General features: G+C 37.8%; 1 protein-coding gene, 3 long non-coding RNA genes and 1 pseudogene across 6 annotated transcripts; 4 read left to right on the plus strand and 1 right to left on the minus strand.

The window, feature by feature from the left end:
- Nucleotides 1-5,561: 5,561 nt before the first annotated feature.
- On the minus strand, nucleotides 5,562-37,992 carry LOC145797133 (uncharacterized). 2 transcript variants are annotated; one of them, XR_014338257.1, is made up of 3 exons: nucleotides 37,627-37,992; nucleotides 37,480-37,554; nucleotides 5,562-5,799 (listed from the first exon to the last, which is right to left on the minus strand). It is a non-coding gene; the product is annotated as an uncharacterized LOC145797133 (long non-coding RNA). The 2 variants fall into 2 exon arrangements; XR_014338256.1 differs by lacking the exon at nucleotides 5,562-5,799 and adding an exon at nucleotides 21,762-22,511.
- Nucleotides 13,034-14,021, plus strand: LOC145797132 (uncharacterized). Its single transcript, XR_014338254.1, has 2 exons — nucleotides 13,034-13,156; nucleotides 13,714-14,021. It is a non-coding gene; the product is annotated as an uncharacterized LOC145797132 (long non-coding RNA).
- LOC145797131 (uncharacterized) lies at nucleotides 14,339-15,992 on the plus strand. Its single transcript, XR_014338253.1, has 3 exons — nucleotides 14,339-14,551; nucleotides 14,759-14,852; nucleotides 15,798-15,992. It is a non-coding gene; the product is annotated as an uncharacterized LOC145797131 (long non-coding RNA).
- LOC114277339 (G-type lectin S-receptor-like serine/threonine-protein kinase SD2-5 pseudogene) lies at nucleotides 35,019-36,327 on the plus strand (annotated as a pseudogene).
- LOC114296253 (uncharacterized) lies at nucleotides 37,561-46,249 on the plus strand. Of its 2 annotated transcripts, none has more exons than XR_014338255.1 (6): nucleotides 37,561-37,722; nucleotides 38,146-38,199; nucleotides 39,658-41,422; nucleotides 41,494-41,630; nucleotides 41,710-41,785; nucleotides 41,883-42,026. XR_014338255.1 is itself a non-coding variant. In XM_082883532.1 (6 exons), the coding sequence occupies exons 3-6, from the start codon at nucleotides 39,886-39,888 to the stop codon at nucleotides 42,107-42,109; spliced, it is 1,230 nt and encodes a 409-aa protein (XP_082739658.1). In that variant the 5' UTR covers nucleotides 37,561-37,722; nucleotides 38,146-38,199; nucleotides 39,658-39,885; the 3' UTR covers nucleotides 42,110-46,249. The 2 variants fall into 2 exon arrangements, 1 of the variants encoding a protein (XP_082739658.1); XM_082883532.1 differs by having other exon boundaries at nucleotides 39,658-40,675; nucleotides 41,883-46,249.
- The last annotated feature ends 25,840 nt before the right edge of the window (nucleotides 46,250-72,089 follow it).

Here is a 72,089-nt window from a genome sequence, read left to right on the forward strand (position 1 = left end):
ATCCACGGACACATGTCCGGATCACTGTACAACAAGGGTAAACCCGGGATCGCTATAACCTCCCTCCCTTAAAGAATTTCGCCCCCGAAATTAAGCACAAGTTTCTCAAAAACAAGTTTTTTTTTTTTTCTTCATTTTAAACAATGTTACACTTTAACATTCAACAATTCGACCCATTACCGGTCATCCCATCCCTTTAACAAGAGACACATCATAATATGTAAACAACATATGTATGTTCAACATGCATCAACATTATGCACTATCTTTCCAATTTCAACAATATATCAACATATATAATGTCACATTCAACTTCCATATGAGGCAAGTTCTAAAACATACTTCCAATAACCAAAACATTTTCAATGTTTTACAACTTAAGACATATATAAAAGCTCTTAAGTTCAACAAAATGCAAAATGTAAATACAAGATCACATATCAATAAACAAATCCGGATATTTCTCACGGACTCCCAACTCACGTTCCCAAGTGGCTTCCTCCACTCCGTGATGTTTCCACAAGACTTTCACCAAAGGAATGGTCTTGCTACGCAGGACCTGATCCCGCCTATCCAAGACTCGAACCGGTCTCTCTTCATACGAGGCATCCTCATCTACCTCTAAATCGGTCCAATCCAACACATGTGATGGATCTGGCTCATACTTCCGAAGCATACTCACATAAAACACGTCATGTACTCCGGTCAACTGCGGCGGTAAGGCTAACCGATAAGCAACCTCACCAATCCTCTCAAGGATCTCAAAAGGACCAATAAACCGAGGGGATAACTTCCCACTCTTCCCAAACCTCATCAGACCACGCCTAGGTGATATCTTCAGAAAGACATGATCACCTACCTCAAACGCCAAAGGCCTCCTCCTACGGTCAGCATAAGATTTCTGTCGACTCTGGGCTGTAACAAGCCTCCTACGGATAAGCTCAACTTTCTCCGTCGTCTCCCTAACCAACTCCGGACCCAACAAAGGTGTATCACCCACCTCGGCCCAACAAACTGGAGACCGACACGGTCGGCCATACAAGGCCTCAAACGGTGCCATACCGATGCTAGACTAGAAACTGTTGTTGTAGGCAAACTCTACCAAGGGTAAGTGCCTCTCCCACGTCCCACTGAAGTCCAGGACACAACCCCGAAGCATATCCTCGAGGGTCTGAATAGTACGCTCGGACTGCCCGTCAGTCTGAGGATGATAAGCTATACTAAAGGTCAACTTAGTGCCCAAGGCACTCTACAAACTCTGCCACAACCTAGCAGTAAAACGAGGATCTCTATCTGAGACAATCGTCACTGGGACCCCGTGCAATCTCACTACGTCCCGAATATACAAATCGGCAAGATGATCCACCGAATCTCTCACGCGCATAGGAACAAAGTGCGCCGACTTAGTCAACCGGTCTACAACCACCCAAATAACATCACTACCCCGCTGCGTCCTCGGAAGACCTACAACGAAGTCCATAGTGATATGCTCCCACTTCCACTCGGCAATAGGCAAGGGTTGCAACAAACCCGCTGGCCTCTGATGCTCGGCCTTCACTTGCTGGCAAGTAAGGCACTTCGATACGAAAACAGCCACATCTCTCTTCATACCCCGCCACCAAAACTGGCGACCCAAATCCTGATACATCTTAGTACCTCCCGGATGCACCGCAAGGCGCGAATGGTGAAACTCTCGGAGTACTTCCTCACGGCAAGACTCCGGTACAAACAAACGGTCTCGGTATCTCACACTCAGGTCGGGATACACCGTCAAACCCTTCTCAACTTTCCCACTGGAGATCTTCTCTCGGAGAGATTCTACTTCAAGGTCACTTCTCTGTGCCTCTAACACTCTAATTACAAGTGTAGGCTGCGCAACAACAGAAAACAAGGCCGCAGCCTCAACAGATTCGCCCAGTAGCAAATCAAACTCGCCAAGTGCTCCCAACATCTCCCATTCCCGGATGGCTATATAAGCTACATCACTAATGGTCTTCCTACTAAGGGCATCAGCCACAACATTGGCCTTTCCCGGATGATAATGCAACTCAAAATCATAATCCTCGATGAACTCCATCCACCTCCTCTGCCGCAAATTCAAGTCTCTCTGTGTAAACAGATACTTCAAACTCTTGTGGTCCGAGAATACCTCGAACCTCTCACCATAAAGGTAGTGCCTCCAGATTTTCAAGGCAAAGATCACAGCTGCTAACTCTAGGTCGTGTGTGGGGTAATTCTTCTCGTGTATTTTCAACTGACGTGAGCCATAAGCTACCACTTTCCCCTCTTGCATCAACACACAACCCAAACCCTCTCGTGAGGCATCACAATAAACCGCATAACCCAACCCTCTCTCCGGAATAATCAACACCGGAGCGGTGGTCAATCTAACTTTCAGCTCTTGGAACGACTTTTCACAAGTCTCACTCCACACAAACTTGACTCCCTTCCGAGTCAGTCTAGTCAACGGTGACGCTAACCTGGAGAAATCTTTCACAAACCGACGGTAATACCCAGCCAATCCCAGAAAACTGCGGATCTCAAACACACTCTTAGGCTGTGCCCAATCTTGCACTGCCTCAACCTTGGATGTATCAACAGACACCCCTTCCCCGGATACCACGTGGCCTAAGAATTTGACTTCCCTCAACCAGAACTCACACTTCCCAAACTTGGCATACAGCCTATGGGCTCTAAGCAACTCAAGCACCACTCTCAAGTGTTCCTCGTGCTCCTCCTCTGAAGGCGAATAGATAAGGATGTCGTCCAGGAAGACGACCACAAATCGGTCTAAGAACTCCCAGAAAATCCGGTTCATCAAGTCCATAAAGACTGCCGGTGCATTGGTAAGCCCAAATGGCATCACCAGAAACTCATAATGGCCATACCGCGTACGGAATGCCGTCTTAGGAATGTCCTCCTCCCTGACCCTCAACTGGTGGTAACCCGATCTCAAGTCTATCTTAGAGAAACAACGGGAACCCTTCAACTGGTCAAACAAATCATCTATACGGGGCATAGGATACTTATTCTTAACCGTAGCCCGATTCAACTTCCGGTAGTCAATACACAGTCTCAAGGCACCATCTTTCTTTTTAACAAAGAGGGCCGGCGCTCCCCACGGCGAAACACTAGGGCGAACAAAGCCCTTATCTAGCAATTCTTGGAGCTGAACTTTCAACTCAACCAACTCTGCTGGAGGAAAACGATAAGGTGCCATAGAAATCGGCGCCGTGCCGGGCACTAAATCAATAGAGAACTCTATCTCTCGGTGAGGTGGCAAACTAACGAGATCTTCGGGAAAGACATCCGAATACTCACAAACCACCCTCGGCAACACAATCTTTGTCTCAACACACTCACTACTCTCAAAGCTAGTAAGTAGACTACTAAGCTCACTTCGCCCTCGCGAATCATACCCCGGTGGCAAAACACTACCAACCCGGTCTCCCAAGAAATGGAACCACTCCCCGCTCAAGGTACATAACGTGACCCTCTGGCGGTAGCAATCAATAACGGCCCGGTATGACGATAGCCAGTCCATACCCAAAATAACATCAAAACCCTTCATAGGCATGACAACAAACGGAAAAGGAAGCCTATAGTCGGCAACCTCTATATCACATCCTCTAACACCCTGTTTCAGAATCAACTCACCACCCAAAGGCGATACCACACAAATAGGAGATGCTAACTGTGCTAACTCCAATTCCAAAACAGATGCAAATGCAGCAGATACAAAAGAATGAGATGCACCCGTGTCTATCAACACATTAGCAACCGAGTTGCAAAACAGAAAAGTACCTCTCACTACTGATGGAGCTGGTACTAAATCCTGCGCGGTAACAGCATACACGCGCCCCGTAGGCCCCTGGTCTACCTGCTCACCTCTCGGAGCAAAAGACTGCTGCACTGACTGGGATGACGAAGCTCCCGGATTGGCCCTCGAGGCCTGCACAGACTGAGCTGGCTGAAAACCCTGCGTCTGCCTAGAACCAGACGCTCCCGAAGTGGCACTCAACTGCGGGAAAAACCTCTTCAGGTGCCCAGGCTGTCCACACTGATAACAAGACAAGGGCTGCCCGCTGCCCGAACTCTGACTCTGCGGTCTAGCTGAAGAAGAAGCAGCTCTCTGACCCCCACCCTTCTGCGGGCAAACAGAAACCTTGTGACCCAGCTAGCCACACTTGTAACAGGTGAAATCCCCCTGACCACCTCTCCCGGAGCCTGCACTCGGCACTGGGAAGATCAATCTAGCAACACCACCCTGCGACTGCTGAGGGTTAGAACCCCTCTGCCTCCTGCCATCACCCTGACCATCTTGGCTCCTCTTGGAGCCTCTCTGCCCCTCATCCTCCTCCTGCATCACGAGCTCCATATGAGCTGCAGCATCTACCAGGTGTCTATACTCTCGGATGTAAGACCCACCAACCCTCAACTTGAGGCCCCGTCTCAACTTCCGCTCAAACTCATAGCAACGGCGTTCCTCAGACGCCACCAGTTCAGGTGCAAACCTGGACAAACTAGTAAAGGTAGCCTCAAACTCGGCCACTGACAAGCCCTGCTGATTAAGCCGGCTGAACTGATCCCTCAGCTTCTCCCTAGCTGCTGCAGACAAAAACCTCTCCTGAAAAGCATTTATAAACGCCTCCCAAGTACCACCAACACGAGTTTTCTCATACTTCCACCATTGACCCGCATCTCCCTTCAGTTGGAAGGATGCCAAGGTCACTTTCAGTGCTCCGTCCTCGATGCCAAGCATCTCGAACGTCTTACTCATTTGCTCTAGCCACTCATCAGCCTTCAGTGGCTCCTTCGGATCCCCAATAAACTCATCCGGATTAGACCGGAAGAACTCCCTCTTCAAGAAAGAAGGCCCTGCCTCAGCGGCCTGATTTCCAGCTCTAAGAATACCCAAAGCTCCTGCTATCTCTCTGGCCAAGGCACCCATAGCCTGCTGACCCACTGGCTCGGCCACATTGGCCTGACCAACTCCCTCCTGCACCGCCGGAACCTCACCCTGTAACGGTACTTCCTGCCTCGCAGGTCTACCACGCCTAGCACCTCGTCCTCGTCCTGACATCCTAATAAAGGTAACACAGAACATTAGCACATTCACAAATGTCCCGAAACTAAACACTCACGTCCTAATGCATGGACAACTGTAATTCACTCCACACAAGCACATAAACACATAAGCACTTACGAATTTCATTTCCGGATAATGATAGTCCCGAGGCGTTACTAGAGTTCCGGTTAGAAACAGCATTGATCAAGTGCTTTTCTAACAAGACTCCCAGAAACCCAAGGATCCAATCAACATCCTAGAAATTAAATCCGATACCCACATAGTCACATAAGCATATTATCAAGTAAGCACATAGCATATGATACTACATCTAGGTCTCTATCAAGCGAGACAAACCCATTGTGATACTAATTACTTCCCACGTACCCAAAGTATTCGAACCCGGTACGCTCTGATACCAAGTTGTAACGCCCTCAAAATAACAACATAAACCCATCAGATAAGACATGCATTTACATATAAACTAACCACATTCTTTTATACATTAGAGTTCTATTACATAAGTATTACATGTTAACATCAAAACAAAATGCCCAACGGGCTTACAGCTTTCCAAGTTAACACTTGGTTACAACAACAGAGTACTAACTCGTTTACACATTAAGCCCTTGGCTTGAAGTTACATGTAATACATCAAAAAGTTAAGCGACAAAAGTATGTCCGCCTCTAGCCTCCCAGCTATGTCTTTGGAGGTGGCATGCTACCTGCACCTGAAAATGATATTCCCATATAGGGTGAGCCACAGCCCAGTAGAAATACACTAAACCAACCTTGAACAATGACTAAAATAATAGCAATTGATAGATGGCCAACACTGATACAATCACATAAATCACATATTTATGTCATACGACTTATGAGTCCAAATTACTTTTCATTTTCCCTTTTTCAACAGATAGGCATATAAGCACTATCCACATTCTACAACAGATATGTATAACAACAATATCCACATTCTCAGATAAGCAAATAAGCTATATCCACATTCTACAACAGATATGTATAACCACAATATCCACAGATAAGCATAAAAGCTATATCCACACATCACAAAGATAAGCATATAAGCTCTATCTTCACTTCTCTAGACAAGCATATGAGCTGTATCTACGGAGTTCATCCCCTATCTTCTCCCAACACTATCCGGTTTAGAGGTACATCCCCTATCTTCCCCTAAACCGCGGAGTACATCCCCTATCTCCTCCTCTACACATAACGTATACAAACACAATGGTTCTATATACAATCACTCAATACACATAGTTAATGTATTCTATCAACCGTCAAGTTCCATGACACATTCCATTGATTAGTTTCCGTTTGCCTAATCATCATGCATTGTCTACAACAATCACGACTATCCTCCACCGATAGCCCAAAGCAGTTATTTCTAAAACAGAAAATAAATGCACAATGGATATTCAATCAACATTTCATTTCCTCATTTCTCACCATTAATTACCCCAATTAATCAAACAATGTAATTAGGCCATTTTCCATAATTACCATTTCAACCCTTAGGTCCCATTTTCATCAATGATTTAACATCAATTCCATTTCTCTATGACAAACATGCATCTAGGTTTATTATGAATAAAACCCCAACCTTTGTAAAATTACACAAAAGCCCCCAAACTCTTACCAAATTACCAAATCAAGCCCAACATCTCAAAATACCAAAATTTAAAGACAAAATCCATAGAGAGGAGTAGGATATCCCTACCTCGAAGTTTGAGCCAAAAAGGAGATGAAGACTCAAAGTCCAACGTGCTCCAAATCCAAACTTTTTCAGATTAAATCAAAGCTCTCAATGCCCTCTATCTTTTTAACAAAGGCCCTAGGCTAGATTCACACCCTAGGGAGATCAAATCTTAGAGAGAATATAAGTGTAGAGAGAGAGTCTCAGATTTAGGTTTTGGATCAAAAAGAAAGTGAAAATGTGATGTTTAAAATCGCTACTGTCCGCTGATATAAAACACGCTCGCTCGAGCGAAGCCTTCGTCGCTCGAGCGACCAGACACAGAATACTCTCGCTCGAGCCAAGAAGCTCTTGCTCGAGCCAAAAACTCAAAAGTGCGCTCGAGCGAAGGAATGCTCGCTCGAGCCAACAACTCGAACCCTCAGGTCTGCAACCACAAGCACGCTCGAGCGACGGACCACTCGCTCGAGCGAAGAACAAACCAGACCGCTCGAGCCAAGAAACACAACTCTCAGGTCCAGAACCAGACGCAACACTCGCTCGAGCGAAGCCACCCTGGCTCGACCCACCAGACACGAACCTCACTCTCGCTCGAGCGACAAACTCCTCGCTCGAGCGAAGGACCAAAAATCTGGACAGCAACACTAGGCTCCCAAACACAACCAACCTGTAACAAACCTGCCCAACACATCCCAAAACTCAATATACAAAGTAAAAACGATGCAACGAAGATAATAAACAACTACCAACATCCACGGACACATGTCCGGATCACTGTACAACAAGGGTAAACCCGGGATCGCTATAATACTTGTTTGAATATTTGTAATGGGATTTACTATGTTTTTTTATGTGTTTTCCTACAGAAAGGTGCAACAGGAGGTAAACCATATTGTTCATAAAAATTACCTAATTCATATTTAGCCTTATGTTTATCTTTAGTAGCTTTGTGACTGAGTTTAAGATCAATACACATTTTTAATCCTTCTTTTTGAATAGTGCTAATGATATCACCATAAGTTAAAGTGTCATATTCAATGATACCAGTAGGTTGACTAAGAACATCTCTAATTTTGTCAGGAAACAAACTAGGTAATCCGTTAATAAATTTTTCTTTCCAAAAAGATTTAGTACAATCTTCTCTTAACATAACTCTAGAGGTAAATACATCTTTATACCATCTAAAATCACTTAATTTTGGACAAGTAAGGTTACTAAGTTGATCATGTATGCAAGAATATATATTAGTAGGAGTACCTATGAAATGTCTAACTATGGTATAGATTAATGTGTTAACACCGTCAGGTTTGTAATAGCCAATAGTTTCATCAAAGATTGACAAATCATTTTCAGCTTTTTTATTAGCATATAAGATTGATTCTCTTTGATCTTCAGTAAGGTATTTTTCCCACCAAGATTTGAGCATACCTGTAAAACCGAAGGTAATTAAAGAAGTAATTTCAGGTTGAGAGTAATCAGGGTAGTTAGTAAGATAACTATTTACAACCATAGATAAGTGAGACGGTGCAACGTCTCCTACCTCCTACCGAGGATAGTGATGGTTCCGATGAAACTGGTGGTACTCATCATTCTTTTGATAATATTTTTTGGGCCCCACGGCGGCGTCGAACGGATGTGGGTAGGATGGAACACAAATGGGAGAACAATATCAAGATTGAACTTCCCGAATTTCATGGAAGCCTCAATCCCGATGAGTTCATTGATTAGCTCAACACCATTGAGCGGATCTTTGACTATGGAGAGGTCTCCGTTGAAAAGAAAGTTAAGCTTGTGGCTATTCGGTCGAAGGGGAGAGCTTCCGCTTGGTGGGAACAACTTCAACTCAACCATCGCCGATGTGGAAAGAAGAAACTCCATGATTGGGAGAAAATCAAAAAGAAGTTAAAGGGCCATTTCTACCATTCAATTACCTCCAAAGTGTGCATCAACACCTTCATGTTCTCAAGCAAGATGGTAGTGTGAATGAATACATGGAAGCCTTTTACCACCTCATTGCGCGGGTTGATTTAAGTGAAAGTGAAGAGCAACATGTGGCCCGCTATGTGAGCGGCTTGAAATCTTCCATCCAAGATGTTCTTGCCTTGCACACATTATATAGTGTTTCCGAAGCTTATAATCGGGCCTTAGTCGTGGAGAAGCAACAAAGCTGCCGTGCTTCCCCAATGGGACAATACTTCCAAGGAGGGTTTCGAGGTGGTTTTAGGCCGGGTCCTTCCACTCCTAGCTTTGCCAAAGCTACTCCTCTTTCCAAGTTTGTGGATAAGGGTGCTTCCTCCTCTCAAGCTCCTCGTCCTAATGGTGTTTTCGGAAACCAAAATCCACCACAAGGTGGAACCTTCAAATGCTTTAGGTGTGATGAACTGGGGCATAGATCTTCCGATTGCCGCAAGAACTTGGGTAACAATCAGAACAAGGCACTTCTCATAGAAGAAGTTGAGGAGCATGGTGACTTTGAAGATGCTCCAATCTTTGATCCTTTGGGTAATGTAGCAATTGGTGGAGATAGTGATGAAGAAGAGGGTCTTGCTCTTATGTTGAAGAAGACTCTTCTCTCACCAAAACTAGAGAGCCAAGAAGATTGGTTGCGTACCAATATCTTTTATTCTACTTGCAACATTGGTGGCCGTGTTTGTAACATGATCATCGATAGTGGAAGTTGTGATAACGTAGTTTCTCAAGAAGTGGTGGACAAACTCAATCTTCCGGTGGAGGAACATCCCCATCCTTATTCTCTATCTCGGTTCAAGAAAGGCAATGAGATCAAGGTTACCAAATAGTGCTTGATTTCATTTTCTATTCGGAAAAAATACTTTGATGAAGCATGGTGTGATATCGTGCCTATGGATGCTTGTCACATTCTACTTGGGCGACCTTGGCAATATGACTGGAAATCTTTGTATGATGGCAAACGAAACACCTACACCGTTGTCAAGAATGATATACGGTTTACCTTGCTTCCAATGAAGGAAAAGGTTACTTCCAAGGATGTTTCCAAGTCATCTCCTAGTGCCACTACATTACTTGCTTCCAAGGAGTTTGTGGAAGAAAGTCGGGATTTTGGGATTGTATTGGTGTTGGTTCCAATTGTCCACACAGGTGCTTCTAGAGAAAAGGTTGAGGTGGCTACTCTTTTGGAAGAGTATTCTGATGTCTTTTCCCAAGAGCTTCCTCCCGATTTGCCTCCTATGCGTGACATTGAACATCGTATTGATTTGGTCCCCGGGTCGGCGCTTCTAAACAAACTGGCCTATCGCATGTCTCCAAAAGAGAAAGAGGAGTTGCAACGGCAAGTAGAAGAGCTTTTGGCTAAAGGGTATATCCGGCCTAGCATTAGCCCCTGTGGTGTTCTGGCGCTTTTGACACCAAAGAGGGATGGCTCTTGGCGTATGTGTGTGGATAGTCGTGCCATCAACAAGATTACCATCAAGTACCGCTTTCCAATTCCAAGATTAGATGATATGTTGGATTGCCTTGCCGGATCAAAGGTGTTTTCTAAGATTGATCTTAGAAGCGGGTATCATCAAATCCGCATCAAGCCCGATGATGAGTGGAAAACGGCCTTTAAAACGCCTCATGGCCTATTTGAGTGGCTTGTGATGCCATTTGGGCTTGCCAATGCTCCAAGTACTTTTATGAGAGTGATGACGCAGATGTTGCAACCACTTTTAGGGGTGTGTGTAGTGGTCTACTTCGATGATATCTTGATTTATAGTCGAAGTTTGGAAGAACATTTGTGCCACCTTCGGCAAGTCTTTGAGCTTTTGAGGCGAGACAAGTTCTATGGCAACACTAAGAAGTGCACCTTTGCCGTGGACCAAGTCATTTTCTTGGGATATGTTGTGTCTTCTCGTGGGGTGCTTATGGATGTGGAGAAGGTCAAAGCAATTGTGGAATGACCCACTCCTTCTAGTATCCAAGAAGTACGGAGTTTTCATGGTTTGGCTACTTTCTATAGGCGATTTATCCGCAACTTTAGTAGCATTGCTGACCCTTTGACCAACATTCTCAAGCTTCAAACTTTTGAGTGGAGCAAGGAAGTCGCCGATAGTTTCCATCTTTTGAAGAAGTTGCTTACCGAGGCTCCAATATTGGCATTACCGGATTTTGACAAGACCTTTGAACTTGATTGTGATGCATTGGGGTTGGGTATTGGAGGCGTCCTTAGCCAAGAAGGATGGCCCATTGCTTTCTTTAGTGAAAAGTTAAATGGGGCTAAGCTCAAGTATTCCACTTATGACTTGGAATTTTATGCCATTATCCAAGCCATCAAGCATTGGAGCTACTATCTTGCATACAAGGAGTTTGTGCTCAACACCGATCATGAAGCTTTCAAGTACATCAATACTCAATCCCATCTTAACAAATGCCATGCCAAATGGGTGGCCTACTTGCAACAATTCACATTCTCTTTGCAACACAAATCGGGGGTTCTTAATAAGGTGGCTGATGGGTTAAGTAGGCGCACGACTCTCTTGATTGAAATGAAAAATGAAATTGTGGGTTTTGATGAATTTTGCACATTCTATGCAAGTGATCCTTACTTTTCCAAGATCTTTAATGCTTTGCAACGGGGGGATAGAACGGCTTATCCAAGTTACATGATAAGGGATGGTTTCCTTTTCCATGGCCTTAAGTTGTGTGTTCCTAGTTGCTCCTTAAGGGCACATTTGTTGGTTGAGCATCATAAGATGGGGCATTTTGGTAAGGACAAGACCCTTGGGTCGCTTCAAAATGCTTATTATTGGCCGGGCATGGCCAAGGATGTGCAAAGTCATGTGAAGCGTTGTCAAATTTGTCAAAGGAGCAAGGGGGCTGCCACTAATGCGGGGCTATATCTACCTTTACCGGTGCCGGAAGCTCCTTGGCGGTGCCTTAGTATGGACTTTGTGTTGGGTCTCCCTTCTACTCAATGGCGGAGTGATTCTATCATGGTAGTGGTGGACCGTTTCTCCAAGATGGCACATTTCATACCTTGCAAGAAGACCATGGATGCTACAAACATTGCTAATCTCTTCTTCATGGAAGTTTACAAGTTGTATGGGGTGCCTACTTCTATTGTGTCTGATAGAGATACTATGTTCCTTGCTCACTTTTGGCGAACTTTGTGAAGGAAAATTGGCACGGCCTTGAGTTTTAGTACTACATTCCATCCGCAAACTGATGGTCAAACGGAGGTAGTGAACCATAGCCTTGGCAACTTGTTGCGGTGCCTTGTGGGCGATCACCCCAAGAGTTGGGATGGCATCATTCCTTTGGCTGAATTTGCTTACAATTCATCTATTAACCGCACCATAAATACTTCTCCCTTTGAAGTAGTTTATGGAACTAGGCCTTCAAGTGTGGTGCATTTGGTGCCTTTGCCACTCTCAAGGAGAGGAAGCGTTAAGGCGGAGGATATGGCCACGTTCATGAAGAGCATTCACTCTCAAGTGAGAGCCCAAATTGAAAAGTCTAATGCAAAGTATAAGGTGGCCAGTGATGTGCATAGGTGAAGAGTAGTGTTTGAAGTAGGGGATCTTGTGTGGGTGGTATTGAGCAAAGAGAGATATCCCCATGGCACCTACACTAAGTTGAGTGACAAGAAGGTGGGACCTTGTGAGGTGTTGCACAAGATTAACGACAATGCTTATAAAGTCAAGCTACCGCCTCATTTAGGCATCTCCAATACCTTTAACGTGCAACACCTTGTACCTTACTTTTCGGATGCCTCTTCCATTGATGATGCCTCTAACCTTGTAGATTAGTTCCTTGAAAAGTTGTCATCTCGTACTTGGTTTTTTTTTTTTTTTTTTTTTTTGTATCTTTCATTTCTAGTATTGGTTGTATTTTGTTATCTTCACTTGAAGACAAGTCTTTTCTTAAGAGGGAAAGTATGATGTAGTGTCATGTGCATGTCATGTGGTAGATAGTGTAGACAGTATATCTTATAAATAGAGGAGTACCACATCAGTTGTAAGGGACTTGAATACATTGAATTGAATTGAGAATTTCTCTCTATTATCTCTCTCTAAGTTCCTCTCTCTAGTTCTTGATTGACCCTTTCATCATTCCCTCTGCATAATCTATGTCACTACAGGAAATTTGTATTTTAGAGACAATTTTTTAGAGACAAACGTAATTTGTCTCTAAAAAAATATGCTTTTAAAGACAAAACATAACATTTTGAAAAAAAAAAAAAAAAACTGGCATTTGATAGATAATCGATCAATTTCTTTTGTTCAAATCTATTTCAGTTGATCGATGGATTGATTTTTTGAGTCTCACTCTCTGTTTTTGCTGGTATTTTTAGTTCTCTCTTCGATCTTCATATCTGTTTTGCGCATTTCAACACTACACTCGCATAAAAGGTAATTTCAGATCTGTTTTTGCTTATGTTCTATGCTTATCAAGGGTTAGGGTGGGGTGCCAAAAGGAATTTGCTTGGGTAATGCAAGTAGGTTCAATTGTTCGAATTTTTGAGTTCAAATGTCCACCAGTGGACATGCAAGTAGGTCTTTCTTAATTATAATTGTTGTCCCACAATTGCTTTCATATTATCAGTTGATATTCAAGTTTGGTGTTCAGCATGACGGGCATGTTACTTTCTGACGGGCATGTTAATTTTCCTACGTTGAACAACACCCTGTTTAAACCAAAATATAGTATTGATGAATTCTAATTTACTTGCCTTTCGAATTCCCGCATGCTGTTTTTCTATTTCCACTTAGTTTATTTTAAAGCTTCTGTTAATGGCTATTGATCATTCATTCCCTAATTAAGAGGAATGACCTCAATGTTTGTGGCTATTTTATTTTTCGGTTTCACCTCATATTTTATTTATTGTTTCCATTTCTTATCGATGTTCTTTGTAATTCTAAATTGTTGTTTATTTGGGTTAATGACCTGCTTTAATAGCTATTTGCAGATGTAATGTGACAGCAACCAAATCTCTGGACAACAATGAGCAAGACATAAATGAGCTTTCTTTTACAGAGCCAAGAGATAAACTACATGCCCTTGACTTGATCCTCTCAACAAAAACCATATCATAAAGGTCAATCAAGCTGAGGCAGAGTTCTGGAGGAAGTCAGAGGGATACAGAGTAGGCTGGAGTGATGAAATTCTGGGCTTCGATTGTGGTGGCCAACAATGGGTATCTGAGACCTGTTTTCCTGCTGGAACCTTATCAAAAGCCTAGCATGAAAGATCTTGAATATATAGAAGAGTTTATGCAACTTATAGACAAGGAAGTGATACCCGCACCGGCTCCTATAGAACAGTGATGGACGGCACGCAGCAAGAGCCCCATGAGCCCAGATTCAAGTACAGCAGAGGATGATATTTTCTCATGGGTAATTCAATGACAACTGTTTCTTTGCTTTGATTTATTGTCAATGGGCCATTTTAATTTGAAGCATCAATTTTGCTAGTATGCAAACTTTTAAATCTTCTGGATGTTTTCTTTTAAATTTTGATTTAAGTTTTTATCTTGAGCCATTTTAGGTACCATCATTCTAAAATTTATACTGCCTGAAAATAAATTTTGGCAGGACTTCGGAGGCTTTTTACAAAGTTGATTTCAATCTGTCACAAATGTTAGTTTAATATATACTTCTTGCTTATTGCAGATAATGATGGTGATGGTGGTTTCATTTACAAGACAATCAAGAACTAATCGGTGTTTATTCTTGTCATACGCTTGCTACATAATACTGTAGTTGTAGAAACTAAACCTAATTTGTTGGTGCCAGGGCATACTGCTTGTAGTAAGTAAACCTTGTTTTTTTTTTCTTTTTTTCTTTTTTTAAATTTAAAAATTAGAAGATTTCTGAAGCATTCTAATTGTGTTCATTCTTAAACTTCTTAAACTCTTGTTTTCTTCTTTCTTTTAGGGGATTTCTTGTTTATGATGATTTTAAGTTGTTGATATGCTTCAGTTTAGTGCTTCTGACATGGTTCACTATTTCCAGATTTAAAGATTTTTTTCCTAGCAACAATCTCTGCCATACTTGGATGCCCTCTTTCATATGTCCTACGGTACAGGCCATTTTATCGTGCTATGAGGTATTCAACCATGCGTTGTTTTGTCTTTTCATTTCCTGACTCCATCCTATGCAATCTATGTGAAATTTTAAATTCATCTTACCTGTTTTGGGGGGTTGGATTGGGTGGGTTGGGGGGATGACTCAATTGAAAATTGAAATCACTTGAAATGAATTTGTTGAGATTTGTCCTTCGTGTTATGAAATTATAAATATAGAAATTTAGAAAATTGATCAATGTTGAATGTACAGTATTTGTATGGGGAGTGTATACTATATATGCTCCCTTGTCCTCATTAGCCATGCCTTATGTTAAGATTGGCTGTGTCAGTGATTATTAATAATATTTTTTTTGTGCACGTGTCTTGTGTCCGTATGTATGCTATCTTCTTATGGTCAAAGCTGCAAACTAGCCATAGCCCAGGTGATTCAGAGTGCAAAGAAAGAACATAAGCAGTTCAAGAAACAGAGAAATAAGGAGGCTACTTGTCTGTTTGTTTTCTTGATTGCTGATCACATCAATGGCATACGTGTTGTTTAATTTGTTGAGTGAATTTTAAATATCTGAATTCATGAAAGTTCTGGACGTGGTGATAGTAGTAGTCATGTGACTATTTTAAATATCTGAATTCATGAGTGTTCTCTGATTACATGTTTTTATTTTAATGGATATGGATCTTAGTAGTTTTGATTTGAATGGTGATTCTGGTGAACTATTGACATTGGAATAAATTTATTTTACCTTATTTTCTTTTGTAATCTCTGTAATCTAGTCACATAAACACTTTTGATAACACTTCGATGGTTTGAAAATAGAAACCAGTAATAGTTCTTATGTCATTCATGTTAAATTGATTCAAAAGTTTAGATAACTCTGAGATTTTTTGTAGCTTGATTTTAATTTCATTGTAAATAATTTGAATATTTGTTATTTTAAAAAATAATTTGAATATTTGTTTGTTTACAGTTGTTACCATACTGAGGAGGCGGTGATGATATATTCTCATATCGAAGTCGGAATTTACTACCAATGTTGATATTTGTTTTCACATTGATTTGTTTTGTTATTTGGCCAGTGGTTTGATATGGATACTAAAATTCGGGTTGTATTAAATATTTTGATTAAATTTAGTAATATGATTGCTTTGGATTATTATTCGAATATTTGATGTGAGTGTGCATTGATATTTGTTTTTGCAAATATTAAAAGTTGATACAGGGATTAGTAAATATGAATGTAGGAAATATTAATAATTTATATAGGTAATTTTATATAATGGTTTCACAATTTTTAAAATAATATTTTGCGAGAAAAAGAAAAATCAATTTAATAAGGGGAAAAAATTTCCAGCAATTTAACTTTTAGCGACAGAATTTAAAGCATCGCTAAAGAGTTTAAATTTTTTAATGACAGTATAACACCGTCGCAATTCGTGAACTATATCCATTGCAAAAAGAAAGCTATATTTTGTCTCATACTTGTGGCGACGGCTAATTTCCGTTGCAAAAGATAGGCACAATCCGTCACCAAAAAATTGCGACGGTTTATTTCCGTTGCAAATACTATTTGTCACACCACTTGTTACCACGCCTCATATCTGTCGCTAATACTTTTTGTGATCCATTTTTTACTTTTAGTGATGGAGTTTATTTGTTGCTAAAAGTCTCATTTTTGTATAGGATTGAAAGAAAGGTTGCTTATTACTATTTGAAGTCTTTTCTCCTATAGATAATGAAGGTGGGGTTGATAACATTACTGTATTTCTTAAAGTGCACAAAGCTCCAGTTACTCAGTAACTTAATCCTTCTTCACCAACTGATTCTTCTCAAAAGAAATCAAGGCAAGTCATAAACATATTGGAATCCAGTCTCGGAGCTTTTTTTGGTGTATTTGTTGTGGTTGCCTTTTGCTTTTTCCTTTTTAGAAATAAAGGAGAATTTGAGGAACTTGATGAGTTCTATATTGATCAACTACCACGGATATGGCTACCAGATTCTCTTGTAGAGAATTGAGTCATAACAAGTAATTTCGATAATAAGCTTGGTGAAGGAGGATTTGGGTTAGTGTTTCAAGGGACACTAAGTGATGGCACCAAAGTAGCGATGAAGCGTCTCAATGGCTTTGGTCACGTTAAGAAGTCATTTTTAGCCAAAGTTGAGACAATAGGCAACATTCACCATGTCAATTTGGTGAGATTAATTGGATTCTGTGATAAAAAATCATATCGGCTTCTAGTTTATGAGTATATGTACAATGGATCCTTGGACACATGGATCTTCCAAAGGCACTAGGAGCTCACTCTTGGGTGGCAATCCAGAAGGAAGATCATCATGGATATAGCCAAGGGACTAACCTATGTCCATGAGGAATGTAGGCAGAAAATATTTCACTTGGATATCAAACCCCAAAACATCCTCTTAGATGAATATTTCAATGCAAAAATTTTGGATTTTGGATCGTCAACGCTAATTGATAAGGACCAAAGTCAAGTTGTAACACTGATGAGGGGAACACCAGGCTATTTGCCTCCTAAATGGATGAATTCTATTCTTACTAAGAAAGTAGATGTCTATAACTTTGGTGTTTTGGTCTTAAAAATGCTGTGTGGGCGAAAAAATTTGAATAGGTCTCTGCCTGAGAAAGATATGCATTTACTAGGTTTGTTTAAAAGGAAGGTAGAAAAGGAACAACTTCTAGATATTGTTGATAAATACAATGATAACATGCAGACATATAGAGCAGAAGTTAGAGATGATGTGAAGCTCCTGAAAAATGTATTCTCTTTAAAAATCCTAATGTTTGAATTATTTTCTTAAAGCCCCTCAGCTCCTTGAATTATTTCAAATCTTGTCGATTAGCATTTTTTTTATTTATTTTTATCGAAACAGGAATATCCTAGCTGAATTAGGTTCTTTAGCTTAATTTAATTTAATTCTACATAAGTAAGGTTCTAATACATTAATTTAATTTCAAGCCCTCACTCTTTATTTAAATTCAAGAATTTCCCTAAAAACTAGTACATGTACCCTTATACTATAAGTACCATCAATCAATTGAGATCTATATATATATACATTGAGGAATGTGCCCCTAGTGCCTAAATTGATTAAAAAAATAGCCCCATCACCCTTCCCAATGGCCGGCCACACTAGGGGGAAGTGAGAAGCCTATTTTCAAGATTTATAATCATGGTATTCTAGAAATCCAAAAAAACCTAGTAACCCTAGACCTAGGATGTTGCTTCCAATGCTAGTTTCATTTCAATTAGGAATCAACTAGATGTTGCCTAATCCTATGATTAAGCTCCCTAATCACTCTTATCCCATTAGACTCCAAGTAAATCCTAACTTTCCCATCCATTTCCAACTAGTGGGCTTTTATGTCCTTTTACACCAAAATTTGCCTATAAATATCACCACTCCCTAGCATGGCAAACACAAGCAACACACTCACACACACACTCGGCCTAGAGGAGAGAAAGGAGAGCAAGAGAGAAGTCTTGAGAGGGAGAGGAAGGAAGAGGAGAGCCATCTTGTTCAAAGCTTAGCAAGTAAGCCACAACACAACCTTCTCTTTCATTTTTCCTTTTTCAAATACATGTTCTTAAAGGTTCTAAATAATGTTTTCAGATGTGTTATTGATGAGTTACTTGTGTTAAAAATGATAAGAGTTGAGCCTTGATCCTACCTCTCTTGTATTTTCCCTCATTTCGGCACAAAACCATCTTTTTCATACCAATCTCTCAAACTTTCCAAAGGCATACTTTCAAGAAAATTTTATGAGTTAAATATAAGTTAGTTAGCATGTTTTCATCACAATAGAGACGAAAATTTTCCCTTAGTGGATCCCTTTTCTCATAAAACTTCTTGTTTTGGGCATTGTACCTTAGAATCTGTTTTCGCAGCCCACTTTCAAAAATTCTAGAAAACTGTATACAATTATTCTGGAACTCTATTTTATGTCAAAATCTTCCTTAAGGAGTTAGCTTTCAACTAAAATTGGTTTCATTGAAAAACAGTGAGCGGTTTGCAACAAAATCAAATTTTCGTAACGATCGACGAATCTGGACAGCGCTGGAGTGTTTTCTAAATAACTTAAAATCTAGAAAAGCTATCCATTTCCGAAATATGTTCTGGAAACTAGATTAAATTCTATACAAATCATAGGAAGGCCGAGTCCGGTAAAAATTCTAAAATAGCCCTTTTCATTCTAATCCTTATGTGATATTGAATCTGGAAATTCTATTGTGCATGGATGTTTTATACTCCTGTGTTCATGACAATGCTTATTAGCTTATGATCATATCTTGGTATGATATTATATGTGTTATGGTTATGTTCTTTATCTTCTTCATCTTAATGATGCATGCTTATGTGAATATTATTATCTTCTTAAGTTGGTCTAACCTTGAATTAAAACATTTAACTCAATGGAAAACTTAATTGGGATGGTATTGGGTTTTCAATCACTTGAGTAATGAAAAGATGATAATATGTGATGTATGGATTTTTGGGATGCGTTCCCTATTTGGAAGTTGAAGTCTTGCGCAAGTGGTTTTCGGAACCCATGAACGGAGCGGTTGTATTCGGACCCTAGGTGGTTTGGTGTAAGGAGGGATTTGGGAAAGGCCCATTATTACCGTCTCTTTTGAGGTCCTGCGGTTGGCGCTATGCGGTACCTAACCGTTGGTAGGCATCCGAGGTTAGTTTTGCAACAAAGCAGCAAAAGAAGGGGCATACCGAATAATCTGCGTCCGATTCTTGTGGTTGGGAGAACGAAATCTCTTTGGGGGATTTCTAATTTACTAACATCTAACTTGTAACCCTTTATTTATTTAGTTGAGTATCATGCTTTATTACTTGATGTTATATTTTTGATTGTGTATTGGACTGGGAAAAAGGGACGGGGTGTGTGTATGTTTACTGAGCATTCAAAGCTCACGGCGTATCATGCCAGGTGCCGAAGAAGAGTTTATAACTGGAGACGACGAGCCTGAAATCTTCGAAGACTTTTGGCTATCTTAGGAAAGTTAGAAATTCCTTTTGATATTTTGTAAGACTCATATGAAGTTTTAAACTTTCTTTTTGGGATGTAATGTAATAGAACAAGCTTTTGAAATTTAGGATATTAGTGGTTGTTATGTACTTTTATTCTATATTTATATGTATACACCTTATCGTTGCTTATGAGACCTTGTGTCAATACCTTTTAAAATCTGTCAAAAGGGTAGTGTGCTGCCTAAGAAAGCCGGACTTAGAAGGGAGACTAATTTGACTCCTCCGGCGATCTGGGATCTTACTTGGTTATTGACCATAGGACTCATTAGTGACTTCCCCTTGATTGCAACCAATAGTGTAGATTCAGGGCGTCACAGATGATGAGGGTTCTTGCGTAGCGTCTACGAAGTGATTTTTCGAGGAGGCCTTCAATGTCAATGATGGTTAAGGTCTTGGAGGGTTCTATAGAAGTTGAAAACAATTTGGATTATAGCTTCACAACTCCTGTGGTACGAAAAGCAAACAGAGTTGCTGGTCACCAAGAGGAGGCCATTGGTGCTGCTACGTACTCCTTTATTTCCATCAATTTTATCAGGACCAAGGTAAAGAAAGTAGACTTCAATTAACTAATTACATCGGATTGTTTAAAGCTTTTGCATTTCTTTTTTTATGTAGTGAATTGTAACCAAAGATTTCTATTTGTGCAAATCACATTCTATGATACCAGGATTGATGCTATATTTTAAGCAGTGCAAGAAATAAAATTTCAACTCTCTCAATATTATTCGCCCTTCATATTTCATCAAGTTCTTCCATCATCATTGCCAATATGGAACATACAAAAGCACATGAATGCAGTTAGCAAGATTAGATTTCCAGTAGTTATAATTCGAACATTCTCATAAAGTGTAGTGATGTTGTCGTTTTTACACAAAAATATTTTATTTAAAACCAAGTAATAACTACCACTCCGAAATATAGCAGTTAAGATCAAGTGTCAATCCTTAGGGACTAGTCGAATTGTGTTGACTTAAAAATAATAATTAAAGTAATTTAAAAAGATTGGTTTTGAAAATAAATAAAACTAAAACTAATAAAACATAAAATAAAATTAAGTAAGAAATATCCAAGGGTTTTAAATCCACCACTAACCTTATAATCAGGGAGTTATTGATATCTAGTTCTTAGAAAATCATTCATATGGATATTGTGATGTAAGTTGATCAAAAATACATTGTCAAGAGAATTTGTATATCAAAATCAGAAAGTCACAAATCATCCTCGTTTAGCACAGACTGTTACCACTAAACTACAATTTGATGCACGACCCATCTTACTAAGTATGACTCGTTTAACAATTTTAATACACATCAGTGAAAACCATTGTATAACATAATTTGAATAAAACATTTATTGCACAAAAATATCTTAGAGTTATACAACTTATCCAAACCAAATCAGAACTAAAAATACTGTTAGGTTTTTATTCTTGGCAACCCCGTTTGACAAAACTCCTTTGAGTTGTATTTGTTTTCGCACTTTTTATTTCAGTGAAGCTATGAGTGTTTAGATTGCAAATCCAACCCGAATTGTGCCTTGCAGAGAAGTTTGTGATGTTAATACTTTCAAGATTGCCACTTCGCTGATTATGATGGGGATCGAAGTTGCAGAGAAGTTTGTGATGTTCATACATGCATTCGAAGTTGCATGTCCACCCTTGCTCACTCAAGCAAAGGAGTTCTCGCTCGAGCGAAGACTGCGTCTGGCAAAAAACCTGAAAGTGGTGAATGTGCGCTCGAGCGAAGCTTGCGTGGCTCGAGCGAAGCCACTTATGGAAAACACACGTTTTTGGTTCCTCGCTCAAGCGAGCCTCGCAGCTCCAGATTTCTATAAGTACGGGTTTCTGTCAAAATTTAGGATTACTTCTCCAGATCTTCTTCTTGGGTTCTAGAGTTTATATTTGGGGATATTTTGCTAGCTTTCTTTGATGTTTTGATCGAGTATTCAACTCATGGTTTAAAGAGTATACATCAAAGGATTATTTGTTTGTTCTACATAAAAAAGAGAGTTGTTCTTCGGTGGATTCTGAAGAATTCGAGCCTGAAGCTTTGGTGGATTCCAGAGTGGCTCATCATCAAGACAATTCCGAGGTGAAGACGGGGTTGGAAGAGGCACATAGAGGTTGGTTCAATTCGGGTGTGGATTCGCTAGGTAATTGAGAGTATACCTATGTAATTCCTTTATATCTTCTTAGTGGATTGTTTTGTGGCTGTTGCCCGTAATTTTTTTATCACAATTAGAGGTGTCTAATTGTGGTTTTTCCACGTAAAATCATTGTGTCGATTTGTCTTGATTGTTTGATTGGGATTGTTATATACTGCTTAAAATTGATACATAATCACAAATCAACATCTAGGGGATTTCTAGATTTTTCAAATACATACAATAAAATCTCAATTACTTGGTCAAGATTTCATCTATACCCTAAAAAGAAAATGTTAATTCCACATAATTGTGCACTCTACTCCAAAACACTCGGCTCTCCGCTTCTTTGGCCTTCTACTTTGGGGAGAAGCTCTCTACTTCTCTCCCCAGTCTCTCTGCTCTCCTCTCTCTGGCCGAACGTTGCATCTTCTCATAGGCAAATTTCCCAAGCCAATTCATCAACAATATGGATGCCCACCTGCAAGAGCAAATAACTTACAGGGTTTATTACACTTTCTACTCCTAAACTATCATCAAATTCTCTATTTAGTCCCTGAACTATCAATTGAATCTATTTAATCCCTAACTATCATCAAATTCTCTGTTTAGTCCCTAAAGTATATAAATCAAAGTCTATTTAGTCCCTAAACTATCGATTGAATCTATTAAATTCCTAAAATATTTAATTCAAAACTATTTAATCCCTAAAAGGATTACAAAAATAAAATATATGCCCATACATGTTATAAATTAGTAAAAAGCCCTCTCCAATTAAGATGTTATTACAAAAAAATCTTTTAAATTTTTATTGTCTTTAAAAGATATTTCATTTCGTTTTATATTTAAATTAATATTAGAGTCTGATTTTTCAGTCTTACCAGTAGATTATATGAATATTAGATATACTGAAAGAGTAGAATTGGATAGTTTAAATAATAACGCTTCCCTATAAATAGTAATAGAATAAAATAATACATTAATTAAGTAATAAAAAGAATTTAGCGAAAAACTTAAAAATAATCAATTAGAAATTATAAACGAAATCTAGCATTTAATGCTAGATATTAAGGCAAACACGTTTTTATTGTAGAAGATAAGTAAAAAAAAATACTATTATTAATTACCCTTATCCTTATAAAGGAAATTTAATATATAGATTGGCGCCCACTTTTCAAAAATAGAATAAAAATTTAAGGTTTTTTTTGAAATAAAATTTTAACTAAATAGGGTGTTTTATTAATTTATAATATTTATGAATTTATATTTTATTTTTATAATCCTTTTAGGAACTAAATAAGTTTTAATTAAATACTTTAGAGATTTAATGGATTCAATCGATAATATAGGGACTAAATAGATTTTGATTTATATACTTTAGAGACTAAATAGAGAATTTGATGATAACTTAGAGAATAATAGATTCAATTGATAATTCAAAAACTAAATAGAAAATTTGATGATTATTTAGGAGTAAAAAGTATAATAAATCCTAAATTAAATAAGAAAAAATAAAGAAAAGTGGAGGGCATGGCAGACCACCATCATTTTCCATCATTTCCTGACTTCAACGTGCAATCAAATAAGCATAACAAAAATGATTTGGAGTTTTAAAAAGAGAGTTTTAAGACACTTTTAAAGAGTGAGTCTCATGTGTGATATGTTGTGTATATTTATGTTTTGTTTTGTTTTTTTTTTCTTGTTATATCAGTAGAGTTTAAATTAAAATTTTATAATTAGAATGTTGTATAACTTCCGTAAATATAATAATATAATTATATAATATTTTATTTTAAGATAGATTACAAATATATCACCTAAGGTTTGATTAAAACATGAATTACCCCTGTAATTTTAAAAATTATATTCTACCCCTGAGGTTTCTAATTTCATAACAAATCGCCTTTCTTATTAATAATTCATCAAGTCAATTAATAGTTTTTAATGATGTTAAAAATATATTTCAATTAATAATTTAAGTAATTTTATTATTGTATAAGAGAGTAATTATGAATTTTATTTTTTTAATTAATTTTGTTAAATAAAAAATTCTAATAAGGGAATATTTGTAATTTTTCAAATCACAAGAAATAATCCGTATTTTAAACAAATCTCAAGAGATGTATTTATAATTTATCTTTTATTTTATATATATAATTGAAGATGTTGAATAACGGTACGGAAGATTCTCACATTGGAAGTTTATTTATTTTTTTATTTTATATTATATTATAATATAATATTAAAATATATTATTTCTAACTACTTATGTACAAACACTTAAAATATGTATAAATATACAAAATTATATAAAATTATAAAATAATATAAATAAATAAACTAATAAAATGTATGTTAGTAAATTAAGGCCAAGTTTGGCATCTTTCAAAAAATTCAAAAAGTCAAAAAGTTACTATCCTATTTAAGTCACATCATCTCATTTAAGTCACATCATCTCTCTAACACATCACTTCAAACCCAACCCAAATCCAACCCATATTTCATAAAAAATCAAAAAGTACACTTATTTAGTCTTCCCAAACTTACCCTAAATGTGTAACATTCAGACCCAACCATGTAATGAAAGGGGGAAGAAGATGGATATTTTGTGAGAGTATGTGAGTTTTCTTATGACTCGAGTAAAATAAGAGAACATCAAATTAGTGAGTTATGATTCAAACTTTATTTTCCAAAAGATGTGTCAATGAATAAGTTTGAAGAAGGAACAAAGCCAGCTTATATTTTGGACAAATTTAGAGCCATTATATGACTAATTAATCTCGTTCAAGGGATATGTTCTTGAATTGCTGGGAAAGAAAACATTTTGTACATCCATTGGTCAAGAGTTGCCACATAAGCAAAGGATTGGCTCCACAATAAAAATCTCTCCTATCCACTCTTCTCTGAGCTACTATGAACAGGGAGAGCAACAGAACAAAACAGATATGGGTATAAAGGATTTTAACGCTGTGTTTAATTAAGAGATTTGAAAATGAAATGAAAAAATGTGTGCGAAATTGGATGAAATGTAAGTATATTTTATTCATATTTCACCTATCATTTCTTTTTTCATTTTCCTTTTCAAATCTCTTTTTAAATCTCCCAATTAAACATAGCGTAAGAGACGGGTATGAGGTTGCAAGGGAGGATTCGCTAGAGTAAGAAGTTATTTGGTAGGACCGATCTATTACGTGGTTAGGTGTCAATCTTAGGTGTCAATCTTATAATAAGGGGTGTTGTTGGAATTGGCTAAGCTTTTTAACTTTTTATGAAAAAATGTGTAAAAAAATAGATATAACAATTTAACTTTTTTATAGTGATTTTTTTAATTTTTTTGACTATTTTAACCTATTGTCAAAATAAGTTTAAGATGATAAATAATCAATTTGCCTATAATGTGGGAGATAGGGTAGGAAAAATTAGTTACATGGCCTTACACTTGGAAGGACCGATCACATATGATATAGGTATGACCTGTTGGATAATTTAGATAAATTTTACATTACCATCCTATGGTTTGGTTGATGAGCAAATTATCCCTTTCTAAACTTTAGGAAATATCAGTGTAATTTATAATAGTTTTTAGCTTACCAAACTGTCAACAATGGATGGTCACGGGTCAAGTCTGGGGTGAGAGATGGCGGGGCGAAAGATGATTAATTTTACAAGTTGAAGAAGAAGAATATTAATAAAAATTATAAATAATATATTATATTACAGATAATGATTTATTTTTATTGAGAATTATAAGATATAAGATAAAAAAATAAATGAGTAAAAATTAATATTAAGTATAAAATTTTAGTGTTTTAATTTTACTATAATAAAAAAATTAAATTATATATATTAGAGAAATTTCTTTTAAGATCCCTAATATTAAGATTTTATAAGATAAAGGATACACAATATTTTCAAAATACTTCAGGGCCCTCAACATTTCTACAGAGAAAATTCGATTCATAAAATTTTTGTCCGACTAAAAGAAATTTTAATTTTCACAAATTTTTTTGCTAATTTCACAAAGAAATTTCAAAAATTTTCTGTAATCATACTAGAGAAATTTTGAAATTTCTCTCAGTAAAAATTGAAATTTTTCTGAGTCAAATTTTCTCTATAAAAATATTGATAGACGTCAGCTAATAAAAAAAAAATATAACTTAAACCTCTTATACTACACAAAGTTTAAAAAAATGGATTTTTATTGATAAATTCAATTTAGAAGTGTTTTAACCCAAGAAATCCATGAATGAATTTTTTAACCCATTTAGTCCCATGTATGTACAATTTTATTCCATAACTTCCTTTTTCTTGATTTACACTATTTTCTTGGACACTTATGACCTTATATTTAATTTTGGCACCTTTATAAATATTTTTTGAACAGCTAGTAATTTTATGATTTGAACATTCATATTTTAAAATTCACATTGGTAGGAATATAAAATTGGCCCGTGGGCGGCCCAAAACCCGCCTGCGAACGGGGGCGGGCCCGGCCTGTTGACAATGTGAATATTCACATTGACATGTTAACATTCACATTAATAGAAGTGTAAAATTGACTCGCGTCCCGTGGCGGGCGCGAAACCCGCCGGCGGCCCATGGGCGGGCCCGGTCCGGCCCATTGACAATGTGAATATTCACATTGACATGTTAACATTCACATTGATAATAGTATAAAATTGGCTCGCCGGCCCATGGGCGGCGAAAAGCCAGCCCGCGGCTTGGGGCGGGCCCGACTCGGACCGTTGACAACGTGAATATTCACATTGACACGTTAACATTCACATTAATAGGAGTGTAAAATTAGCCCGCACCCCGTGACTGCCCGAAACCCGCCCACGGCCCGAGGCGAGCCCGGGCTAGCCTGTTAACAATGTGAATATTCACATTGATAAGAGTATAAAATTGGCCAGCGGCCCAGGGCGGGCCCGACCTGGCCCGTTGACAATGTGAATATTCACATTGACATGTTAACATTCACATTGATAAGAGTGTAAAATTAGCCCGCAACCCGTGGGCGGCCCGAAGCCTGACCGCAACCCGAGGCGGGCTTGGCCCGACCCGTGACATTGTGAATATTCACATTGACATGTTAACATTAACATTGATAGGAGTGTAAAATTTGTCCGCTGCCCGAAACTTGCCCGCGGCCCGGCGTAGGCCCGGCCCGGCCCGTTGACAATGTAAATATTCACATTGACATGTTAAAATGCACATTGATAGAAATGTAGAATTGGCCCGCGGCCCATAAGCTGCCCAAAGCCTGCCCACGACCCGGGACATGCTCGTTTGGGTCCGGGCCCGAGCCGGTGGGTCGAGCCTCGGGTTGGGCCGATGGGCCTGGGCCTAGCCTCAGGCTTGGGTCGGGCTTGGGCGGGCCTGGCCATTTTTTTTAATTCTTTTTAATTTTTTCTATCAAAATTTTATTATTTTCCAAAAAAAAAGACACTGGGCCTCGGCGCGGGTCGGGCCTCGGACCGAGCCTTGAATGGGCCTTAACCGGGCCGATGAGCCGGGCCGGACTTCAAAGTGATGGCCCAAGCCCTAGCCTAGGTTCTCTGACTAGGCTTGAGCCCGGGCCCAAACGAGCCTTTCTCGGGCCGCGGGCGGGCTTCGGGCAGCCTATGTTCTTTTTGACTATTCCATTAAGTCCTATTTGAGGTAAGAAGATCAAAATACCATTTTTATCTACGTATATTCTATTTAGTCAACATTATTTTCTTATGTTTCAATAAGTCCTATGGGAGACATAATTACCAAAATACCCATAATGTGAATGTTCACATCGTCAATGTGAATGTTCATATCATCAATGCGTAGAGGCCCGGGCCGGCCCATATCGAGTCTCGTAGGTGTCCGAAAAAATCCAGGCCGGGTTGGCCGGGCCCACGGGCCAAAAAATTAGGCCTAGGCCCAGGCCCAGGCCCTAGCCCTAGCATAAGGGTATTAGGGCTTTGGACGGGCCGATGGATCGAGCCTCGGGTCGGGCCGGTGGGCCTGGGCCTAGCCTCGAGCTTAGGTCGGGCTTGGACGGGCTTAGCCATTTTTTTTTAATTCTTTTTAATTTTTCTTACCAAAATTTTATTATTTTCTACAAAAAAGACATTGCGCCTCGGGCGGGCTGGGCCTCAGACCGAGCCTTGAATGGGCCTTAAGTGGGCTGATGGGCTGGGCCGAGCTTCAAAGTGATGGCCTAGGCCCTAGCCTAGAGCCTCGGACATGCTCGGACCCAGACCCAAACGAGCCTGTCTCGGGCCGTGGGCTGGCTTCGGGCAGCCCATAGGCCGTGGGCCAATTCTACATTCCTATCAATGTGCATGTTAACATGTCAATATGAATATTCACATTGTCAATGAGCGGGGCCGGGCCTACCCTGGGCCGCAGGCATGCTTCGGTCAGTGGGCAAATTTTACACTCCTATCAATGTTAATGTTAACATGTCAATGTGAATATTCACATTGTCACGGGTAGGGCCAAGCCCGCCTCCGGCTGCAGTCGGGCTTTGGGCCACTCACGGCCTGCGGGCTAATTTTACACTCTTATCAATGTGAATGTTAACATGTCAATGTGAATATTCACATTGTCAACAAGCCGGGTTGAGCCCGCCCTAGGCCGCTAGCCAATTTTATACTCTTATCAATGTGAATGTTAACATGTCAATGTGAATATTCACATTGTCAACAGACCGGGCCGGGCCCGCCCCGGGTCACCCACGGGCCGTGGGCGCGTTTCGGGTAGCCATAAGGCGCGGGCTAATTTTACACTTCTATCAATGTGAATGTTAACATGTCAATGTGAATATTCACATTGCCAATGGGCCGGGTCAGGCCTGCCCCGGGCCGCGGGCGGGCTTTGGCCGCCCATAGGCCGCAGGCCAATTTTATACTCTTATCAATGTGAATGTTAACATGTTAATGTGAATATTCACATTGTCAACAGGCCGGACCGGGCCCGCCCCGGGCCACCCATGGGCCGCGGGCAGGTTTCGCGCCGCCACGGGACGCAGGCCAATTTTACACTCCTATTAATGTGAATATTAACATGTCAACGTGAATATTCACATTGTCAACAGGTCAGGCCCGCCCCGGCCCGACTCGAATTTTTTCGGGCACCCACGAGAATCGACATGGGCCGAGCCCCTACACATTGACGATATGAATATTCACATTGACAGTGTGAACATTTACATTAGGGGCATTTTGGTAATTATGTCACCCATAGGACTTATTAAAACATAAGAAAATAATGTGAACTAAATGAAACATAAGTAGATAAAAAGGGTATTTTGGTCTCCTTATCTCAAATTGGACCTAATGAAATAGTTAAAAAGAATATAAATTGAATGAAATATAAGTGATTGAAAATGATATTTTGGTCTTCTTATCCCTTAAAAAAAATGTTTCACTAATTTTTCTAGATATAACGACAAGTTTTGACGGACATTTCAAAAAATCAAAATTTCAATTGCTTTAATGGTTTTTTTTTTTTTTTTTATATTAATTTTTCTAGCCGCCCTACACTTCGACCCAGTCTAGTCTACCATTGTAATATAATCGAAAGAAAAAAATGACATGTTAGAGCATCTCCAATGGTTTGCCATTGGAGCTGCCATTGCTATATATAGCAGCTGTCATTGAATTTTGATGCTCCAATGGCAAAACATAGCAGCTGCCAAATTTGAGAAATGCCAAAGCTTGTGTCAAATTTGACACAAGCTTTGGCAGCTGCCATTCATGCCAACTCAGCAAAAAACCAACGGTTTCAAAAATTATTCATCAAACAGATTCACAGATTCACAGAAAAAAAATTACAGATTCAGAATTAGAAAACATGAAAACGGATTGAAACATGAAAATTACAGATTCAGAATCATAATTAGAAAATTCAATTAAAAAAAAAACTTGTTAAAAAAAATTCAATTGAAAATTCAATTAGAAAATTCAATTACACATTTACAGAAGAAGATGAAGAAATAAAAAAGTTTGTAGCAAATCCAATTGGAGCAGAGAAGATGAAGAAATAAAAAAAAAAAGTTCTATATAAAGCAGAAGAAGATGAAGAAATCAGAAGAAGATGAAGAAATAAAAATCCAATTGAAGAAATCCAATTGAAAGTTTGAAATACTAATTAGAATTCACTTTATAAAAAATCCACTTTATTGAGTGTTTCAATCTTTATTTAGAAATCAGAAGAAGATGAAGAAATAAAAAAATAAAAAAGTTTCAATCTTTATTTATAATTCAATTAGAAATAAAAAAAAAAAGTGAAGAAATAAAAAAAATGAAGATGAAGATGAAGAAATAATTTTTATTTTCGCCAAGTGGTCCTCAAATGTGAGCAGCCCAAATTTTTATTTCCCCCTACCTCCTGATGAATAATTACGGGATAAATGTTAGTCTTTATTTTTTGCAATATCATTTTTATTTTTGATGTAATTGTTAGTCTTTTTTTATGTAGTTAAGGGATAAATGTTAGTCTTTATTTTTTGATGTAATTTTTAATGAAATTCCATGTTGTTTTAAGAAACATTTTTGAGTATTTTGTACTTCACAATGTAAAAAAAGACATTAACTAACATTAAAAGACATTGTAAAATAAAAAGACATTAAATGAAGAACATTTTATTAGAATAAAAAGACATTAACTGACATTAACTGTCATTAAAAAGATAAAATGCTGGGTTAATAATGGATGGTTGTTGGTGGTTGGTTGTTGATGGATAATTGGTGATTGTTTATTTTTTATGTGTAGTTAAAAAAATTTATTAAATATGTAGTGATATGTTTTTTGGTGGGGTGAATTAATCAAACAAATTTTGTTTTTTTTCCAATTTTTCTTTTTTTTTTTATTTTTTATATTTGTCTAATTTTTTTAACAAACAGATAAAAAAATGTCACAAAAGACAAAAAATAAATAAAAATAAAATCACAAAAAATCTATATCCAAACAACACCTACAAAGTTGGAGGGAAAGTTGGTTGAGATTTGCCAAAAATAGCAAATGACCATTGGAGTACCATTGCTATAATTTGACAAAATAACACTATTCATTGTCAAATTATAGTAATAGCAACCCCAATATAGCAACAACCATTGGAGATGCTCTTAGCCAAAGGAACGCGAGTTCCAAAAACAAAAGCCAAATGAAACGTTGGAAAGTCATGGACTCCCAATTTCTATGGTCCACTGACAGGACATTTAATTTAATTTTATTTTTTGTAAAATAGTATTTACACCTTCAAAAAAATTGTACCCATTTTTCTTTTGTCGATGAAGAAGTGTGGTGGGAACCGATTTTGATTTCTCCCACCTCAGTTTACTAGACTCCCACCCCCATAATATTTATTAAATATATTTATATATAGGTACTATATAAGGATAATTAGTGAAATATTTGTTTTTAACTTTGTATAAGAGGTTTAAAATATATTTTTTTATTAGCTAAAGTCTCTCTACATTTTCACAAAGAAAATTTGACTCAAATAAATTTTACCTGACTCAAAAAAAATTTCGTCAAACTCAGAGAAATTTCAGTCCTAGCTCAAAGAAATTTTAATTTTCACAAAGTAATAGAGAAATTTCAAAATTTCTCTGCATCAAGACGAAATTTCTCTAAATTGGATAAAAAAATTTTAAGTTGATTTTTTTTTTATAAATGAAAATATCAAAAAACCTTAACTAATATAAAAATATTATTGATGGTAAAAATTTGATTTAGACTCAATCAACAGTGATTGATCGACAAACTTAAACAAAATTTAATAAATAAAAAAAGATCAAACTTTGTGGTTGAGTGCTATACCTTAAACAGATTAAGGACTTCCTTGGAGGTAATTGAATAAAGAAGAAATGGAACATAATAGAATATGTATTAATCCAAATAAATTATCACTTGTTACTAGTTACAAAAACTTTAACAAGAATAAAGTATTGAATAAATACAGCAATCAACAAAAAGAAAAGAAATGAGGGTTGGAAAATCTACTCAGAGTAAACTACCAATAGGTCCTAATAGTTAGACTTTATTCCCATCAAGTCTTATTGAAAATAAATCTTGGTAAAATTGTCGCTAAAAATAATTTTTTGTGACAATTTTTTACATATATTGCTAAAAATTGACAATTAATGACTTTTTTTGTCACAATTTTTATAAATTCTCGTTAAAACTTATAATTAGTAACCTTTTTTATGACAAATTTGTCTCATATGACCTATTAGATAATAAGTTCACTTATTAGGACCTACACGTAAGTACTCCTAATTTAATCTACTCCTAAAATGGCTACTTTAATACTATTCCTAAATAACTCTTTGCAAATGTGATTGATAGTTGATGATTTTTCTTTCTTTATATCTCTCTTGGTCTATTCGTAGGCTCAACCGCGTGAGAGAAAGCGACAAGTTAAGCCCATGATTTCTTCAATATTATATATACCCCATGTTTGATAGGAATCATTTTACAGATTTGGTGCTTGATTTGATTTTGACACCTTGATCTCAGTAACTAAGTTTCAAATTGCCGCAACGGCTAACTTTCTTACTCTTCATTTAACATGTCATCATGACACTTCCTTAACACATATGTCATGTCAGGTTAACATGTATGTCGACAATAATAATAATAATAATAATAATAATAATAAATATGGTCAAGATTATTTTTTGAAAATAGTTTATAATTTTGATCAACATATTATAATTGAATTTAATCATAATTAATAGACTATAATTGATAAAAAAAAATAAATAAAATATAATACAAACAATTATATATTTTTTATTTTATAAAATCTTACTATTGGAGACTTTAAAAAAATTCGCTTAAACTTATTATAAAAATACCTTACATTTGTCACAAACAATAGTGCTTAAACGAGAAGATCAAAGTCCGATCTTTTTGTTTGTGCATGTATTAATATTATTTTATTAGTCAACAAAATGTCCACGCGCTTTTTGACGTAACAGAAGGAGTGGGGAACGTAAGACAACATCTCAAGGACTCTTGCAATAATTGTTGTGAACGGTTTTAAAAACAACAATAATTAAAAACAACAATAATCTCAAGGATCTTTTAGAATTTTTTTTCCTAAAATTTTTGTATAGTTGAGATTTAATGACAAGTCATATCAATTTTTTAGCATTAAATCTTACTCATACAACACATCACTTTAAGAAACTTTAGGAAAAAAAAACTCTAGAGGATCCTTGGTGCATTTTTTAGAGACCCTTACAATCTCTTTTGCATCTTTATCATTGATGGTGTGAATTTCACACATACATGAGTGAGTCTCATTTGTATATCAAAGGTGGAGATCCAAAGGAAGTTGTGAGGGTCTTCAAAAAATGGAGTCTCAAGCATTTTTTGATTTAAAAATGGACGAGGCTTATCTTCAGTGTGAGATTGAATTGAAACATATTGTTAGATCTGTGGATGTTTATTACGGTTCTTATTTCGATAGTTTGACTTGTTTAGTGTATAAAATTTGTCGAGTACTTTATTCTTGTAGAAAATTATGTTCATCAGATATTAATAGTTACTTGATTAGATCAAATTTTTGTCAATGGAAAATATAATTTTCAAAATAAATTATTGACAAAAATTTGATTTAATCAAGTAGGTATCGATATCCGATCAACGTGATTTTTTACAAGAATAAAGTACTCAACGAGCTCTATATACTGAACAATTCGGATTATCAAAATAGAACCCGTGATAGGCCTCACATATCCAACAACACCGTCCAAACCTGGCCCTTTAAAAATTATAGTTTGAATTTTACGCAGAAATAACTTTGTGTTTCGTTTCAATTTTTTAAATTTAATTTTTTAAAATTTGAGTTATTTGTTTTTCGTTTTTTTTATTGAATATTTTTAAAATTTTAAACAATTTTTTTACTTTTTTAGATACACTTTACTTACATGTATATAAAAAGTAAAATATTTATAAAAAAAAATATCTTAAAAAATTAATAAATACATAAGAATACGATAATATATTATTGTATTTTCATTTTTTGTTTTTTTTGGTATGTTTGTTATTTAGTAAATTTTTTTAAATTTATTTTACAAATATTGTACTTTTTAAGTATATTTATGTTAGGTATTTTAAAAAAAATACTTCAAATATTAAAAATATTCAATGAAAACAAAAAATTTCAATTATCTGAAAAGTGAATTCATAAAACTCAAGCCAAGCAAGTTGAATTAAATTCATTTTATACTTTGTATTCACACTACATCAATTTAATATCCATCCCAAAAAAAAAAAAAACCCACTCGAGAAAAATCACTCAAGAAAAATCTAGGACAGAGTACGTGGGTTCATAACATTTTTGTCATCAATTCTATTATAGATACCCACACAAACATGACCCGCACAATCCTACTCTCATCCCAATCACTCATAATGTGGGGCCCACACATACATGGGTGGACCCCACGCACACATTTCAGGAGCCAAGATCAAATTGGATCCCAAACATTTCTGTTTTGTTATTTGTAATAGTGATTTATGAGTGATTTGAAATGCAACACTTTCCTAGCAATTCTGCATATGCTAGATACGAAATCTGAAATTTGCAACTCACCTTTCTTCTTCAACACCTTCTTCTCCATTGCTTTCCCAAAAGAAAACCAAAGACTAGTGAACAAGATGAAGAAACAGAGCTCTAGTGGATAGACATAGACCACCCTCCAATGGGTCTGTGTTGTTGTTGCTGTTGTTCTTGCACTATTTATTATTATGTTGTTGATGCTGCTACAATTATCACCTTTTTCATATCCTCTGCACCTTTCAACAATGCCCAACCGGTAACTATTTTACCAATTCCTCCACCTCCATCTCAAACTTCTCCTCCACCTCCATATTTTTCTATTTTACCAATTCCTCCACTTCCATCTCAAACTTCTCCTCCACCTCCATCTCCGTCTTCTACTGTTGTTGTTCCATTTCCATCTCCATCTCCATCTCAGCTCCTGTTGTTGTTGCTCTATTTCCATCTCCATCTTCACCAGCACATTCTTCTCAAAAGAAATCAAGGCAACTCATAATCATACTTGGGTCCAGTCTCGGAGCTTTCTGTGGTGTAGTTTTTGTGGTTGCCTTTTCCTTTTACCTTCTTAGAAATAAAGGAGAATCCGAGGAACTTGATGAGTTCTATGTCGATCAAGTACCAGGGATGCCTACCAGGTTCTTTAGAAAGATTTGAGAGCCATGACATGCAATTTCAATGACAAGCTCGGGGAAGGAGGATTTGGGTCAGTGTTTCAAGGGACATTAAGTGATGGCACCAAAATAGCAGTGAAGTGTCTCAATGGTTTTGGTCATTTTAAGAAGTCATTCTTAACTGAAGTTGAGACAATAGTCAGCATTCACAATGTCAATTTGGTGAGATTAATTGGATTCTGTGCTGAAAAATGATATCGGCTTCTAGTTTACGAGTATATGTCCAATGGATCCTTGGATACATGGATCTTCCACAGGCACCAAGGCCTCACTCTTGGGTGGCATTCCAGAAAGAAGATCATCATGGATATAGCCAAGGGACTAACCTATCTCCATGAGGAATGTAGGAAGAAAATATTTCACCTGGATATCAAACCCCAAAACATCCTCTTAGATGAATACTTCAATGCAAAAATTTCTGATTTTGGATTGTCAAAACTAATTGATAAGGACCAAAGCCAAGTTGAAACAATAATGAAAGGAACACCAGGCTATTTGGCTCCCGAATGGTTGAACTCAATTATCACTGAGAAAGTAGATGTTTATAGCTTTGGTGTCATGGTCTTGGAAATGTTGTGTGGGCGCAAAAATTTGGATAGGTCTCAGCCTGAAGAAGATATGCATTTACTAAGTCTATTTAAGAGGAAAGCAGAAGAGGAACAACTTTTGGATATCATTGATAAATACAATGATGACATGCAGATACATAGAGAAGAAGTTGTGGAGATGATGAGGGTTGCTGTGTGGTGTCTACAAAGTGATTTTTCAAGGAGGCCTTCCATGTCAGTGGTGGTTAAGGTCTTGGAGGGTTCTATAGAAGTTGCAAACAATTTGGATTATAACTTTACAACTCCTGTGGACAAAGAGCAATCAGAGCTGCCGGTAACCAAGTGGATGCCATTGGTGCTGTTGCTAGCCAATTATTTCCATCAGTTTTATCGGGACCAAGATAAAGCAAGTAGAGTTCAACAAACAAATACAGTTGATTGTTTAAAGTATTGAGTATTTCTTTCTCTCCTTTTGTTTTTTTGTTTTTGGACGAATAAATTTTAGGATTTCAATTTACTCTGGATTTAAACTTTGATACAAGGGAAGAAAACTGTCAAAACATGTCTGGTATAGTTCCCCATTCACACCACTCTAACTTGGATGTGGTTGGAATTTGTAAAGACCTATCTAAGAGTTGTATTTCTGCTTAATTTTGTGAAAGGTCCTTTAAAATTCCATGTTCACACACCCAGGTCCTCTAAGCCCAAATATGTGGTGAACTATAAATAAAGAGTTTTATTTGTGCAAATCACACCCCATGATACCAGGATTAATGGTGTTTTAGGTAGTGCCTTCTTCCACTGATAAAATTTTGACTCTCTCAATAATATTCTTCCTTTTTATCTTTCTTCAAGTTCTTCCATCATCATTGCCATAGAGCATACCGAACCACATGAATGTAGTGAGCCAGATTAGATTTCCCACTTTTTTAATTCAAACATTCTCAAGTTCTGTTGCAAAAGGGAAAAAGATAGATATTTTGTAAGAGGATGTGAGTTTCTCACGATTCAAATAAAACGAGAGAATATCAATTAGTGGGTTTTTCAAAGTTTCTTTCCAAAGATGTGTAAGAACAAAGCCAGCTTATATTTTGGAGAAATTCAGAGCCATTTTTTGACTAATAAATTTGGTTGATAAAATTTGTTCTTGAATTGCTTGGAAAGAAAGAAACTTGTACATCTTAGTCTCTAGAATGTGCTTTTTTTTCTCCCTCACCTTGAGCTTGACTGGGAAGACAGAGAGTGTGACACGATGAACAGAAAAATTCAGTATTCACTTGCCATGTTTTTCCCCGACAATGCCTAAGCTGTTGAGCATTCAATGGCCAAACTGTCCACTACATAGATCAAGTTCCTGGAGTGCACACAAGGTTTAAAAATGCGGTGTTACGTAACGGTTTCGGCTGTTACGTAACGGTTTCGGTGGTAGGCACTACACGTTACTCCCGATTTTGCGGTGTGATTGAAATTCACAGGTGTATCGGCCATTACGGCCGTCGTAGCAGTCGTAACGGTGATGTAACAGCCGTAACGGCCCGTTACGAACGTTACAGGGCATCTTTAGCTGATTCTTTTCAAAAAAAAAACAAAAGAAAAAGCTGAAAAGGCTGAAGATTGATGTCCGATACACATCCACAAATTTTCAAAAGAAAAAACAAAAGAAATAGATGTACATACCTTTAGCTGTCGTCTTTTGCCTTTACAGCCCATGAACCAATTTCAATTGAAGTGAGATTCCACAAATTTTCAGATCTGAAATGCTTATGAGTGAGAAATAGAGAGAGAGAAGAGAGAAGAGGGAAGAGGGAGATGGAAGAGATGAACCTCTCTGCTAGCTTGATCTTGCCTTTGTTAGCTTGATCTTGCCTTTGTGCTGATCTTGCCTTTGTTAGCTTGATCTTGCCTTTGTGTTGAACAATAGTAAGTCCAGAGTTTGATCTTGCCTTTCTTTATCAAATTTTATTTGCTCAGTAGCCTCTCTCTAGCTTCGTGGGGAAGATAAGCACTGCCCCTTTCTTTATCAAACTGTTGACTTCACAGATAAGCATTTGTTTCCTTGTGGTCTCCAACTGGCCAAGATTATTTTATTTTATTTTATTTTTATTTTTTTTAAACAATGATTTCAAATTTTAAATTTTATAAAATCTATAAAATTTATGTGATATATTTAATAATTTTAATTTAAATATATATATAGAACTATACACTTATTTTTAGTATTATATATATATTAATTAGTGATTGATTTTATTTTTTTTTATAATATCTAAAAATCATAACACATTTAATTATATGAATACAGTTTATATATGTCAATTTTTATTGATTTTTTTTTTCTTGCAGGTTATTCAAAAAGATAACAAATACTCAAGTGATTGAAGCCCCAAAACCAACTATGTATGAATTTTTTTCTTCATAATTTATTTTTATATGATCACATTACCATGCAAACTCCAAATGTATAAAGAGTAGTTACATTTTTTTAATAATCATTTTATTTAATATTTAATTATAAATATTTTTTATTTTGTTATTGTAATGTGTTGTGACAACAATGTTGAAGTCACTATTTTTTTTTTAAATATCTTTTTTAAAAAAAAAATCAATACCTCAAAAAAAATTATTTATAATTTATTTTTTAATTTTTATATGATTATATTAGCATGTAAACTCCAAATGTATAAATAGTGGTTGCATTTTTTTTATAATTATTTCATTTAATATTTAATTATAAATATTTTTTATTTTGTTATTGTAATGTGTTGTGACAACAATGTTGAAGTCACTATTTTTTTTTTAAATATCTTTTTAAAAGAAAAAAAAATCAATACCTCAAAAAAAAATTATTTATAATTTATTTTTTAACTTTTATATGATTATATTAGTATGTAAATTCCAAATGTATAAATAGTGGTTGCATTTTTTTTGTAATCATTTCATTTAATGTTTAATTATAAATATTTTTTATTTTGTTATTGTAATGTGTTGTGACAACAATGTTAAAGTCACTATTTTTTTTTTAAATATCTTTTTAAAAGAAAAAAAAATCAATACTTCAAAAAAAATAATTTATAATTTATAATTTATTTTTTAATTTTTATATGATTATATTAGCATGTAAATTCCAAATGTATAAATTGCGAAAACAACACACCCAGTAGTTAGGCTAAAAATAAATGCAAGGAATTCAAGTTCCAACAGGTTTACTTGGGCTTGTTTGGCCCTAGTTGCTTTGGGCCTTTATATGGTTTGGTCCTAAATTGAATTTGGACCAAGCCTGACAGTAAGCTAATAACATGTATGGTCCAATTAGTTCCTCCAGTTTTAAGATTAAAAGGAAACCTTAAAAAGAATATATATATATATATATATAAATTTCTTCATAATTCTTTTATTTTTAAAAAAATTCTCTATGAGATTTTAATTGTTCCTTTAGGAACAAACAAATTTTTTATTTTTAACAGAATGGAAAAGGTTCATTTGTGTATTTTACAAATAATTGTACATTTTTTTAAAAAAAATCTATGCGTAGAATAATTTTAATATTCTTAACAAAAAACACACTCTTAACAAAAGTATTTTTCATTTCGTTTAAGTTATGCAGAATAAAAGTAAAGGTCACATGTTGCTCTCAAGTCACAGTTGACAATGAGTCATATTAATATATATATACAAATTTTACACTTTTAATAAATGCACGAGATTAGCACCCTTAATTACCAATGAGTCATGTTAATTTTTGTTATAATCATTTCATTTAACATTTAATTATAAATATTTTTTATTTTGTTATTGTATTGTGTTGTGACAATAAATAGTGGTTGAATTTTTTTATTTTTATTTTTTGTAATGCAGAATTCAAATTCAAAAATTTCACGACAAAAGGGTGCCAATGATGAACCCCCAAGTGATGATATTGGTTGGAAATTTGGAACTCAAGTTGAAGGCACTAGGCATCATATTATTTGCAAATTTTGTGGACATCACATTAAAGGTGGGATTACGCGTTTCAAACAACATTTAGCACATCAAACGGGGCAAGTGCATTCTTGTCCTAATGTTAGTAGAGACGTGAGGCAAGAAATGATGAAACATTTACAAAATAAGAAAATGAGTAAAGCAGACAAACAAAAGAGAAAAGCTGAATTGGAAGCACATATTAGAGGAGATGATCTTTATGATGAGGATGAAGGGAGAGATTTTGTAGATCTTCGAGATGATGACTCTGACTCTGATCCAGAGATGACTAGGGCTCGACAAGCAAGTATTCGTTCACAACAACAATGGGAGGAAAGGCAACAATTTAGACGAGGTGTTGCAGGTCATGGATCACAATACGATGCAGGTGGTAGTTCTGGTGCAGGGGGTAGTGGTCAAAGATTGCCTAAAGGGTCAGGTATTGCTAATGTTTTTCGTCAATCACAATCCGTGTGTGAAACTAGTGGGAGTGGACGTAATTGGATTAAGCCCAATGCTCCTGAAACAAGGTTGAGAGCAATGGATGTAGAACTCCAAAAGAGCAAGAGTACAAAGCAACGAAAAATCTCTACAATGAATTTACAAAAGTTAAAAGAGAGATTGGGGCGGGCAGTGTCCAAGTTTATACTCTATAATCGTATTCCATTCAATGCAGTTGATTCAGAGTATACACAACCCATGCTTGATGTTGCTGCTGAAGTAGGGCCAGGAGTAAAGGGTCCTAGTGCTTATGAAGTTTCTGAAGTATATTTGGGCATGGAGTATGCTGAAATGACAAAATGGATAGGATCATTTAAGGGAATTTGGGAAGAGAGAGGTGTATCCATCATGTGTGATGGTTGGAGCAGTCTAACTCGGCAACACATCATCAACTTCTTAGTGTACTGCAATAGAGGTACTATATTTCACAAATCAATTGATGCCTTTAATATTGTTAGTAGGACTGCTGAATATTATTTTGGGTTGTTAGATAAAGTTGTTGATGAAATTGGAGAACAATACGTTGTTCAAGTGGTAACTGATAATGAACTTGCATTGAAAGCTGCCGGTAAAATGTTAATGAGAAAAAGGAAACATTTATATTGGACAGCTTGTTCAGCACATTGTATTGATCTCATGCTAAAAGACATAGCTAATAAGAAAAGTGTAGCAAAGGTGATTGAAGATGGTAAAACCATCACCAATTTCATTTATAATAGTGGATGGGTGTTGGATTTAATGAGAAAATTCACTGGAGATAGAGAATTGATTCGACCTGCCATCACTCGATTTGCTACAAATTTTATTGCCATTGAGAGTATTGTTAGATATAAACAACAATTGAGAGCTATGTTTAATAGTGATGAGTGGAAGAATTCTAGATGATGGAAGGCAAAGACTGGGCAACCTTACAATATGAAAAAAATTATTTTGGGAAAGGAGTTTTGGCAGAAAGCAACAGAACTTTGTAAAGTTCATGAGCCCTTAGTCAGAGTGTTGAGGTTGGTTGATGGGGATGAGAAGCCAACAATGGGTTTCATATATGAAGCTATAGATAGAGCAAAGTTGGCAATTAAAAGAGATTGTCGCTACTACACCGACTATTGGAAAATTATTGATACTCGATGGTCTTTTCAATTGCATTAAGATTTGCATGCAGCTGGTAAGTGTTACGATTTCAATTATAAAATGTACATTTATTTACAATTATTAATTGTCTTCTTATTTTTGAAGGATATTTTTTAAATCCTCAATTCCAATATGGTGTTATCTCATCCAATGAAATGATAAGAGAAGTGATGGATGGACTTAAAAAAGTCATTACCAGACTGGAGCCTGATATGGATGCTCAAGTGAAAGCAACAAATCAAGTACGTACCAATTATTTAAATTTTAATAGTAATAATCTACTTTTGCAAATGTTACTTGTAATGATTGTCCAACTTGTAGTTGTTGCTGTTTCGAGATAAACAGGAAACTTTTGGCACTCCTTTAGCACAAAGAGCATGGAAACAATCAAATCCAGGTTTTATTTTCAAAATTACAAATTTACAATATATAAATACTTAAATAATTTTCTATCATATTTTGACTTATGTCTAGTGTAATGTAATTTTGTGCAGCTGAGTGGTGGATTATTCATGGCAGTTGTGCTCCTGAACTTCAAAAAATAGCTGTAAAAGTATTAAGTCAAACCACCACATCATCTCACTGTGAACGTAATTGGAGTACTTTTAGTCTCATCCATACGAAGACAAGGAATAGATTGAAATATAAGAAAATTCAAAGATTAATCTTCATCACCTATAACATGAGATTAAAATTGAGACATGTTAAAAGAAGCAGCTAAGAGGAGATTGATAGGAGTTTTAATCCTATTAACTTGGATTGCATATTTGAAGAAGAAGATCCAATAAGTCCATGGATAGAAGAAAGGAAAAATCCTTTACTAGATGGTGTGGATAATTCTGAATGGCTAGATTTGGTCTCAGATGATGGTGGTGGTGCCGGCGACGATGACAGCAATGGCGATGGCAGCGATGGAAACGGTGGTGGTGGCACCCATAGATATCAAGCTCGACGCACTTCTCAAAGCTCAACTCCTACTCTAACTCTGTCACGACCCCAAACAGCCCCTAGTAGTTTGGTGCCGTGATGGCCAGTAATCCGAGATCACCGGAGGCCAACTTGCAAGATTTACACACACATTCAAAGTATAAACATATGGGGCTCACAAGTGCGGAAGCAAAATTTAAAATACAAGTGGTCCATAAGAGCTGTGCTTAAGTCAAATGAGATAGCAACCATTTACATATGGGTTATAACTTAATTACAAACAAAGCAGAATGCAAGTTACATTTTTCGTATTAGCAAAGGGCTCCTCAAGCCGACATAAACAAATTGTACGAATTACAGGTATAAGAATACAGTCTGCCAGGTTGCCGACATCTTCTTTGCCGACATAGCAATCATACAAAAAAACATATATCTTGATCAAAAGGCTTCTCAGCCGACGTGTTCGAAGTACAAATATTATAAGTCGAGAAGCATGATTTTCAAGACTGCCGACATAATATGCAGGTTAAGCCGACATAATCAAAACCCAAAACAAGCTCCAGAAATCACACCTAGGCGTCACTGCCTTCTTGTTCATCACCTACATATATATAGAGAGGGCGAGCTTGGATACTCAGTGAATGGTATAAATAATAAAGGGGTTTGCATGAATAATAGCCGAAATCCTTTCAAAACAATACAAGACAAAAACTCTATAAATAACCAGGAATAGACCTTGCCCATCTAACAAATCTCCAAAGTTTCAAGGGATACTTACTAGCATCACATATTATAAATAATAACATTTCGGCAAATATGTCCACGCAGTAACCGTCCGTGGTAAAACAAGACAAAGTAAGATAGGCATCTCAAACAAGGGTGCTACGAAAGTTTAGAGTCCTCTGGCACAAGGGACCTTCAAGACAAGATGTGTTGCGAAAGTTTAGAGTCCTCTAACACGAGGGACCTTCAAGACAAGATGTGCTGCGAAAGTTTAGAGTCCTCCAGCACGAGGGACCTATGTTACAAAGGCCCGTAGCCCTCTAACACTAGAGTACAAATCAAGGGTGCTGCGAAAGTTTAGAGTCCTCCAGCACAAGGGACTTTCAAACGAGATGTGCTGCGAAAATTTAGAGTCCTCCAGCACAAGGGACTTTCTACGAAGGTCATCAAGACAAACTCATACTTGATATACAAAACACGGACAATTATTCATGCTTTACAAACACTTTCAAAACAAGACAAAGCAAAGACTTTATCAAACGTATAACATAGCTTTATTAAAAATACCACTCACCTTGTTCTTCAAACGTCGGGGTCAGGGCAAGTCCAAGTCCTGACAACACATGGCAAAGTCTATTGAATGCACTACTCAAAACAAATCTAGCACACATGCAAATGACCTCGGCATTCTTCAAAAACTAAGTCAATCAAGTTGAAACACGGTTTCCTATCCTTGGAAAAACACGCTGGGCAACTACCAGGTCTAGGCCGAGGTCCCACACCTCCTTGCCGAGGTGTAGCCTCGATGGCCACATTCAAAAGTGAAGTCGGGAAAAGTCTGGGTTTCCCTCTTGATAAACATGAAGAACATGAGCATGAAGAACTTGAAGAACATGAACATGAGGAAGATGAATGCAAAGATCAAAACTTGTTATACAAAAGCTGAGATTTCATGCTATAACTACAAAAACGTGGACCTGGGTACCCACACTCAATGATCTTATCAAAACAAACACAAATGCAAGAGCTTTGATGCAAACTTTCGGATCAAACGAGGTTTTTCTTCAAAAACACATGAAAACCGTTTTCTCTTTCTAAAACCAACTTTAAATCGATGAATGGTGTGTAAAACAGGTTTGATCGTGCAATGCAGCTAGATGATGAATAAGAACAACAAGAATAGGTTAAGATTCTAACCTCAAAACTCGAATCTAACGGCTCAAGCTCTAACGATCAAGCTTGGAAGTCACCTTCTCTAGCTTAAACTTCTCCTCCTTCTAACTAGAGCTTCTCTCTCTAAAAAGGAAAGATTGATACAAAATGAAATGCCTCACACGACAAACACTGACTTAATCCCTCTGTCGGGACACGTGGCATCGGCTGATTCGCTCAACTCAAAAAGGTGACTGACTTGACAAGACAAGACCAAGACAAAGCGTACCCAGCAAGCTAGGCGGCACGAACACACCGGCAAGTAACGACATCGGCTAACAACAAGACTCCAGCTATCAAGGGGCAAGGACACGGCTTGGAAGGACAACACTTGACTAAACTGTGCCACACCCTGGCCTAGGTGTGCCACACCTCGGTCTAGGTCATACCATTCCAGGAACAAAATCACTCATGCAAGGATTCAAGGATCTAGAACGCCTAGATATTAACATCTCGGCCCAGATGATGCACATCTCGGCCTGGCAATGGGCACCTCGGCCTAGATGGTGACATCTCGACCAATATGCCATGGCGAAGATGGAGGTCAACCAACGGGGTTCCAAGATAGTTCTAAGTGACCAAGGTCTCGAAGGTGTCTAGGCTTGAGATGACCTCGGCAACGCACCAGATGAGAACAAAACATGTAAGCAATCATTCAAGCAAAACAAGACAAGATTGCAATTGCACATATTAAAACAAGATCATCCATAAATGTATGCAAGTATGACTAAAATGAGGGTTGTTACAAACTCAAAGTGATAATAGTGGTGGTTTAACACCGTCTGATGGAGGAGGTGATGATGGTGATGGTAATGGCACTTCTCATGGTGACGGTGGTGGTGGTGGCGGCGACAATGGTGGTGATGGTACTAGTTTTGGTGCATGAAGTGAAGATTTTATTGGAGGATTTGGATTATGTGATGTTGGGGAACATTATGATATTGGAGAACCTGTTGCACCTTTACCCCAACTACCTAGGAGGTTTCGTGGTAGTGATACCCGTAGGGATGAAAGAAGAATAAGAAGTAGAGAACAACAGCTTTATTCATCTGATAGTAGTCATAGTTATCCATATCACCCTTATCCATCCTATAGCACTGATAGCCAGAGCTATCCTTACCCACCTCAACAAAATTATCCTTGGCCCCCTCAACAACATGGTCCTCTAGGATACGGTTTGCCAAATTATCAACAAACTCAAGAAGGGTACGTTGATCTTTTTCAGCCAAGGTATCCATTTTCTCTCCCAATGCATGAAATAGAAAGGGATGACATGATAAGCACATTTACTTATATATTTCCTACTGGATGGAATGAAGGTAGTAGCAATCAAGCTCAACAATCTGATTCCCAAGATGCACCACGTCACTCATTTTGGTGGGGTGAAGGTAGCAGCAACAATCAAGCTCAACAATCTGAATCTCAAGATGCACCACGTCACTCATTTTGGTGGTGACATTATGTAATTTTAGTCGTAACATTGTGTAAAATGTACTATCTGTTATTTGTGATTTATGTTATGATGTTATGTGCTTTGTCAAGTTCTTCCATTATGGATGTATACTTTTTTAAAACTATTTGAGTTAAAATGTACATATGCTTCCACAAGTATAATAATTAAAAATAATTTTATACATCTAAGTCCAATAAAAGAAATTTTTTCCACAAGTGTAATATGGATTTATAACATATAAAGTCATTAATTATTGAAATAAAATGTAAAAAAAAATCATTTTCTAGTGATTTAAAATATGAAATATATTGGATCATACTTAAAAATTATGAAAAATTTATCAAAATTTATTTTAAAACCCAATAAATATGATTAGAAAAAAAAAATATGCGTATCGGTAAATTTTTTACAAATTGTGCGAAAAATAAAAAAATTCACAGTTCCGGTAACCGCAACCGTTACGCTGCGGCCTTTACACCCCGCAACCGCAACCGCGTCACCGCCACCGTTACGACGACCGCAACCGCTTTTCAGAACCTTGAGTGCACATTTGATTCTATTACTATGAGCTCAAAGGCGGTGTTTGGGAACTTGATTTTTTGGTTTTTTTTTCACTAAAAGACAAATTGGTTACAAAACAAAAAAAAAAACAAATCCAAACAAAATATCACATCAAACCCTATAATTATTTCACTTTTTCTCTCACAAACATCACATCGAATCATAAAAAAATCCAACTATCTTGCCAAATACAAAAAAAATTTCTCCAATAATATCTTACAATTAAAAAAACATACAAAAAAAACCACTTCTCAAACACCCACAAAGTCAGTATTGATAATTTCAAAAAGAAACTTTGGCAGGGACGATATGGATTGGTTTTTGAAGGGACTATTCTAAGCAATGGCACAAAGTTGCAGAGAATCATCTTGATGGTTTAGGCCATGTCAAGAAGTCTTTCATGGCAGCACAAGTCAAGACAATAGGCAACTTTCACCATCTAAACTTGGTAAGATCATTCAGATGTTGTGTTGAGAAATCGATGACTTTTAGTTTATGAATTAATGTGTAATAGTGGGTATTTAACAGGAAACAAGTGGTTGCTCTGGCTTGGCTAACTAGAAGAAAGATCATCCTTTGACATAGCTAAAGGACTAGTCCATCTCCATGAAAGTTCCAACAGAAAAAAAAAAATACACTTCGATTTTAAACCCCCAAATATCTTATAAAAAATTGTCACTTTTGTGTTACTTTAGTTATTATTTTTAACAATTAACACCTTAAATCGGTAAAATTAGTTCCCTTTGTTTCAAAATCATATGAATTGATCACTGGTATAAGGAGCAATGAAGGGAAATGTAGTCCCTCTCTAGTCAAATTAATACCAATTTTGTAAATGAGATTTTTGCACATGTAATTGAACTCCATCCTTTTTACCACTAAATTAATACCAAGCCAAACAAGCTTGACCCAAAAAAAAAAAAAGAAGGAAAAGAAGAGGGAATGATAGCAAAGTCATTTTGAGTTTTAAATGAAATCATTCAACAAAATCCAAGAAATCTTATCATTACTCTTTTCCTTGTAGTTGATGTAGATATTATTGGAGAATAATTTTATTTTTTTTCCATGCCTCTTTGATTTGCTCATATGAGCTTTCATAAAAATTTATTAACATCATTCATAATTTGAAACAAAGTGAATTAATGCGTTAATTTTTAAACTTGATAGTCCAAAAGATCAATATAATACAAGTGTAATAATTTGTGGATTAATGTGAAATTTTCCATCAAATAATTGTAATGCCCTTGACAACTTGGAACAAAGTGAAATAATTTTAATAATTTAAGGCGTGAATTTTTAAAATTGATAATTGGGAGAGTGAAGTGATATAAATGTCATAGTTTGAGGGAGAACAAAGTGAGATTTTTCCAATTTTCTTTCCTCAGAAAAAGGTAAAATTTCATTTTATGGTGTCGTGATTATCTATGAAAATTTGATCTCATAAAATAAAGTGAATGGTGATATACTTCCAACTCTGATTTCATATGAGGACCTTGGAATTACACAACAATTGAGGTATAATCAAGCGACTTTACTTTGGTCTGATTGGATGAAAGAGCAATAATGATTATATTCATTCATTCAGAATATCTTCATTTCAAATGATTGGTTTTGGATGAATTGAATGGCAAACAGTATTATGGTGAAAGCAGTCTCAAAGAAGATCTAGATGCCCATATCATGATGATACAAAAACTCTTTGACATTTAAACATAATTTTACATATAAAATTAAGGTTAAATTGTAAATATATTTTCTAAAATTTGTTTAAAATATGAATTGTCTTCTGTAATTTGTAAAAATTACAAATACCCTAATGTTTGAATTTTTTATTTAACATAATTAATTGATAAAAATAAAATTTCTAACTACTCTCCTATATAATAATAAAATTATCTGAATTATTAATTGAAATAAATTTCTAACATCATTAAAATTTGTTAATTGACTTGATGATTTATTAATAAAATAAATTATTTGTTATGAAATTTGAAATTTCAAGGAACAAATATAATTTTCAAAATTATAAAGAACAATTTGTATTTGAAGCAAATCTTACAAGACATTTATAATTTATTGTAAAATTAATCATAGAACTAACAATATGTATGCTTATTCGATGATTAATTTTGTGATTAGTCAGTTATATTCCAATAATTTGGAATGTAATCCTCTTGGTCCATGATATATATAGCAGTCAATTGGGCATATGGCTAGCGTGGGTGGGACACCTTGGGAATTGGTCCTCTTTGGAGGCAGTACACCTCCTTTCAAAACTTGATTGATTGGGGTCTTTGCTCCCATCAATATACGAGTTGCCACATTAATTTCGTCTTCTTCGGCAGCACAACTCAATTTCATAAATATGCATTAAGGTGTCAATTGGGGGTATGGGATTTGAGTGGTTTTAGAGTAAAAATTATAAAAGTACTGTTTGGTAACACTTACGTTTTCAGTTTTTTATTTATATTTATAAAAATTTAAAAAATTCAAATAAAAATTTGTTTGGTAAAATTTTTGATTTATAAATCAATTGTCTCAGTTTATAAATTTGGCCAAAAAATGAAAACATATTTTTATGTGTTTTCGTTTTAAGTTTTAAGTTTTTTTCTTTTTACCACCCAACACTAGCCACCACCCGCCACCATTTTCTACCACCGTCTTCCGCCACCACCACCCACCACCCACCCCCACCACCACCTGCCACCACCACTCACCAGCCACCTACCACCACCAGCCACCAGCCACCACCACCACCACCAGCCACCTGCCACTCACTCGCCACCACTACCCATCCCTCACCACCACCACCACCACCACCACCACCCACCTGCCATCCGCCCGCCGCCGCCGCCACCACCACCCACCACCCGCTACTACCATCCACCGCTCGCCACCACCACCCGCCACCTACTTGCCACCACCACTCACCACCCACTTGCCACCACCAGTAGCCACCTACCACCACCACCAACCACCTGCCACCACCACCCACCACCACCACCACCCACTCGCTACCACCTACCACCCGCCACCCACGAGCCACCACCACCCACCACCACCACCCACTCGCTACCACCTACCACCCGCCCACCCACCACCACCACCCGCCACCCACTTGCCACCGCCACCCACCACCATCCGCCATCCGCCATCCGCCACCCACCTTTCACCACCACCCACCATCTGGCACCACCACCACCACCATTACCACCAACCACTCGCTACCACCCACCACCCGCGCACCGTCACCCACTCACCCACCCATCATCACCACCCACCCGCTACCACCCACCACCACCCACCATCCGCCACTTACCTGCCACAACCATCACCACTACCCACTCACTACCACCTACCACCCGCCACCGTCATCGTCACCCACCCACCCATTACCACCACCCGCCGCCACTACCCACCACCACCTGCCATCCGCCACCCACCTGTCACAACCATCACCACCACCCACTCGCCACCACCCACCACCCGCCACCCGTCACCCACCCATCTATTACCACCACCCGCCACCTACCCACCACCATCACCCACCTGCCACCACCCACCATCACCTGCCATCCGCCATCCGCCACCCACCTGGCACCACCACCCACCACCACCACCACCACCCACTCGCTACCACCCACTACTCGCCACCGTCACCCACCCACTCACCACCACCACCCACCACCCACCACCACCAGCTACCCACCACCCACCATCACCACTTTTCACCACCGTCTTCTGCCGCCACTTCCCACCACTTGTCATTTCTTACTCTTTTTTATATTTTAAAATATTTTGTCAATTACCAAATGCGTTTGTAGTTTATGTTTTTTTAAAAATAAACAAAAAACAGTTTATAAAATTTTTGTAAATATAAACTGAAAACGTAAATGTTACCAAACACCCACAAATTAAATAGTAGATTGATGGATAATTAAATCACGGTTGAATGGATTGACGAATTAAAGAATATTTTTAACTAATTATCAAGTTTTTTTATAATATAAATATTAATTTCTATAATATTTTTCATATATATAATACAAACTAATTTTATATAATATTTTTCATATATATAATTATTAATTTGTAATAAATTTTATAACTTAAATCTCTCTTACACTCATTTTTATTTTGATATGTGATTAAAGATTAAAAAATATATATGCATTAACTATAGCAGAGTGGAACGGTTTCAAATCCCGGGTTTACCCTTGTTGTACAGTGATCCGGACATGTGTCCGTGGATGATAGCAGTTGATTATTACCTGGTGTACATCCTTTCTTACTTTGTGTTTGGGTTATAGGATGTGTTGGGCAGGTTTGTTACAGGTTGGTTGAGTTTAGAAACCAAAACTAGTTGCCCAGATTTTGGTCTGTCCGCTCGAGCGGGGGTTTTGGCACTCGAGCGGGAAGTTCACCCATCCAGTATTTCCTGTGCAGTGTTGGACGCTCGAGCGTGGGATTGGCTGCTCGAGCGGGTTTGTGTGAGTGCCGCTCGAGCGGGGAGTTGGACGCTCGAGCGGGAGACCTGTCTGCAAAAGTTCTGGGAGTGTGCATCCGTAGCTCGAGCGGGGGATTGGCCGCTCGAGCGGGAGTCTGTGAGTGCCGCTCGAGCGGGGAGTTTGACGCTCGAGCGGGGCGACTTTTATAAATCCGAGATCCAACTTTTGGATCACTTTTTTAAGATCTTTTCTCTCTCTTACTTTTCCAAAAAGCCATTTTCAGAGCTTCTCACTCTAAAACCGGCCCTTCTCTCTTAGATTTGATCTAGTAGGGGTTGTTTGCTCACTTTTGGTCTTTATGAAAGTTGTGTTGATCGTCGAGGGCTACATTTTAATCTGAAAATTTCGGAATTTGGAGCATTTTGGTTTTGGTCTTCATCTCCATTGGAGCTCAAACTTTGAGGTAGGGATATCCTACTCCTTTCTATGAACTTTGTCTTTAAATTTTGGTATTTTGAGATGTTGGGGTTGGTTTGGTAATTTGGTGAAAATTTAGGGCTTTTGTGTAAATTTACAAAGGTTGGAGTTTTAGCTAAATGAAGCCTAGATGCATGTTTGGCATGGAAAAAGTGAAATTAATGTTGAAATATTAATGAAAATGGAACCTAAGGGTTGTAATGTTTATTATGGAAAATGCCCTAATTACATTGGTTAATTAATTTGTATAATTAATCGTTGGAAATGAGGAATTGATTTGAGAATGTGGAAATTGGAAAGGGAGGGGTTAAAGGGTGTAGTAGGATTATTTATCGCTCACCTAGTTGAAATGTTGATTATATATCCATTGTTGCATTTATTTTCTGTATAGAAATAACTACTTTGGGCTATCGGTGGAGGATAGTCGTGATTGTTGTAGACAATGCATGATGATTAGGCAAACTGAAACTAATCACTGGAATGTGTCATTGAGATTGACGATTGAAAGAATACATTAAATTTATGTATTGTGTGATGATGTGTATAATTGTTGTTTATATGCATTGTGTTGTGTTGGAGGAGATAGGGGATGTACTCCACGGTTTAGGGGAAGATAGGGGATGGACCTCTAAACCGGATGTGTTGGGAGGAGATAGGGGATGGACTCCATAGATAGAGCTCATATGCTTATCTATTAATGTGTTGACAGAGCTCATATGCTTGTCATTGGAAGTGTGATAGTGCTCATATGCATATCTGTGGAAGTAATGATATAGCTTGTATGCTTATCTGTTGTTGTGTGATATAGCTAGTATGCTTATCTATTATGAAATGGAAAGTGTTTGATATGAGTCACTGTCTCATATGAGTTGTTTGGCCAGGTTCTGAGCCATGGTTGTGAATTGAGAATTGAAAGAAATTGGAAAATGGACTGTAATATGGACTTGTATGTCATGAAACCGTAAAGTGTGATAAGGAAAAGTATCTGTGTTGGCCATCTATCAATTGCTAATCTTTTAGTCATTGTTCATATTTGGTTTAGTGTATTCTACTGGGCTGTGGCTCACCCTATATAGGAATATCATTTTCAGGTACAGGTAGCATGCCACCTCCAAGGACGTAGCTTGGGAGGCTAGAGGAGGACACACTTTTGTTGTCTTATTTTTGATGTATTATATGTATATTCAAGGCAAGGGCTTAATGTGTAAATGAGTTAGCACTCTTTTGTTGTAACCAAGTGTTAACTTGGAAAGCTGTAAGCCTCTAGGGCATTTGCTTTTATTGTTAACATGTAATACTTTTTGTAATGAAACTCTGATGAATGGAAGAATGTGGAACTTTTGTAAATCAATGCATGTCTATATTGATGGGTTTTAAGTTATTATTTTGAGGGCGTTACAACTTGCGTATCAGAGCGTACCAGGTTCGAATACTTTGGGTACGTGGGAAGTGATTAGGATCGCAATGGGTTTGTCTCGCTTGATAGAGACTTAGATGTAGTGTCATATGCTATGTGCTTAATTGATAACATGTTTATGTGACTATGTGGGTATGGAATGTAGTTTCTTGGATGTTGATTGGACCCTTGGGTTTCTGTGAGTCTTGTTGGAAAGGCACTTGATCAATGCTGTTTCTAACCGGAACTCTAGTAACGCCTTGGGACTATCATTATCTGGAAATGAAATTCGTAAGTGCTTATGTGTTTATGTGCTTACGTGGAGTGAATTACAATTGTCCATGCATTAGGACGTGAGTGTTTAGTTTTGGCACATTTGTGAATGTGCTAACGTTCTGTATTACCTTTATTAGGATGTCAGGACGAGGAAGAGGTGCTAGGCGTGGTAGGCCTGCGAGGTAGGAAGTACTGTTGCCGGAGGAGGTTTCGACAGTGCAGGAGGGAGTTGGTCAGGCCAACGTGGCCGAGCCAACGGGTCAGCAGGCTATGAGTGCCTTGGCACGAGAGATAGCAGGAGCTTTGGATGTTCTCAGGGCTGGGAATCAGGCAGCTGAGGTAGGGCCTTCTTTCTTGAAGAGAGAGTTCTTCCGGTCTAATCCGGATGAGTTTGTTGGGGATCCAAAGGAACCACTGAAGGCCGACGAGTGGTTAGAACAGATGAGTAAGACGTTCGAGATGCTTGGTATCGAGGACGGGGCACTGAAAGTGACCTTTGCATCCTTCTAGCTGAAGGAAGATGCGGGTCAATGGTGGAAGTACGAGAAGGCTCATGTTGGTGGTACATGGGAGGCGTTTGTGAATGCTTTCCAGGAGAGGTTCTTATCTGCAGTGGCTAGGGAGAAGCTGAGGGATCAGTTTATTAATCAGCAGGGTATGTCTGTGGCAGAGTTCGAGGCCACTTTCACTAGTTTGTCTAGGTTTGCACCGGAGTTGGTGGCGTCCGAAGAACGCCGTTGCTATGAGTTTGAGCGGAAGTTGAGGCGGGGCCTCAAGTTGAGGGTTGGTGGGTCTTATATCCGAGAGTATAGACACTTAGTGGATGCTGCAGCTCATATGGAGCTCATGATGCAGGAGGAGGATGAGGGGCAGAGAGGCTCCAAGAGGAGCCAAGATGGTCAGGGTGATGGCAGGAGACAGAGAGGTCCTAACCCTCAGCAGTCTTAGAGTGGAGTTGCTAGATCGACCTTTCCGGTGCCGAGTGCAGGCTCGGGGAGAGGTAGTCAGGGAGGCTTGACTTGTTTTGCATGTGGCTAGCTGGGTCACAAGTCTTCGGTTTGCCCGCAGAAGGGAGGGGGTCAGCGAGCTGCTTTTTCTTCAGCTAGACCTCAAGGCCAGAGTCAGGGCAGGGGCCAGCCTTTGTCTTGTTATCTGTGTGGTCAGCCTGGGCACCTGAAGAGGTATTGCCTGCAGTTGAGTGCTACTTCAGGAGCGTCTGGTTCTAGGCAGACGCAGGGTTTTCAACCAGCTCAGTCTGTGCAGGCCTCGAGGGCCAATCCGGGAGCTTCGTCATCCCAGTCAGTGCAGCAGTCGTATGCTCCGAGGGGTGAGCAGGTAGATCAGGGGCCTACGGGGCGCGTGTATGCTGTTATCACGCAGGATTTAGTACCGGCTCCATCAGTAGTGAGAGGTACTTTTCTGTTTTGCAACTCGGTTGCTAGTGTGTTGATTGACACGGGTGCATCTCATTCTTTTGTATCTGCTGCATTTGCATCTTTTTTGGAGTTGGAGTTAGCACAGTTAGCATCTCTTATTTGTGTAGTGTCACCTCTTGGGGGTGAACTGATTTTGAAACAGGGTGTTAGAGGTTGTGATATAGAGGTCGCCGACCATAGGCTTCCTTTTCCGTTTGTTGTCATGCCCATGAAGGGCTTTGATGTTATTTTGGGTATGGACTGGCTATCGTCATACCGGGCTGTTATCAATTGCTACCGCCAGAGGGTCACGTTATGTACCTTGAGCGGGGAGTGGTTCCATTTCTTGGGAGACCGGGGTTGTTGTGTTTTGCCACCGGGGTATGATTCGCGAGGGCGAAATGAGCTTAGTGGTCTACTTGCTAGCTTTGAGAGTGGTGAGTGTGATGAGACCCAGATTGTGTTGCCGAGGGTGGTTTGTGAGTATTCGGATGTCTTTCCCGAGGACCTTGTTAGTTTGCCACCTCACCGAGAGATAGAGTTCTCTATTGATTTAGTGCCTGGCACGGCGCCGATTTCTATGGCACCTTACCGTTTCGCTCCAGCAGAGTTGGTTGAGTTGAAAGTTCAGCTCCAGGAATTGCTAGATAAGGGCTTTGTTCGCCTTAGTGTTTCACCATGGGGATCACCGCCCCTCTTTGCTAAAAAGAAAGATGGTGCCTTGAGATTGTGTATAGATTACCGGAAGTTGAATCGGGCTACGGTCAAGAATAAGTACCCTATGCCCCGTATAGATGATCTGTTTGACCAGTTGAAGGATTCCCGTTGTTTCTCTAAGATAGACTTGAGATCGGGTTACCACCAGTTGAGGGTCAGGGAGGAGGATATTCCTAAGACGGCATTCTGTGCACGGTATGGCCATTATGAGTTTCTGGTGATGCCATTCGGGCTTACCAATGCACCGGCAGTCTTTATGGACTTGATGAACCAGATTTTCTGGGAATTCCTGGATCGATTTGTAGTCGTTTTTGTGGATGACATCCTTATCTATTCACCTTCTGAGGAGGAGCACGAGGAACACTTGAGAGTGGTGCTTGAGTTACTTAGAGCCCATCGGCTGTATGCCAAGTTTGGGAAGTGTGAGTTATGGCTGAGGGAAGTCAAATTCTTAGGCCACGTGGTATCCGGGGAAAGGGTGTCTGTTGATGCATCCAAGGTTGAGGCAGTACAAGATTGGGCACAGCCTAAGAGTGTGTTTGAGATCCGCAGTTTTCTAGGATTAGCTGGGTATTACCGTCGATTTGTGAAAGATTTCTCTAGGCTAGCCTCGCCGTTGACTAGATTGACTCGGAAGGGAGTCAAATTTGTGTGGAGTGAGACTTGCGAAAAGTCGTTCCAAGAGTTGAAGGTTAGATTGACCACCGGTCCAGTTTTGATTATTCCGGAAAGAGGGTTGGGTTATGCGGTTTATTGTGATGCCTCACGAGAGGGTTTGGGTTGTGTGTTGATGCAAGAAGGGAAAGTGGTAGCTTATGGCTCACGTCAGTTGAAAATTCACGAGAAGAATTACCCTACAAATGACCTAGAGTTAGCAGCATTGATCTTTGCCTTGAAAATATGGAGGCACTACCTTTATGGTGAGAGGTTCGAGGTGTTCTCGGACCACAAGAGTTTGAAGTATCTGTTTACACAGAGAGACTTGAATTTGAGGCAGAGGAGATGGATGGAGTTTATTGAGGACTATGATTTTGAGTTGCATTATCACCCGGGAAAGGCCAATGTTGTGGCCGATGCCCTTAGTAGGAAACCCATTAGTGATGTAGCTTGTATAGCCATCTGGGAATGGGGGATGTTAGGGGCACTTGGCGAGTTTGATTTGCTACTGGGCGAATCTGTTGAGGCTGCGGCCTTGTTTTCTGTTGTTGCGCAGCCTACACTTGTGACTAGAGTGTTAGAGGCGCAGAGAGGTGACCTTGAGGTAGAGTCCTTCCGAGAGAAGATCTCCGATGGGAAAGTTGAGAAGTGTTTGACGGTGTATCCTGACCAGAGTGTGAGATATCAAGACCATTTGTTTGTGCCGGAGTCTTGCCGAGAGGAAGTACTCCGAGAGTTTCATCATTCACGTCTTGCGGTGCATCCCAGAGGCACTAAGATGTATCGGGATTTGGGTCGCCTGTTTTGGTGGCGGGGTATGAAGAGAGATGTGGCGGTTTTCGTATCGAAGTGCCTTACTTGCCAGCACGTGAAGGCCGAGCATCAGAGGCCAATGGGTTTGTTGCAACCCTTGCCTATTGCCGAGTGGAAGTGGGAGCATGTCACTATGGACTTCGTAGTAGGTCTTCCGAGGACTCAGCGGGGTAGTGATGCTATTTGGGTGGTTGTAGACCGGTTGACTAAGTCGGCGCATTTCATTCCTATGCGCGTGAGAGATTCAGTAGATCATCTTGCCGACTTGTATATTCGGGACATAGTGAGATTGCACGGGGTCCCAGTGACGATCGTCTCAGATAGAGATCCTCGTTTTACTGCTAGGTTGTGGCAGAGTTTGCAGAGTGCCTTGGGCACTAAGTTGACCTTTAGTACGGCTTATCATCCTCAGACTGACGGGCAGTCCGAGCGTACTATTCAGATCCTTGAGGATATGCTTCGAGGGTGTGTCCTAGACTTCAGTGGGATGTGGAAGAGGCACTTGCCATTGGTGGAGTTTGCCTACAACAACAGTTTTCAGTCTAGTATCGGTATGGCACCGTTTGAGGCCTTGTATGGCCGACCGTGTAGGTCTCCAATTTGTCGGGCCGAGGTGGGTGATGCACCTTTGTTGGGTTCGGAGTTGGTTAGGGAGACGACGGAGAAAGTTGAGCTTATCCGTAGGAGGCTTGTTACAGCCCAGAGTCGCCAAAAGAGTTATGTCGACCGTAGGAGGAGGCCTTTGGCGTTTGAGGTAGGTGATCATGTTTTCTAGAAAATATCACCTAGGCGAGGTTTGATGAGATTTGGGAAGAGTGGGAAGTTATCCCCTCGTTTTATTGGGCCTTTTGAGATCCTTGAGAGGATTGGCGAGGTTGCTTATCGTTTAGCCTTACCGCCGCAGTTGTCCGGAGTGCATGACGTGTTTCATGTGAGTATGCTTCGGAAATATGAGCCGGATCCATCACATGTGTTAGATTGGACCGGCTTAGAGGTAGATGAGGATGCCTCGTATGAGGAGAGACCGGTTCGGGTCTTGGATAGGCGGGATCAAGTCCTGCGTGGCAAGACCATTCCTTTGGTAAAGGTTTTGTGGAAACATCACGGAGTGGAGGAGGCCACTTGGGAACGTGAGTTGGAGGTCCGCGAGAAATATCTGGACTTGTTTATTGATGAGTAATTTTGTAATGAAATTCTGTAATATTGTTGGACTTAAGAGCTTTAAATATGTCTTAAGTTGTAAAACATTGGTAATGTTTTGGTTTAATAAAAGTATGTTCTAGAACTTACCTTGATATGGGAGTTGAGTATGATATTGCATATGTTGGCTATATTGTAGAATTGGAGTTATATCATGTATATTGATTATGATATGAATTGTGAACCATGCATGTTAAAAATGGTTGGAAATGGAAGGAGATTGCATGATAATAATGCACTTGTAAATTATGTTGTGAAATGCCTCTTGAAAAGAGAAGGAATTGACTGGTAATGGGTTGGGTTGTTTAATATTATGTTATAATATTGTTGAAAATGGAGAAAACCTGTTTTTTAAAACTTGTGTTTAATTTCGGGGACGAAATTCTTTAAGGGGGGAGGTTATAGAGATCCCGAGTTTACCCTTGTTGTATAGTGATCCGGACATGTGTCCGTGGATGATAGTAGTTGATTATTACCTGGTGTACATCCTTTCTTACTTTGTGTTTGGGTTATAGGATGTGTTGGGCAGGTTTGTTACAGGTTGGTTGAGTTTAGAAACCAAAACTAGTTGCCCAGATTTTGGTCTGTCCGCTCGAGCGGGGGTTTTGGCGCTCGAGCGGGAAGTTCACCCATCCAGTATTTCCTGTGCAGTGTTGGATGCTCGAGCGTGGGATTGGCCGCTCGAGCGGGTTTGTGTGAGTGCCGCTCGAGCGGGGAGTTGGACGCTCGAGCGGGAGACCTGTCTGCAAAAGTTCTGGGAGTGTGCATCCGGAGCTCGAGCGGGGGATTGGCTGCTCGAGCGAGAGTCTGTGAGTGTCGCTCGAGCGGGGAGTTTGACGCTCGAGCGGGGCGACTTTTATATAAATCCGAGATTCGACTTTTGGATCACTTTCTCAAGATCTTTTCTCTCTCTTACTTTTCCAAAAAGCCATTTTCAGAGCTTCTAACTCTAAAACCGGCCCTTCTCTCTTAGATTTGATCTAGTAGGGGTTGTTTGCTCACTTTTGGTCTTTACGAAAGTTGTGTTGATCGTCGAGGGCTACATTTTAATCTGAAAATTTCGGAATTTGGAGCATTTTGGTTTTGGTCTTCATCTCCATTGGAGCTCAAACTTTGAGGTAGGGATATCCTACTCCTTTCTATGAACTTTGTCTTTAAATTTTGGTATTTTGAGATGTTGGGGTTGGTTTGGTAATTTGGTGAAAATTTGGGGCTTTTGTGTAAATTTACAAAGGTTGGAGTTTTAGCTAAATGAAGCCTAGATGCATGTTTGGCATGGAAAAAGTGAAATTAATGTTGAAACATTAATGAAAATGGAACCTAAGGGTTGTAATGTTAATTATGGAAAATGCCCTAATTACATTGGTTAATTAATTTGTATAATTAATCGTTGGAAATGAGGAATTGATTTGAGAATGTGGAAATTGGAAAGGGAGGGGTTAAAGGGTGTAGTAGGATTATTTATCGCTCACCTAGTTGAAATGTTGATTATATATCCATTGTTGCATTTATTTTCTGTATAGAAATAACTGCTTTGGACTATCGGTGGAGGATAGATGTGATTGTTATAGACAATGCATGATGATTAGGCAAACTGAAACTAATCACTGTAATGTGTCATTGAGATTGACGATTGAAAGAATACATTAAATTTATGTATTGTGTGATGATGTGTATAATTGTTGTTTATATGCATTGTGTTGTGTTGGAGGAGATAGGGGATGTACTCCACGGTTTAGGGGAAGATAGGGGATGGAACTCTAAACCGAATGTGTTGGGAGGAGATAGGGGATGGACTCCATAGATAGAGCTCATATGCTTATCTATTAATGTGTTGACAGAGCTCATATGCTTGTCATTGGAAGTGTGATAGTGCGCATATGCATATCTGTGGAAGTAATGATATAGCTTGTATGCTTATCTGTTGTTGTGTGATATAGCTAGTATGCTTATCTATTATAAAATGGGAAGTGTTTGATATGAGTCACTATCTCATATGAGTTGTTTGGCCAGGTTTTGAGCCATGGTTGTAAATTGAGAATTGAAAGAAATTGGAAAATGGACTGTAATATGGACTTGTATGTCATGAAACCGTAAAGTGTGATAAGGGAAAGTATCTATGTTGGCCATCTATCAATTGCTAATCTTTTAGTCATTGTTCATATTTGGTTTAGTGTATTTCTACTGGGCTGTGGCTCACCCTATATGGGAATATCATTTTCAAGTACAGGTAGCATGCCACCTCCAAGGACGTAGCTTGGGAGACTAGAGGCGGACACACTTTTGTTGTCTTATTTTTGATGTATTATATGTATATTCAAGCCAAGGGCTTAATGTGTAAATGAGTTAGCACTCTTTTGTTGTAACCAAGTGTTAACTTGGAAAGCTGTAAGCCTCTAGGACATTTGCTTTTATTGTTAACATGTAATACTTTTTGTAATGAAACTCTGATGAATGGAAGAATGTGGAACTTTTGTAAATCAATGCATGTCTATATTGATGGGTTTTAAGTTATTATTTTGAGGGCGTTACACGATTTATAAATTTTAAAATTTAATCTGCAATTAACAGATAGAATGGTGCGAGTCGATACGATTTTAGCAGATTAAACGGTATTTTACATCTCTAATAATAGGTATGAGATCTGTATGAGATCTGAAGTTTCTTTTAGGAGGTGGATTCTCTAATTGGGAATGTCCATTTTCTCTCAGCCTGGTTCATTCTTGCATTCCCTATCTAGTTCTAAATGTGTTTTCTCTACCTCAATGAGAAAGTGGTGTAGGAATGACATTTGCTTCTCCCGTCTCATTCTAATCCACTCCCGCTCTATTTATATTTACTAAATATTTTTATATGTATATAAAAAAATATCACTTATTTATTTTTTTAATATGATAAAATTAAAACCCAAAATATTACATTTATTATCCATTTTTTACTCATTTACATATACTTATTATCTTACATCTTTTAACTTTCATTAATTATAAATTTTTTTAGATAGTTTCATTAATTATAAATTACTATCCATAATATCCTATATTATCTACAATTTTTATTAGTATTTATATTTTTTAAATTTTAAAATTAATTCGGTCCGCCCCCGACACCAACCCATTTGCTCGGCCCCTGATAGTTTTGCTCGGCACCTGATAGGATATGGGGCAGAGGGTAGGGGATTACAAACTTGCCCAAACCCGACCCGTGTCCATCTCCAATCTTAGAGGACACTGTTTGGGCATGTGGGGTTCATCATAGGTCTTGTTTTGATGATCGAAACTGTTCTTATTTTTAGATATTTTGTGTATATTATTTACAGAAAAAATAACAAATTAGGTTGATCCAATAATCGTAGTCTATTCAATTTATAACATTTGTCACCAAAAAAATAGATAACAATTGTATTTTAAAAACTAGACCATTCATTTTTTTTATGACAAACGCGACAAATTGAATAAGTTACAATTATCACATCGACCTAATTTTTTATATAAATGATGTAAATGAAGTGCCCAATAAAACAAATGTTTTGAATCATTGAAAAGAGACCTATAGTGGGGACGCCATAGGCCTAAACAATGTCCTTCAGACTAGATTGTGAACCAGAGTGAATCCACCTATTTTGTTTTATACTTATAATTTAAAATACAAAATAATATACAAACCCATTTTATAGAATCATTTTATTAACCTAGGGATGTATAATGGAGATGATTGGTTGTTAGTTGGGGAACATATGAGAGAGATAATTGTCTTAAATATTGTAATAGATTGCCACATTATTGTGTTTAAAAAATAAATCTAACTTTTGAATTAAAGGAGCATTACTCATTTGAAATAGCCAACCTAATCCTCCTTTGGCTATCTCAAAAAAAAAAAAAAAAAAAAAAAATAGTTGCCCTTTAAAATAAACCCAAGGGATTGACCTACTAAGTACAACTTAGAATTTTGGAGTGTGCTCCCTCCAGGTCTCACACTCAACTTTTACTAAGTGCTATCAACTTCTTAAAGCCCTGTCACGACCCAAACCCACCCCTGTAGGTTTAGCGCCGTAACCGGCCAGCAATCTTGGGATTACCTAAGGCCTCTAAACAGATTAAACAAAATTAAGGGACTAACAGAAGTAAATATCAGAATATAAAGTCCATTAAGCTGTGTAGACATACATGGAATGGAAAATTTAAAACTTATAAACATATATATGATGTCATATTCACGTTAGTCTTACTTCACTAATATAGATACAGTCAAAGAGACTTAGCCCTAAATACAGAGTGTGCAAAAATTGTTTAGACAAATAGAAGAAGACAAAAACTTAGAAACTTCTTTGCAAAAACATGACCACACCTTAACTCGAGAACCTCCTCAGGAGGTGAAATAGTTGGCTGACAAAACAGATCTCCAGGAAATCATCACTGAACCTGGTCACACGCCTAATCACCTACATGCATAAATAATATAGTGAGCTAGAGCCCAGTGAATAATAACAGAGTAAAGGTTTCAATGAATGATGTCAGTAACAGATTCAGAAATCAGAGTTCAGAGTCAGAAACAGATTCATATTCATATTTAGAATTCAGAATTCATAGATAATCATACATGGAACATCCATTAGTGCTAACAAAACAGATGACCCGTAATTCCATGGGCCATACAAATGACCCATGATCACATGGGACAGTCAGATACAGAGCAAATATAGAGCAGATAATGGTTTTGCTGAACCAATTCCATGATAGGACCTTTGGTACCAGGTAACAAATAATAGATATCACATGATGCAAAGCATGCCATGATTACATTTTAGAAATTCAGACAATCAATCATTCTTACAGAATATAGTATTTTAGAAAAATGATCATATCATATCATTCAGAAAATAATTAAAGTTGAACATAGCTTTACAGCGTTATTACTCACAGATAGCTCCAGTAGCACAATAGTCAGAACAACAGATCAAATAGTCTATGGTGCGTGACCTACACAAACACATAGTGGATACACATTGAAACACGCTCAGAAAACATTTCACTCATTTCTTTTCTATCTTGGTGTATTTCTAATCCTTATCCTCATTATTATGTCTTAATTAAGGCTTAGGAATGCATAAGATGCAATAAGGATGCTAAAATGCACCTAAAAACACTTTACAAAATTTCCAGAAACAGGGCAGTTCGCTTGAGCGCAACTTTGGTCGCTCAAGCAGACCCCTTGGTTTGCAAAACCTCTGAGAGCTCTCATTTTACGCTTGAGCAAAGAGCTTTGTCACTTGAGCCAAGATAGAAAACAAAGAGTGGTGTCTCAAGCACAGGTTCTATCACTTGAGCCAATGCTCATGTCTGCAAAAGTACTAGGAGCTCGAATTTTACGCTCGAACTAACTTTTGGTTGCTCGAGCAGGTACAAAACAAAAGGTGGTCACTCGAGTGATGATGTAGAATTTTGAAAATTTTAGATTATTGTTCAAGATGCAAAACTCAAATTCAAAGCTTTAAAACACATCATTTGGGCCCAAAACTTGAGAAAACACTTGTAAACTTATGAAGCATCATGAATCAAGGATCATTTCGCAAAATCAAGGCCCAAAAGCATGCCAATTGTTCAAAATCAAACTTGAAACTTAAAAACACAACATGCATGAGTTGATATGAACTCCAACCTTTCCAAACATGATCAAATAAGGTAGAATGACATGAAATGTGATGAATTTTCAAAACAAAACTAAGATAATCACATGCATGCCAGAATTCTTGGAAATCAAATTCAATTTGTCATGACATGAGCATGCATGCATGATATGCTCTTCTTCACTTCTTCTTAAGCTCAATTCTCTTGCTTAACCTCAAACTTCTAGAATCACATAATTGATGATTGAAATACAGAAGGTAGGAGTTGATTACTCACCTAGAGCCTTGGATTAGCAAGAATTCTAAGTTGTTCTTCTCAATTGTAAAAATCTCTAGCTTTATTCCAAGTCAAATCTCCCATCTCCTACAAATTGTTGCTCTCTCTCTCTCTCTCTCTCTCTCTCTCATGTTTTTAGGCCAAGGAAAATGAGTGTAGGTGTAATTTAAGAGTCTTAAGTCAAATAAGCCTTATATAGGCTTGGTTAATGGAGATGAATTAAGTTTGGGTTAGGATGAATTATTTTATTCTAATTATTTGATTCCGAATTAGATTTCAATTAAACCTACCATAATGTTCTAAAAATTCTAAATAACACATAAACTGAGTCAATTTCGTGATCGGATGCCAATAAGTCTTTTCAATTCGCATACTGAAACAGAAACACAGATAGATATTCCTACCATGAACAATATAAACACAATTAACACATAGCACATGCAATTAACTAAGAATTTCATCTTACTTACTGATTAAGCATTCTTAAGTAAGGTTTATTAGTTAATCACATGTCAGGGTTATTACAAGTCGGTCATAAAAATAAGGGTAAATTACACTGACACCCCCTGAGGTTTCTGTTTAATACAGGTCCCTCCCTTACATTTGAAAAATTACACTTACCTCTTGTCAGATTAAAATGACATATTTACCCCTCAGCATTTATATATATAAAATAATAAAAGAAAACAAATATTTTGTTCATGTCATTTCAAGAGAAATAACAATCGTCTTTTTTGGTTTGACTTACACAAAAAAAATTAAATTCTTTTATTTTTACTGATTTTTTTAATATTTTAAGCAATTTTTATTTTTATTTTTTAGATACACCTAATCTGGATATACTTAAGAAATATAATATTTTGTGATTTTTTTTTTTAAATTCACCAAATACAATATATATATATATATATATATATATATAACAATTCAATACATTATCTTATTTTGTTGTATTAAATGAATTTAAAAAAAAATTCTACAAATTTTATACTTTTTAAATATATCTAGATTGAATTGATCTAATTTAGATATAATTGTGGAAATAAAAATGAAAAATTATATTAATATATTAAAATTTATACAAAAAATATCATAAAAATGTTGTGATAGTAATATTGCTGTAAATATAAATCATATTTTTGGGTATTTTGTTTCAAAGTGAAAGGTCACTATTAAGCTATATCATTGTGTTTGAAAATTTTATATTTATATATCATTACTCAATAAGAATAAGTTTAGGTAGAATTTAAAGATGGAAAGTTATACATGATGATAGGAAGAAGAATTGATAAGAAAAAAGGTAAGATGGTCATTTAAAAAAATTTAAGGCATGACATCAGCAATCTAGAAGAGAATTTGTAATGAGATTTCAAATCTCATAGAGAAGAATGCAATTTTTCAAATGTGAGGGGAATCTGTATTAAACAGAAATTTCAAAGGGTGTCAATGTAATTTACCCTAAAAAAATAAATGAATAAAAATCGTCCTTTAAAATCAATCTTTGTAGTAGGGGTGAAATCAGTTCGGTTCAACCAATTTTTTAAAATTTTTGAACTGAATCAGTTCATTTGGTTCTATACTTACGATAATCGAATAGACCGAAATATGTATATAAACCGCACCAAACCGGTTCATGCGATTTGGTGCGGTTTGACCGATTGTTACGATTTTGGGCCTCTTTCATGCTAGAAAAAAACACATCAGTAATTTGAAAAAAAAAATTAAAAATTAAAACAAGTTTGAAAAAGGAACCCCAAAATGCTAAATGCGATAAAGATTTGTGATAAATACCCTGTTCTGGAAAAATATATATATATATACACAAAAGGTTTGTTGTAAAAAAATAATAAAAAGTTTGAAAAAAAACCCCCAAAGTGCTAAATGCAATGTAGTTATTTACGATGGATGATATCCATCCAATTCAAGAACCCCCCCCCCCCCCCCAAAAAAAAAAAAAAAAAAGAAGCAAAAACAAAAGACATTCAACGGTAAATATTAATTCAATCCAACGGTTCAAAATTCAGCAAAATCAATAGGTTTTCAAAAAGTTTTAAAAGATTGGGGTTTTCAAAAAGGTTCAAAAGATTAGGGTGTTCAAAATCAAAAATAGGGTTTTCAAAACAAAAAACAAGGACTTCAAAAATACCTTAGTTTGGAGTCGAAATTGCTATAACAACAAGAAGATCATTGCAATGAGAGTGAAGACGAAGAAATGCAATAGATCGCCTGCGTCTGTGCTTTAGATGTAACGATGAAGAGTGCGACAGATCGTCATGGATGAGAATGGTGATGAATGAGAAACCCTGAGGCTGTGAGAAGTTGAAGACGAAGAAAGAAGAGAGAGAGAGAGAGAGAGAGAGAGAGAGAGAGAGTGAGCGAGTGATTGTTTGTTTACCCACTATTGTGCCTGTTTGGCAGAACTTAAAAGCAGCTTATTTCAGTTTTCAGCTGAATTTAAGCTATTTTGATGTGTTTAGTTTAGCTTATAGCTTATAGCTTTTTGGAAGTCAGAAATCAGCTTATTCTTTGAGTGGGGCAGGAGATGCTTAATTTATAAGTCAGAAATCAGCTTATGTTCATAGTTATAAGCTATAAACTGTTTAGGCATAAGCTATAAGCACTTTCCCACAACTCTACCAAACAGGGCCATTGCGTCTATGTGAAAAAAAGAGGGTTTTTTTTTTTGTTATATAAGTGAGGCACATCAATGGCTGTGATTGTGCCACGTGGACAACTAAGGTGATTAGGGATATTCGATCGGTCGGTGCAGTGCAGCACGATTCGACCCTATTTTCTGCAAAACTAAAACCGAAACCGAAAATCGCAAAAAATAAAAAATACTTCGACTGATTGTAGCTAGACAAAAAAAAAAAAAAAAAGACCAAAAACCATGCGGTTCATTCAGTTCAACCGGTTGGTCCGGTTTATGTGGTTAATTTTTCACCCCTACTTAGTAGTAAACTTAAGTGTATGTGGGTGAAATCAATCTTACTTAGACATAAAGAATCATATTTTTAATCCTTAATCAAATTCTTAAAAAAAAAAAATAAAAAATTGTGAGTTTATAATTGAGGGCATAACACAGGTCTTATCTCAATAATTTGAATAGTTCATATTTTAGATAATAACGTTTTGATCATTTATAAAAATAAAAAATAAAAAATTAGATCATAACTACATTAGTTTATTACATTTATTTATCAAAAAAATAAGTGGTCTAATTTTTAAATAATATTTGTTGTTTATCTTTTTGTAAATAAATATCATAACTAATATGATTACGATTATTAGATTGACATGAATTTTTTTATAAATAATCCACACATTATAATTTAAAAAATAAATAGTTTAAATTATTGAGATGGAACTCATAATAGACTCCAAACTCTAACAATACGATCCAATACACTTCATGAACTTGAGACAAGCTCAGCCTTTATAATATCACTGATATAGGGGATATCACTGTTGGAGAAATTAGTCTTGAAATCTTCAGTTGGTGGTCTTTAGATCCTTAAAACTTGGCAATGATCTTGTCTATGTAGAAGAGAAAATTGGTGTTTCAAGTCACATAATTAGTCTTTTTCCTAAAGACAATATTTGCACCCACTAATAAGTGTGTAGGGAGTTATTGCAAATTCGCCTCTAGGATTCAAAGGCTATGATCAAACCAATTCAGATCAGACATGCAACCATTCGATCGATTGGTTAACTTATCACCAATGGACGCTATATCATTACCACGCGAAGCTGACTGTATTCCATGTCATCACTCTAACTTGTTCAATGTACCTGTGCGATGCATTCGTACAAAGTGCGCCATCAAACGCCACACCGCCCACGCCACACACATGTAACATTCTTGAAGTGTGAGTTCATACACACTAGCATCCATTCCACAATTTCATATTAAAATAATATTATAAGTAGTACTTTATTAAGTGTTTCATATTTTCCTCTCTTTCCAACGTGGGATAAAATTTTCAAACTTATTTCAAACTTTCCAACAAAAAATAAATAAAGATTTTACAAAGACCCAAAAACTAATATATAAATTTTAAAAATATTTTGAAAATTCCACAACAATCACTGATGTATTTATTAGAAAAATGATTGAGAGCTTTAGAAAGAGAGCTCTAGAGGAGCTCTAAATGGGTGGGGCTCGCCTATGATCTGATGTGTGTAGGGGTGCAACTCGGACGGGTTCGGTCGGGTTGGGAGGTTATCCAAGCCCAACCCACGTTGTGCTAAGACCTGCCTAGGCCCGAATTGTAACCCGAAGTTGTCTGTTCAAGTCCGACCCGAGTTAAACCTGAATTGCTAGAATTGTTAATGAATTTTAATTTTTTTTTTGCAACTACATTATTAAATTATTAAAATTTGACTCTATTTACATTTTTTTTATAGAAAATCATTAATACCATCAAAACAAATTTTTAGGGGAAATTACAAAAAAAATCCCAAGGTTTCGTGTGTTTTTCAAATTAAACCCTATAGTTTCAATTTTGACAAATTATACCTTGGAATTTCTTTTGTGTTTCAATGTGAACCCTCCATCTATATCTGTTTGATTGAACTAACGGAATTGGGCAAAATTCTCAGATTTCAGCACACATGTTCAAACATTTGTATCTCCCTCGTCGTAACTCCGTTTTGCCTCATTTTTACATCGTTAGATTCACCTCATTGGCTAGTTTTCATTCCATCCCTCATACGCCTTGTTCCATATCTTTTTGTGTGCTGTTGGAACTCTGAAAGTTGGAAAAAAATAAGATTTTCTCTCTTAGGAAAATTTTCAGGTTTAAACACATATGTTCAAGCACTTGTATCTCCTTCATCGTAACTCTGTTTTGCCTCATTTTTGCATCTTTGGATTCACCTCATGGCCTAGTTTTCATTCCACTCTTCATAAGCCTTATTCCACATCTTTTTGCATATTGTCGGAGCTCCGAAAGTTGGCCAAAAATAAGATTTTTTTTCTTTTTCTTTTTCTTTCTTCGTCTATCTTATATCTCCATACTTCTTCGTTCCTCCTTCCTTTCCATAATTATTCTCTCTTTTCCTCTTCCTCCATGGCCCTTCCCCTACTCTTATGTTTTTTTTCGTTCTTGTAAGTCATATACATTCATACTCGACGACACTGCCACTGTCGGAGGTTCGGTGGCCACCACGAGTTCGGTGGAAGGGCCATGAATGGAAAGGAAAAAAGAGAATAATTGTGGAAAGAAAATAGGAAGGAAGAAGCATGGAGATAAAAAATAGAGGACGGAAAAAAAATTTATCTTTTGCAAGCTTTTGGAGCTTTGATAGCATACAAAAAGCGGTGGAATAAGGCGTATGAGGGGTGACATGAAAACTAGGCGATGAGGTGAATCCAACAAAGCAAAAATGAGGCAAAACGGAGTTACAATGAGGGAGATACAAGTGCCTGCATATGTAGGTTTGAATATGAAAATTTTGCCCAAAGAAAGAAAAATCTTATTTTTTGCCAACTTTCAGAGCTACAATGGTATGCAAAAAGGGGTGGAACAAGGCTTATTACGGGTGGAACAAAAACTAGGTCATGAGGTGAATCCAAAGACTCAAAAATGAGGCAAAACGGAGTTACGATGATAGAGATACAAGTGCTTGAACACATGTGTTTAAATCTGAAAATTTTCCTAAGAGAGAAAAATCTAAATTTTTTTCCAACTTTCGGAGTTCCATTGGCACACAAAAAGAGGTGGAACAAGGCGTATGATTGATGAAATGTGAGAGGGTAATTTGTAAGCAAATTGGGCCGAGCTAGGAAAGTCTTCTTTGGAAGTTGGGCCGTGCAATGGGCCGAGATAAGAGCTGGTGTAGCTCAGTCTTAGGCCAAGAAGACATCTCATATTACGGATTTGGGCCGAACTATGGGCCGAGGTGTTTGGGCTTCACAAGTTGGACCTCGTCCTTGTTAGTTCGGTCGGAGACTGCTGCAGTTAGCTCGGTCTAAACAGACAAGACCAAGGTATCAGTGGGGGGAGAACCGAGCTAAAGGATAGCTCTGCAGGGTGTCATCTCGGAGTCAAGACTGACAGTGGTGCTTAAAGTATCACCGAGCTGAAATAACCTGGTTGACCGCTATGTCAGCCGAGGTAAAGATGTCAGCCGAGGTAAAGGAGGTAACATTAATGGCGAGGGCCGAGCTGTGTATAGCTCGGTAGGGTGGCATACGATAGATTAGCTTTCAATCACACGGTCTGAATGGCAGGGGACCGAGATAAGGCAGTTCAGTCAGAAATGTATAACCGAGGTAAAGGGTTTAGCCATCTCACTTGGCTTGTAGTGATGAGACTCCTAGTAGGACTCTGCTAAGGAGAGTTAGAGTCCTACTGGGATTGTACAAACCATCTCACTTGGTTGGTAGTGAGTAGGAGTATGACTCCTAGGAGGACTCTGCTAAGGAGAGTAGAGTCCTACTAAGATTGTGCAAAACCATCTCACTTGGTTGGTAGTGAGTAGGGTGTGTGATTCCTACGAGGACTCTCATAGGGAGAGTTGGAATCCTACTAGGATTGTGCCAAAGTAAAGTCTATAAAAGCTCATGACCAGACCTATGGACAGGTATCTTAATTCTTACTCTAGAATACACAGAGCTTATTGTCTATTGTCTAGTTGCTGACTTAGGCATCGGAGGTGTTTCTGGCACACACCCGCCGGTTAGCTCACGTTTGTGTTTTCAGGTGGCAAAGCAACGTTGTTTGGAGGAGTGTAAACTTGATCAATAGGATCATACGAGAAGAATTATTTCGTGCTCATACAATTGGCGTCGTCTGTGGGAATTTCATAAAGAGCAAAACCTCTTGATCGAGTTTTCCTCTCTAGTTGAAAGCAATGGCGTACAATGAAGACTTGCCTCAATCTGCTATTGATGGGCCAACACCGGAAGGGGGTGGGATACGCGAAGATTTACCTTCTATCCCACCCATGGCGGAATTAGATCCCCAGCGAAGGAATCCACGGAGAAAAGCGAGAGAAAGACGGGGCTCAAGTCCATACTGCTCTTAAAGCCCTGATAGACAGAGACGGAAGATGGATCCTCAGGTTCTCGAAGATCGCGTAAGGGAGCAAGACGAAGTAATAAGAAGAATGGCGACTGACATAGAGTTTATGAAGAGTCGGATTAAAGGCAAAGGGGTGGCAACAAAAGAGGGGCGCAAAGGCAACACACACTCTTGCCACTTAGGAGATCGTGACAAACAAGTCACACCTTCACAAGCTGAAAGAAAAAGCCTCAAGTCGGGCGATACACAATCAAATACTTCCAGGATACGCTACTCCCGGCCTGAGAGAATGAGGACTGAAAGGGCTCGAAGGAGAGAAGACACTCAGGCTTCCCCCGCAGAGTTTCCGCACTACAACGATTGGTTCCTAGAACACATGAGAGTGCCGAGGTAGGAATACCAGAGCCGCGCCTTGCCTATGAACCAGCAGACAGAGTGTTAGCAAGGTTGTAGAGCTCGCCGTTCGTTCTGGCAATTGAGGATGCACCATTACTCTCAGGCTTCCACCAGCCCAACTTCAGTACTTATGAGGGGAAGTCGGACCCTTACATACACTTTCACCAGGTTATGGCCCTGTTTCAGCGAAATAAGGCTCTGATGTGTATCTTGTTTCCTTCTAGCCTTGGCGACATGGCTTTAACATGGTTTGAAAGATTGCCAGAAGGCAGCATAGCTTCGTGGGCGCAACTAGCGGAGGCATTTGTGACCAGATTCAGAACGAACACCAAGACACCAGTGGAGATTGACCAGCTTCTCTCTACAGACATGGGCGAGAAAGAAACATTGAGGTCTTACAATAATCGGTATTGGGAGACTTTTAATCAGATTGGAGATTGCCCTACAAACCTAGCTATCGCACAGTACAAACGAGGTTTGCCGGCTAGCAATAAGTTGAGGGATTCAATGACAATGACACCACCCCTTACTATGGAAGCCCTAATGGAGAGAGTGCACCAACACATCTGGGCAGAGGAAGATGGGGTGTGCACCAAGGCAGAGTCTGGCGCAACAGTGATACCAGACAAAAAGCTTTTTGGCCAAAGTTAACACGGTTGACAAGTAGGATTGACCGCGTAAAAGTGTTTGCCCAACTGGGGGGCAATTAGGAAGGTTGGCAGGATTGGCCAACGCTTTCTAAATAAGTCTTTGCCCGACTGGGGGGCAACAAAAAAGGTTGGCAGGTTTGACCAACACTTTTTTCTTTCCTAAGCCAAGGATAAGGATCTGGGCTGCAGGACGCTTGGCAAGAATAACCAAACACTTTGCTCTAAGTTGGCCGGAATAACCAACTTTGAGCTCTTTTCAGCTAAGATCAGGATCTGGGTGGAAGAGGTTGGCTGGAAAAACCAACACTTACTTTTCCTAAGCTGAGGATAAGGATCTAGGCTGCAGGACGTTTGGCCGGAATAACGAAACACTTTACTCTAAGTTGGCAGGAATAACCAACTTTGAGCTATCTTCAGCCACGATTAGGATCTAGGCTGGAGAGGGTTGG

Source organism: Camellia sinensis, chromosome 8 (assembly GCF_055761805.1).
Source record: "Camellia sinensis isolate YWXY chromosome 8, ASM5576180v1, whole genome shotgun sequence".
Taxonomy (NCBI): Eukaryota; Viridiplantae; Streptophyta; class Magnoliopsida; order Ericales; family Theaceae; genus Camellia; species Camellia sinensis.

What these genes read in the sequence shown, in the direction of transcription:
- LOC114296253 (XM_082883532.1), top strand. Translation starts at nt 39,886, where the DNA reads ATGATGAAACATTTACAAAATAAGAAAATGAGTAAAGCAGACAAACAA. An exon ending in AAGTGAAAGCAACAAATCAA is followed by an intron (nt 41,631 to 41,709) that starts GTACGTACCAAT and finishes TCCAACTTGTAG; the next exon opens with TTGTTGCTGTTTCGAGATAA. An exon ending in ATGGAAACAATCAAATCCAG is followed by an intron (nt 41,786 to 41,882) that starts GTTTTATTTTCA and finishes AATTTTGTGCAG; the next exon opens with CTGAGTGGTGGATTATTCAT.